Raw genomic sequence first — 72089 nt, 5'->3', positions numbered from 1 at the left:
TCCTGGAGAATGTTCCATGTGCACTTGAAAAGAATGTGTAATTTGCTGTTTTCAGATGGAATGTCCCATAAATATCAATTAAATCTATCTGGTCTATTGTGTCATTTAAAGCTTGTGTTTCCTTATTAATTTTCTCTTTGGATGATCCATCCATTGGTGTAATTGAGGTGTTAAAGTCCCCCACTATTATTGTGTTACTGTTGATTTCCTCTTTTATAGCTGTTAGCATTTGCCTTATGTATTGAGGTGCTCCTATGTTGGATGCATATATATTTATAATTGTTATATCTTCTTCTTGGATTGACCGCTTGATCATTATGTAGTGTTCTTCCTTGTCTCTTGCAAAATTCTTTATTTTAAAGTTATTTTATCTGGTATGAGTATTGCTATTCCAGCTTTCTTTTGATTTCCATTTCCATGGAGAATATTTTTCCATCCCCTCACTTTCAGTCTGTATGTGTTCCTAGTTCTGAAGTCTGCATCTTGTAGACAGCATATATATGGTTCTTGTTTTTTTATCCATTCAGTGAGCCTGTTTCTTTTGGTTGGAGCATTTAATCCATTCACATTTAAGGTAATTATCGATATGTATGTTCCTCATACCATTTTCTTAATTGTTTTGGGTTTGTATTTGTATGTCCTTTTCTTCTCTTGTGTTTCCCACTTAGAGAAGTTCCTTTAGCATTTGTTGTAGAGCTGGTTTGGTAGTGCTGAATTCTCTCAGCTTCTGGTTGTCTGTAAAGCTATTGATTTCTCTACCGAATCTGAATGAGATCGTTGCTGGGTAGAGTAATCTTGGTTGTAGGTTCTTCCCTTTCATCACTTTAAATATACTGTGCTACCTGCTTCTGGCTTGTAGAATTTCTGCTGAGAAATCAGCTGTTAATCTTATGGGAGTTCCCTTGTATGTTATTTGTCATTTTTCCCTTGTTGCTTTTAATAATTTTTCTTCGTATTTAATTTTTGATAGTTTGATTAATATGTGTTTTGGCATGTTTCTCCTTGGATTTATCCTGTATGAATTTCTCTGTGCTGCCTGGACTTTATTAACTATTTCCTTTCCCATATTAGGGAAGTTTTGAACTATAATCTCTTCACATATTTTCTTGGCTCCTTTCTCTCTCTCTTCTCCTTCTGGGACCCCTATAATGCAAATGTTGGTGTGTTTAACGTTGTCCCAGAGGTCTCTTATGCTATCTGCATTTCTTTTCATTCTTTTTTTCTTTTTTCTGTTCCGTGGCAGTGAATTCCACCATTCTGTCTTCCAGGTCACTTATCCGTTCTTCTGTCTCTGTTATTCTGCTATTGATTCCTTCTAGTATATTTTTCATTTCAGTTATTGCATTGCTCATCTCTGTTTGTTTGTTCTCTAATTCTTCTAGGTCTTTGGTAAACATTTCTTGTGTCTTCTTGGTCTTTGCCCCCATTTTTTTCTGAGTCCTTGATCATCTTCACTATCATTATTCTGAATTCTTTTTCTGGAAGGTTGCCTATCTCCCCTTCATTTAATTGTTTTTCTGTGGTTTTATCTTGTTCCTTCATCTGGTACATAGTCCTCTGCTCTTCATTTTGTCTATCTTCCTGTGAATGTGGTTTTCCTTCCAGAGGCTACAGGATCATAGTTCTTCTTGCTTGTGCTGTCTGTCCTCTGGTGGATGAGGCTATCTAAGAGGCTTGTGCAAGCTTCCTGATGGGAAGGACTGGTGGTGGGTAGAGCTGGATGTTGCTCTGGTGGGCAGAGCTCAGTAAAACTTTAATCTGCTTGTCTGCTGATGGGTGCGGTGCCCTGAGGTGAGCCAGCACTGGAGGCTGTAGCCTCTTTGGTGGGGCTAATGGTGGACTCTGGGAGGGCTCTGGGAGGAGTACTTCCCAGAACTTCTGCTGCCAGTGTCTTTGTCCCCGCAGTAAGCCACAGCCACTCCCCAGCTCTGCAGGATACCCTCCAACACTAGCAGGTAGGTCTGGTAGTCTCCTGTGGGGTCACTGCTCCTTCCCCCTGGGTCCTGATGCACACACTACTTTGTGTGTGCCCTCCAAGAGTGGAATCTCTGTTTCCCCCAGTCCTGTCAAAGTCCTGCAATCAAATATCGCTAGCCTTCAAAGTCTGATTCTCTGGAAATTCCTTCTCCCATTGCCAGACCCCCAGGTTTGGAAACCTGACATGAGGCCTAGAACCTTCACTCCAGTGGGTGGACTTTTGTGGTATAATTGTTCTCCAGTTTGTGAGTCACTCACCCAATGGTTATGGGATTTGATTTTATTGTGATTGCACTCCTACCATCTCATTGTGGCTTCTCCTTTGTCTTTGGATGTGGGGTATCTTCTTTGATGAGTTCCAGTGTCTTCCTGTCAATGATTGTTCAGCAGTTAGTTGTGATTCCAGGGCTCTCACAAGAGGGAGTAAGCACACGTCCTTCTACTCCACCATCTTGAACCAGGCCTCGAATATTAGTTTTTGATAAGAAGGTGTTCGTTGAAATTTTACTATGTAGAGCAGTATGTTAGGCAGAAGAATTCAGAGGCAAGTTTTTGCATCCAAGTAGCTTACAGTCAAGTTAAAAAGAGAAAACACTACAGCATGTGGTGAGTCAGATTATTTTTCTCCTCTCTCCCTTTCCTTCCTTCAGTCTGGCACATGCTCATCCCCTTTCTCTGAATCAAGGTTACACTTGGGAGCAAACATGAGATGATGATGATATTTAGGACAAAGGAAGGGAAAAATACTCTTTTAGAATAAGACCCAGGAGCCATATAAAGAGAAGTAGTATGAAGTTTCGTATTTCTTATACTCTCTACATACAAAATCCAGGTGCTTTCCTACCTCCAATCTCAGGTGCAGCAAGATGGAGGTAACTAATTCACAGCTGAAGGAGGTGAAGTGGCACCTTCTGGGTCAAACAGAGAGATCCTAGTTACTCAAAAACCATGGAGGGAAAAGAGAAAAGAGAGAAACTCTCAAAGGCAGACAGTTGTTAATGACCACAGAGTAATTGTCGTGAAGATGACACCAAATCCCAGTTTGAAACATTGACACCTGGAGCTATATTGACTAGAAGAGGCCTCCATTTCTCTCTATGGATTGGGACCTATGAGGGAGGCAAAGATCTTGAACATTTTTCTGAATTAGATATTACTATCTAACCATAAAGCTGTTTGAAAATGGGCTGTAGAAACCTTCCCTGTCACTATTAAGGGGCACACTACCAATAATAAAATAGCAGAAAGACAAAGAACTTAGAGGTATGCAGCCAATACACAGGCAATAAATGCTTAGAGAGTTACAAAACCTGTGTGTTAGAAACATCATCAAGGAAAAAAGGTATCTGAGCCTCGAAGAATGAGAAAGATTTAGATAAATTGAATGGGATGGGGGCAGAGGCATGGTTTATGGTAATAGTGCGAATAAAGACTCAGGTATGGAAATGAAAAATGGCATATTTAGGGGATAGTGAGGAAACCAGCACAACTGGGTGCAAGATTTGTGCCTGCATGAGCAATGTCAGAAATAAGACTGGCTGGGAAGAGCCATGTTCTAAAGACATGGAAATTTGGGTCGAGAACTTTACACTTGTTAAAATGATTGGTAGAAAGCCTTTGGAAATTCTTGAACACTGGAGAGCCATGATGGAAGTTACATTATAGAGAGACTGGTAATTATAGTTAGGATACATTTGAGGAGGAAGAAAAACAATGGAAAAGAAACCAGCAAGGAAGCTTTTGTTGCAATTCAGGTATGAACAGAGAGGAGAAGATCAACCTGATAGACATTTCAAAGAAATAAACAACCAGGGCTGGTGCTAGGCTATATATAAGAAATAGCATAAAAAGAAAGTTTAAAGATGACTTCCAAACTGGGAGACTAGAGCAGTAGTTGGTGTGAATGTTACCAGTGCCGAAATGTGAGATAAGTTTATCAAGTTGAAGTCTTGTCTTTTTGACTAACCAAGTGTATGACCTCCTCAAGTAACTTTATTTGGTTAACTGAACAATCAGTTTTCTTTTTTTTAATTGAGGTATAGTTGACTTACAGTATTAAATAAGTTTCAGTTGTATAACATAGTGATTCACAATTTTAAAAGGTTATACTCCATTTACAGTTATTATAAAATATTGGCTATACTCTCTGTGCTGTACAATATATCCTTGTAGTTTATGTATTTTATATATAGTTGTTTGTACCTCTTAACCCCCAGTTTTCTCATCTGTAAAATAAGACAAATGGCTTGGGTGATTTCTGAAACCTTGAAAACTCTGTTTTTATGAATTCAAATTAGTGCTGAACGTCATAATGCTGAACAAGACTCAGAAAACACAATATCTTTAGCCTATCAATACTTCTATTTTCTTTAATCTTGTGCTGTTCACCATAGACCAGCTTATGATGACATGACTAACTATATTATATGGCTGTTTAATATTCTGTCTAACCAAGGAGCAACATTAATTTGAATTTAAATATACAAACTACTCTTTTCTCTTTTTATTGTTTTCTTCTTTGATTCAGAGGAATTTTATAACTTTGGTATGATCCTAGGCAAGAATGTAAAGTTCATTCCTATAACTCATTGAGTCCAAAGCAATGGGAATAAAAATAATATCACCAAAAACAATAGTAATTAACATTTGGGTAAATTGGAAAGCAATGTACATACATCATATCTTTTAATATTCAAAACCCACTTCTGAGAGTTGAGTACTAATTTTACCCTGTTTTAAAGCTAATAAAGTTGAGATTTAGCAAAGTCATAATTTTCCTAGTCATAAAGTTCTTAGAAGTAGAGTTGGAAGAGTATTTTGAGTCTCTCTAGTCCCCAGATCTTCTTAATTATATCATCCTGTGAGGGCATTAAAGCAGATTTTTAGTTCCTTCAATGAATGAATGGGATTTCTTCACAAATTGAATGAAACTCAAGAAATGGAGACATGACAAAGCTGTTAGATGTCGGCTTTGCATCCATTTCCCTGCCACCATGCTGTGTTGCTAGAAAATAAGAATAGTTTGGAGCTCACATTAGAGACTAAAAAGTAAGGAAACGAATCAGAACTCAATTCTCTACTCCTTTCTTTGTAGCAGAATAGAGCAGGCAAATGGATATTTCTTTACTCACCTTTGCCACATTGCAGTTTAGCATTTCTTGCACCTTCTTTTCCAGTGGCCAGAATATTAGGCATGGGGAGGTAATTCACAATGACGTGCTTGAAATCTCAACACATTCACTTTGACAATTATATGGTCACAGTTTACAAGAAAATTTGTCAGAAAGAATTTCCCTACTTAAAAATGCTGTTGCTACTTCATACATAATTTTTGTCCACATGTCATATTTTTATCCACATGTCATAAAAAATTAACAAGTTGCTAAAGCCGTGGTATGATTTTTGAGCTACTGGTATGAAGCAGGAAGAAAAATTAACACCTTCCCCATCAACAGTTTCTGTTTCATGATAGATTCTTTATAATTGTGTATCCTGTTGCCTTTGTACACTTGCAAAGTGTTGATAAAGTAATATTGTGTGTTAATATTGGTGCTAGGGTATGTTAGAGCTATAGATTTCAGATGAAAGAAAAAGAAACAGGGGCTGATACAGAAAGATTCTTCACAGTGTAATGGGAAAAAATATGTTACTGAGTGTAGATCAGGACTAACCACTCCTTCCTTCTGTCTGTCAGCCCCAAATTAGATTATTATTTTTCTTCATCATATATCTTATGAAGCATTTGTATATTTTCAGTCATGTTTAGAATACATGGATTACATATATATATATAAAATAATATGTATATATACACACATATATATATAATAAACATGTGATAGAGATTTCCTTAGCAGCTTGTGGCTAAGAAGGCAAAACTTCAGGATTTTTCAGTTCATTCATTTGTTGCACAATTTGCTGATAATACGTTAAGCACCCACTGTGGTGTGAGGAGAAAAGCATGAGAAAGTGGTACACGAACCTGCATTACCTTTGTAGAGTGTACAGTCTAGTGGCTGAGAAACACGGGAAATAAGAAAGTTCATTTTCTAATTGTACACAACAATAAGTGCTTGAAGAACAGAACACAAGGGGTGATCTGAGAGATCAGCAATGGAGGGGAGGAGTTGGGAGGATAGAGTAAGTTGTCAGGGAGGACTCCATTGGAAAGAGATGGATAGAGACAACAGTTAGTTTAATGAGAGGGAGCTACAGTGTTCCAGGAGGGGGGTGACGGGGGAATAAACAGGTGTGAAAAGTCCTGAGAAAAGAACGTACTGGGAGCAGACCAGTAAGGCTAAAGTGTAAAGACCAAGTGGGAGCTAGACGAGGAACGCAGGTGGAAAGGAAGCTGTGAATAGGTCACGCAGGAGTTGGAAACCATAGTAAGAAGTCTGAACGAACTAAAATCAGGAGAGCGACAAAACTCAATTTATATTTGTGAAAGATCTTTCAATCTGCCATATGAAAAATGGACTGAAGTGGAACCTGTTCAGAAGTAAAGAAATTGTTTGGAGCGCTTTTGTAGAAGTCTGGCAAAGCAAAGGGGATAATGAGAGGAGCAGCAGAAGAAAATGAAAGCCAATTTGAGATAGTCTTGGTCAGACTTGTTAACATGTTATCAGTACATGTGAGAGGTGAGAAAAAGAGAAGTTTTAAAAAGGATCAGTCATGGGGACTTCCCTGGTGGTCCAGTGGTTAAGGCTTCACGCCCCCCACTGAAGGGGGCACGGGTTCGATCCCTGGTCGGGGAACTAAGATCCCACATACCAGGCAGCCAAAAAAAAAAAGGATCAGTCAAAGTATAGGAGGGCAGAACTTATACTGTAGTGTTGTACATCTTGATAGTAGTTTGGGCTACACAGGCATATGCATTAGGCAAAACTCACCGAAAATGGCCTATGATTTGAGCATTGTTATATTAAAAGAAAAACCTGTAAACAGACATTGAACACTAATTCTGTATGCTGAAGTATTTAGGGGAAAGTGTACTGATATCTTCAGTTTACTTTGAAATACTTCAAAAAATAAGATGGATTCATGAATGAATAGATACATGATAAAATAAGCCAAGTAAATATCAATAATATTGCTAAAAGCCATACAGTTTATGATAATGGTAACTTTGTAGAGGTGTTTGGAAATATGTATTAAAAGCATTAAAAAATGCAGATTTTTTGACCTAGGTACAGTGTTCTACTTCTAGAAATATGTCTTGTAAAATAATCAGAGATACATATAGCAATTTATTACATAATATTTAAAGATAGTGAAAAATAAACATAAAATCTATAAATAAGCACATGGATTAAATATATTATAGTGCATTCATGTGATTAAATTCTATTATCCTCCATATCATTCTGTAGGAAAAAATTTAAGCAACCCTGAAAATTCAAGATATATTTCTAAGTGAAAAAAAGTAAATTTGTAATATATGATCCATATTTTGTAAACATATTTAGTATTTTACCAGAATGTTAACAATTATTAACAATAAAAATGTTAACAATTACATTATTAAATAAAACAATTACATTATTTTCATCTTTATATTTTCTCTATTTTCACATTTTCTATAATAATATATTAATATTATATTAACATTAATATATAATGTTAATAAGAACGAACTTGTGATTTTTAAAGAATTTTACCATAGTTATTTAAAATTACACATCAAGATGAGCAATATTTCTCTATTATAGCAGAAATAAGACTAAAATGTAGAGGTAGATATGGCTTAGAACTTTACAGATGTAATCAGAATATTAAACGGAAACAATATTTTTAGCTATAAAACTCCTGATTATGTGTATATGGGGACGCAGTCTCCATGAGGTTTTAGAAATAGCTCGTACCAGAAAAAGAAGCCAAGAAGGTTGTTAGCTGACATTTAAAACCTCAAAGTGAAGACAGGAGGAAAATCACTGTTTGAGTAGGACAAGCCTTGCTATGCCTGGAGAAAATTGTTTATATTTTGTTTTGCTATGTTGATGGTTTCTGTGTTTTTGTTTCTTTTGCTTTAGTTTTGGTTTTGGTTTCTTTGGTTAAAGTAATGGAAGTTCTATGACCCACTGACCTTCTACCATTAAATTAACCTTTGACTAAAAAATGGTGGATTTTTCCCCTGTGGTTAACATATTTCCTCTAAGACTCAGATTTCTGGAATTTCTATCAGAAACTTTAAAAGTCTCTCATAATAGTCTTTAGTATAAGTGGTGAAAAATGCAATTTAGATGATTCTGTTGGACCACTTTCTGAATAATTAAACCAAAAGCCCTAAAGAATATTATCTACTGACATCAGGCTAAATAGTTCTCAAATTTATATTCAGTCTTGTGCTATTTGATGTCTTAATAGATCATTTTAATCGATATCAAGATAAGTTAAATTTTCTAAAGAAAGCAGTGCATTTAATAGAATGAAAAATTTAAAGGTTAACATAATTTGTAACAATGTTATGAACTGAAATGAAATGTATTAAAAAATAGTTGAGGGCTCCCCTGGTGGCGCAGTGGTTGAGAGTCCGCCTGCTGATGCAGGGGACACGGCTTCGTGCCCCGGTCCGGGAAGACCCCACATGCCGCGGAGCGGCTGGGCCCGTGAGCCATGGCCGCTGAGCCTGTGCATCCGGAGCCTGTGCTCCGCAACGGGAGAGGCCACAACAGTGAGGCGCCCGCATACCGCAAAACAAAAAAAAAAAGTTGAGAAGTCATATATTTTCACTGTCAATATCAACTGAATATGAGCAAGACAGGAGGGTATTGGCTTAAATGTTGTGCATAAAATTCAAGAACAGGTGACTAAAATCTCATTATTTTTCAAGATCAAGGTTCAGTTGCCAAAATAAACTAATGCCATTTTTTTAAAATAAATTTATTTATTTTATTTATTTTATTTTTGGCTTCTTTGGGTCTGCTTTGCTGCGCGCAGGCTTTCTCTAGTTGCAGTGAGAGGGGGCTCCTCTTCGTTGTGGTGCACAGGCTTCTCATTGCAGTGGCTTCCTTTGTTGTGGAGCACGGGCTCTAGGCACATGGGCTTCAGTAGTTGTGGCTCGTGGGCTGTACAGCGCGGGCTTAGTAGTTGTGGCTCACAGGCTTAGTTGCTCCGCGTCATGTGGGATCTTCGCAGACCAGGGCTTGAACATGTGTTCCCGGTTTTGGGAGGTGGATTCTTAACCACTGCGTCACCAGGGAAGTCCTAAGCTAATGCCATTTTAATATGATTCAGGATCAATTGTGTCTAGATTAACAATCTGTTCATATTTAATTATGATTAGTATTGTTTTCCATCCTTGTCACATTTTAACAGCTCATTCATTACACAAAAGACTATCTAAATAATGAAAGACTTGTTTTCCACATTGAATATCTTAGAATTTTGCATGGTTGCCAGAGTAATCAAGTGGAGGCGTAATATATGTCTTCAAATGTTGAAGAGCTGCTGTGAAGAGCTTTTTAAAGTGAATTAACTTCATTCAATGAGGCATCAGACGGCAACATGAGCACTAAAGAGAGTGATTATTAATGTCTCTTTTCTATATATGCTCTTGTCTCTTTGAAGGCTTGGAAATGCCTTATTCTTCAATTTCCTGCACTTGGCCCAGTGTCTGTAATATTTAGTTAGCCTTTGTGAATGTTGGTGTAATGAATAAATGAATAGAGAAACACAGAATTTCCTAAATATAAGGCATTATTTTTAACAAAACTGTTCACTAGGAATATTTTGATCCCATAAGGAGTATTTTGTCATTTTCATCTTTTATTTTTAAAAATTGTGTATATTTAAGGTGATGATTTGATGCACATATACTCAGTGAAATGATTACTACAGTCGAGCTGATTGACATATTCACCTTCTCACATGGTTACCTTTGGGTGTGTGTGGTGAGAGCACCTGACCTACCCTTTTGGCACATTTCCAGGTTCCAGTACAGTCTTGACTGTAGTCATCATGCTGTACATTAGATCATTAGACTTATTGGTCCTACCTATGTGCAACTTTATACCAGAATAAAATGATTTTAAGTTAAAAACAAACAAAAAACCCAAAAGAAACAAAACCTGTCTAAAAAAATGGAAATGATGACAATGTAGTCACTGGAGTGATTTAAGCAAAATCTACATTACTATTTTCAGAAGCATCAGAAAAGAACATCCTGGCTTTCACAGGCACCTTGTTTTATTTTGCATCCTCTCATTCTCCTTTCTCTACTAGAGGCTTTTCCCCATTATCATTTAAATTTGCTGTCATCTTTTCTGCCTTCAAAAAGTCCTATTTTTGCTACTATCCTATATCTCATCTTCCCTTTGTAGCCTGTTGTCTGTAATATCACTCTCATATTATTATATTATATTATTATTCTATTTCATCATCCCCTCTACTCTTTAACCCAATGCTTTTTTCCTCACCACTCCACTGAAGCTACTCTCATCATGGTCTCTAACAAATTCCTGTTTTTAAATCTAATGGTCGTGAGTCTCTGCACCATATGACACTCTTTACTGCTTCCATTGAAACACTCTCTTCCTTCGGCTTCCATAATAACACATTCTGCTGTTTGTTTGTTTTTTAACATTATCTCTGTGACCATACCTTTCATCCTCCTTTTGGATTTTCCATTCTTTCCCTCATCTTTTCACAGTGGTGAAATTTATCTGCATTCTGTCCAGAGCTTATTTTTTTCTCATTCTACAATTCTCCATCTTGACTCACTCAGTCTCTCATTCCAATCAGTGCATGTATACTGACTCACAGATTTATTATTATTTTTTATATCCCAGGTTAGGTAACTAAGCTCCAAACCCATATATATATATGTGCTTTTTGAACATCTACATTTGAATGACCCGTAGGAACCCAGATACAACATGTCCAAAACTAATCCCTTACTCTTATTTTTTTTTAATTTAACAATACATTTATTTTAACCCAGTATATCCAAATTTCTCTTATTCTTATTGATTTCCAAACCTGATTCTTTTTTCAATGGATAATGCAACCAATACACTTCTCCAAGCCAGAGAGCTAGCTATTAGTCCTTACTTGTCTCATCCTCAGCAGTCTACCAATACACAAACACCTAAACCTATTAATTCTATCAGCCAAATGTCATCTAATATAAGAAATACACCCTGATAGCCTATGTCCTTATATCTCTCATGTCCTTAAAGCCTACCCTCTACCAACTCCCTAGTTTAGGTCCCCATAATCTTTTGCCCATATAGCTGCCATAATTTCCTATCTTATTTCCCTAACATGAGTTTATTTTTAACACAACAGCCAAAGTAATTTTTCTAAAATATGAGAGTGATCCTATCACTTCCTTCTATCAAAGGCTTTAATGGCTACCAATTTCTTTCAGGTTATACTCCAAAGTTCTTCAGAATTTGGAAACTACTTCTATTCCTGGAGTCATCTCCCAGTAGTATCCTCCGCTTAGCCTATATATCAGTATCAGCTCTACCTACTGATCTATCAGTCTCAACAAACACCACCTTCAGTCTCATATCTGGACATTTGCTAAGAAGTTCCTTTGCTTGAACTGTTCCTCCTTTCCTGCTTCATATTGCTAACTTCTTAAGTCAGGTGCCACTTATTCCAGAAATACCTCCCTGACCTGCCTCCTATATACTCCAATAACACCCTTAGTTACTCCTTTAGTTCAAGCGCTCATTATAGTCATTTGTAATAAAATAGTTACTTCTTTTGTTTCCCTTAGATTATAAACTCTGAAAAGTAGGGACTATGATATCTAGTTCAAAGTTATCTTCCCATTGAGTAGCATAGTGAATATCATATAGCAGGTACTCCAAAAAATTTTTTTGTAAGAAACAAGTCAATATAAAAAAGGAATATTTATCAAACAAGGATAAATAAAATTAAGTTATACATTCATGAAACAAATAACAATAGTTTAAGAGCACGAGAAGAACATGACAGGAATACCTTGAAGACTGTTTAGGGTTTTTAGTTGGAGTTATGGCAAATAAATATCAACATCTGAGAAGTGATCCGGTGATAAGAAAGTGTCACCTTGATCTGAATAGGACCTAGTATGAAGGAGGAGGAAGTTTTGTCATTTCCCTGTTCCTTATTTGCGTTATGGTATTCTGTGCTATGCTTCAGTCAGTGAAAGAAATGTTTGAAAAGCTATAGTGATTGGGGAGCACACAGGACAGTAAAACATCTTAAAACCTTTCTTAACAGGAATGGTTGAAATCATTGGGGCCTATTAGTGTAAAGAAGACATATAGTTGAACACTGACTGACTCCAAAATATTTGGCTGAAATATGGCTGACTCAAAATATTTGAAAGACTCTCATAAAAGAAAGGGATATTTCCCTCATGTGGCTCAGAGGTTAAAACTAGTATGAATGGGTCTGCATGGAGATGGAACATTTCTCATCATAGAGAGAAATTTCATATGACCTAGAGCTTTGCAAAGAGCTTTTAGAGGTCATTACCATGTCATTAAAGTTAAACAAGCAAAGCAGAGAGGACTACTAATGGTTGAAACATTAGAGGGTGTAGGAAAGGCTCATGATAGGTGATCACTGTTCACATATGAAAGCCTGTCAGTGTGCAAGAGGTGACAAAAGGTGTGAAGCTACAGTCATGTACTGATGTTCCATAGAGGTGATGTCAAGAGCATAACATGAAAATTTCTAATTCAGAGTCAGTGTTAGAATCAGGGAACCACTGGACATAGTAGCAGCGTGCTAATCAGTAAGGAGAGAATCATGCAGGTCAACTTGGGTCCAGTAGACACTCTTACTCTTGTGGGACCATTAATAAACATGATGACTCTGATTCCCAAGCTGAGCTTTTAAGTCTGAGTATGTTGGCTGTTATCTGATACTTCCAAATATTTGACTAGTCTCTTCAAATGTTAGACAGCATAAATGATAAACCTTATCAACACAAGAGAGAAGAACCTCCCTCTGCATCTAGATCTTCCAGTTCTAAGCAGAAGAGGCTGAGAGCCTCTATGGTTGAAGGCAGTATAGTTTTTCTGGAATTCTTTAAAAGCTATAGATAGAGGGATGCTGTAGAGAAAACAGGGGGCCTCTGAATTTGAAGGAAAGTTCCTGGATATGTGGGCTGCCAAGATCCTCCCATCTTGTCCTCAGCCAGGTCTACTTAGGAGTTTTGGATTCAGACACTCCCAAACTTCATTTAAGTCAGAGCAGCAGACAGAGTCATCTTTGCCCTAGGATTTCCTTAGGAAGAGCACTATCCCTTTAGCTCTTCCACATCTGAAAATTAACCTGTGGAAGTACTTTTGGCACCAAATATTCCTGGGAAATATAACCCTTCAAGAATTGTGAGTAAATTTATTGGACTTTTACTTGCGAGTGAATGTTGGTACCTGGGAAGAAAACGGATGTCCCTAAGAGGGAAGGTCTATGACAGGGAAGTGTGTAGATGAGTTTTCCCTTTAGAATGTGCCTGGAGAAAGTGTTCCTACTCTAAGAAGGCTCAGCTTGCAACTATCTTGAGTAGATTTTGACTTTGTTTTATAAAAGTTATCCAGAGTCTACACGGATTAAGTATCCTTTGATCTTTTCCAACTTCAAGGACACACCATGCCCTATTTTAGGTGCCAAGTTTGTGTTCTTTTGGAAACCACGCTTAATAGTTTGATAGTATCAATGCTAAACCAACAGAGAGATTTCCCATTTTTATGAAACACCCACAAAAAAGTCAACCTTCTGGTTTTTAGCATCCATTCACCAAGTAACAGAGTAATAAAAACAACATTGGAAGGACTTGAAAGCACTCAAGATATTTTATTCTGGCATCTAATATAATTTCAACAAAGTATCTTGTAGCCTAGTTAATATAAGATGGACAAGGAAAAAAGTATTTATTGAACATCTGTCTTGTTCTCAGAAATTTAAGAAAAATATACAATACATATAAAAAATTGACCCTACTCTGAAGAGCCATTAATTTGGTGGATGAGAGAAGATAAGCATACCAAAAAATTTAATCACACCCAAGACAGTACACAATAAGGAAAGGATTTTTTCTTACTCTTCTTCAATACCTGACAATTTATTTTCAAAAATACATGTTGACTCTTTCATTTTCTTTCTTAGTGAAGGTCACCAGTCATCTTTTGCCTGAACCACCTTCTTCAACCGATTCCTGCATTTCTGTCTTTGCCCTCTGCAAACAAATTTCCACACCGTAAAGTAATCATTTTGAAGCAAATCCAATTATGCCATTCTTCTTCATAAAATCCTTCAAAGGATTGCCATTACACATATGAAAAAAGCCACAATCCTTACCATGCCACAAGGCCCAGCATGAGACAGCCCTGCCCATCCCTCTAGGCTTCTCTTGGGCACTGTCCTCCTTCATATGCCCACTCAACTCAGGGGATTTTCCTATGCTATACCCTCTCCTAATATACTCTCCTCTCAAGCCCTCCTTGGAGCTAGATCAGCTTAAGTGTCACCTTCCCAGAGAGCACTTCCTTGAACACTTGGTTTGAAGTCCACTCTGTCATTCTCCACCTCAGCCCTGTTTCATTCTTAGAACATTATTCAGCTTTCAAGTTTTGAATTTTTAAAACCAGGTTGCATGCTTTGTGTGTACCCCATTCCTTGCCCCACTTAAGTTCTTTGAAGCAGGAACACTGTTTGTCTTCTCCATATGTCTCACAGCCCAAGCACCTGCTTTGGAGTAAGTGCTTAATATATTTTTGTTGAATGAATACCTGAATAAATGCACAATTACTTTTTAAAAGGTAGCCTGATGTTTTCCAAACTATATAATGCTTCATATAAATATACATCAGGTAATGAAGTAGAGATGAGAAGAATTGGGCCATGAATTCTATCATCAGTGAAGGAGACATGAACCAAATGGAGGTATGTTGTTAAATATTCTATCTGCTCAGTGTGTGAAGCAGCAGTTTGGAAACACTGGCTATTAACAAAGTTGAAGAAAAGTAGAGGCTTGCACAGGCTGACAGATTCAGGGACAGGTTAATGTAGAAGAAAGGTCTTGAAGTAAGTTGAAAGAAATGTGGAACTGGGTTAGCATGGAAGGGTTAAGAAGAAATGATGAGTAACCATGCAAAGCTACAGAGGCAGGAAACCTGGAATTATATAGCTTCATGGGGGCACTAAGAAATCCTAACTTCCTGACTTTTAGACACAATCCTCCATGGAATTAGATTTCTGAATCCTCTGTTCACCCACTTAAATACCTTGGTTTATTTCAAAGCAGTTCTTTGCTTTTCTTAGTGTTTCTTAGAGCTTGCCTTCCTTTGGAAAAGAAAAAGAAAACATGAGAAATGAAGAAATCAGAATGTTTTACTCTGTAATCCCTCTCGAGATTTAGATTTTATTAGAGACCATGTAATGCTTTTACCCTTATTCATTTTACTGAACAGTTGGTGACATTTCAGAACCTGCCTACATCTGAGAGTAACTCATGGCCAGGGAGGCCCATTTGTCACCCAGGGCTCTCTTGTTAATGAAGCCAAATGGGAGCAAAAAGATGTGTGACTTGGTTATTTGGTTAACCGCCCTTAGGGAAAGTATTTTATCCAGCCCCACACTGTGCGTCTTGAGAAGAGACTACCCTGGAAGCTAGGGTTATCAGAACTGGCCTTCTCCAGTGGATCTGACACCTCTTATGTACTACTTTACATTCTGCTTGTCCCACCTCTTCTCCAGCCACTGCTACAAAAACCAGTTCAGTGAACCTTTGCTTAAGTTTCATTCAAGTGCATCCTGACAACTTGCTCAGACTCATCTCAGAGCTCTGCTTCTGCCGTGGGGCTTCTCTTGTGCTGCAAGGGTGTTCTGGGCGCTCATCCAGGCACACAGGGAGGTTGGGGAGTTAACACCCAGGAGCCCACTCCTAACCAATGGAACTGGAAGCTGATAGATGAATGTTTTCTCCTTTGTCCCATGGTGGACAGTTCTGAGGCATATTTCGTATGACTCTTCTTAAAGTCACTTTGGATCAAGCTCCAGCCACCTACCATGGGTAATTAGGTAACACATTCTTCTATTGGCTTTTTTCCTTCTTTCTTCTACTTTCTGTCTTACCTCTTTCCTTCCCTGATGAATTACCCACAAACAAGCCTTTGTCCCAGGCTCTTTCGGAGGGGGGGCACACCCCAAGCTAAAACATCCATTAAAACAAAGCAAGAATTACTCAAATGGCAAAATGTCAAGAGTTCTTAAAAAGGCCTGTAACCCAAAATAGCACTGATGCAAGAAATTCACAGTTCAACATATCACCGTTGTAAATACTAGTCTTTGTTGCAGAAATAAATACCTTTTGTGGTGGTTATTGGGATGAGAAACTGGGGCTAGGTTGGTCAGACAAGAGCTGAGTAACCCGAAGAAAGAACAGGCAAGATGGAGTTCTTTAACCAGGGGATATCCTGAGACCTACAGGGTGGAGTGCTAAGAGAAACACTGAGAAGAGAGATGATCTGATGCTGAACACAATCTTTTTTTTTTTTTTTTTTGGTACACGGGTCTCTCACTGTTATGGCCTCTCCCGTTGTGGAGCACAGGCTCCAGACGCACAGGCTCAGCGGCCATGGCTCACGGGCCCAGCCGCTCCGCGGCATGTGGGGTCTTCCCGGACCGGGGCACGAACCTGTGTCCCCTGCATCGGCAGGCGGACTCTCAACCACTGCGCCACCAGGGAAGCCCTGAACACAATCTTTATACGTGACTCAGTGTTGCCTGGGGGTTGCACAAGATGTGGAACTGTAAGGGCTGGCACTCTGCTGCCCCTTCTCTTCGTCCAGCTTGCTACTGGTCAAAGGCATGTGGCCTTTTTACAATTTAAACATACCTCAATAATTTCACAAGTGGTTAAAATCATTCTTTAAGGGCAACAGGACATGAATTATTGAGGTCATTTTAGTAAAACACTGCCCATTTTACTTATAGAAAAGGGTAAACCTAGGCTGATTGACCAGAGTACTTTAACTCTCTGCCACGCCCTGCTCAGCCTGCACAGACTCGTAGATCAAGATTGCACCGAGGAACTTCGTACATAAAGAAACGGGGCTCTGGTAGGATGGTGACCACATTTAGGGCAGGAAGCAAGGTCTTCTGACTTACAAATCAGACTGTACGTTTTCTCTGATTTGTGTACCTTCTCAAAGGGAAAAATGAGTAAGCTTGGGGTGGGTAGCAAGGGCAGATCTAGATCACAATAATATATCCTATCTGGGAGAATTTGTTGTTTTCCTTCTTTTATAAAAGGCTTTGCTTTTTGTTTCCTTCACACGTCTGTTGTTTCCTCTATTTCCTGCTCCTACTTACTGACAATGAAAGGTTTTTGTATTTTTACACGCATATGTACATAATCACCCAAAGTGTTTGTGTTCTGTTATCTTTAGCAAACGCTTTACTCCCAAGCTCTAAGGCTTCCAAAAACATCTTAAAAAGTCAGCACTTAGTTTATTTTCTTATCCCAACCACCCACAAGCCATAGATTCCATTATGATTTAATGTTAAGAGAACCCTCTACTGGACTCAGTAGGTCTTGAGATTTTCAGAGGCTCGTTCCTGCCACTCAAGGTAATTAATTGCTTTTTGGATATTGTTGAAACATTGTTTCTTTCTTTTTATTATTATTATTTTTGAAAACAGCTTGATGTTCTGAGCACCTTGAGTGCCTCCCACAATGCACATTTTCCTAGGTAAATCTGATATTTTAAAATATTTTTGTTAAATATTTATAAGCAAATTTAATATACTCCTATTCTATGGGAAACAGAGATAGAACCAAATTTTCCCATTAATATTACATAACTAGTTAACCTAAGGGGCCCCAACAGTTCAAAGCTCACATAAATATTAACTTTAATCCCTTACATCTAGGGCTTCCCATTGTTAGTTTAACCCACAGAGCCCAATAACTTGGCTCCCTGAGGCAAATCCTCAGGAGCACTGTGCAATTTTAAAATCAGTTCAGAGTTCTGGAATTATTTCTTAAACTCTCCATTTGTTTGGCTTACTGATCCTGGTTTTGCTGTTGTTGTTTTGTTTTGTTTTCATCTCACAAATATGTATGTGAAATGTATCAGTATAGAAATTTGAGTATTTATAACCATCATATTTTTCATTTGATTGCTAAATCTATTTTAACTAAAGCAAGTAAAACTCCAGCTTTCAGTCAGCAAATATTTCACAAAAGTCCTTTGCAAATGGAAATGTTAGAAGAATCTAAAATGAGTTGACCAGCGAGTCAGTTTTGATTTGAGTTTCTATTTTCTAAATAGAAAATTTCAGATCTTTGAATACCTTAAATCTGAAGAATTTAATCAAACAAATGAATATTTATTACTGAATTGAAGCTTGCTGACAAATGTGGGAAATATGCTAAAAGGAAAACAAAGAGCATGTAGAAATGTTATTTTCATCTTATTTCCTGATGATGGTTGATTCAATAAGCGTTCCCAAATCCTGTCTTCCTGCTTTTCTTTACAGAATTAGCCAAATACTTGTTTCTCCATCTCCTTTGCTTTCTTAATGAAGGGGACCATCCTGATTGGCACCACTGCTCTGTCCTTCAGCCTATCAACAATATAATGAAATCTTCCTTCATTAAAGATTCTGTAATTAAGGAAAAAATTAAGTTCTATTTGTCTAACCCATTATCAATTGGGTTTCATTTACTGTGTGCATATCCAAACTGCTACACCTTCATATTCAAAATACATACTTCCAGGACCAGTGTAAGCCACTGAGGATCACTGTTCTCCACAGAACAGCGTGCAAAAGGAAGCTATAGACAACTACAACTCTGCCTAACAGTGGAATAGACATACCCTTCTAACAAAGTGTTCTGTACTGAATGAATGTTACTTTATTCGAATGGCATTAATTAGTTGTGTATTAATTACAATGAAGCAGCACAGAGATTTTATTCATTAATGATTAAGCCTTCTGTTTGTTTGTTTTTGCTACAATGCAGTTCTCCTAAGCTTGAGTGTAGTCCTTCTTTGATTTTGGGGGAATGCTAAGAAAAATAATTATCCTTAATTTTACCGGCAGTTAGCATAAAAGATGTTAACATTATAAATTTAAATCAGGACACTAATTGAGAAGCTTGGGGACTCCAGTTCTTATTGTATTCCAGTGTCTTCCCAATTTCTCTCCTTTCCAATTTATTGGATGCTTTGTCTACTCACCCTTTAATTATACTAACCTAGAGACCAAAGAAATTAAGAAGGTACATCTGCATAGGGCCCATACTAGGGATCCACTTCAGGGCTCAGAGGATCCTTGGCATAAGACTTACTACAATACATTCAGCACCACATAGACAACTTTTCTTTCAAGAGCATTCTAAATCAAACCATGAATCCAGATAAAGGATTTAGGTAAAAATCTACATTTAGAAAAATTTCTAAGTCTAACGAGCTTTTGAGAATAAATTAAAAATAACTTTTTCCTAAACTTTCAGAACTCTAGGTTAAATTGGAAAACTGAGCCAAAGCTGAATTTTCTTTTTTCCCAGGAGAAAATGAAACACTCGTAAGTAGATATATTAGTTTCCTAGGGCTGCCATAACAAAGTACCACAAACTGGATGGCTTAAACAACAAAAAGGTATTATATTACAGTTCTGGAGAGTAGAAGTCTGAGATCAAAGTGTCGGCAGACTTGGTTCTTTCCGAGAGCTGTGAGGGAGAATCTGTTCGATGATTCTCCCATAGTTTCCTGTAGTTTTGTGGCAATCTTTGGTATTCCTTTACTTGTAGGTATATCACCCCACTCTCGGCTTTCATCATTCCATTGCATTCTCCCTTTATATGTGTCTGTCACTATGTCCAAATTTCCCTTTTTGTAAAGATACAATCACATTGGGTTAGGGTCCATCCTTATAACCTTATCTTAACTTGATCATGTGGAAATATTCTTTTTCTAAATAAGGTCACATTCACAGGTACTGGGGGTAAGGATTGCAACATCTTTTGGAAGACACAATTCAACTCATAACATTATATAGACTGAATGTAACTGAAAGATTTCAACAAAATCTGAAAAGAACCAGTAAAGCTCAATCCTCCAACTGCACAAAGTTCTAGATAATCTACTCCCAATCCTGTGCCTTCACACTTGAGTGGGGTGTGTTTAGAAGGCAACGATTTATTCCACAGATTCCATGTTCAAGAACTTAAAAGGGATTAAAAGAGTCAAGAAGGGATCATCAAAGTTAAATAAAAGTAAATAAAAAGTCTGGGTGAGTGAAAAATTGTCACTGAAAACATGAAAACGTTCTACAGCAAAAATAGGTAATATATTAAGCAAAAGATAGATGAACAAATTAAACATCAAAAGAAAACCTTCATGACTGCTCCATATTAAAGGAGAATTAAGTGAAGACATGATTTATTTATTTATTTATTTGACATCTTTATTGGAGTATAATTGCTTTACAATGGTGTGTTAGTTTCTGCTTTATAACAAAGTGAATCAGCTATACATATACATATATCCCCTTATCCACTCCCTCTTGCATCTCCCTCCCACCCTCCCTATCCCACCCCTCTAGGTGGTCGCAAAGCACCCAGCTGATCTCCCTGTGCTATGTGGCTGCTTCCCACTAGCTATCTATTTTACATTTGGTAGTGTATATATGTCCATGCCACTCTCTCACTTCGTCCCAGTTTACACTTCACACTCCCCTTTTCCTCAGATCCATTCTCTACGTCTGCATCTTTATTCCTGTCCTGCCCCTAGGTTCTTTAGAACCATTTTTGTTTGTTTGTTTTTTAGATTCCATATATATGTGTTAGCATACGGTATTTGCTTTTATCTTTCTGACTTACTTCACTCTATATGACAGACTCTACTAGGTCCATCCACCTTACTAAAATAACTCAATTTCCTTTCTTTTAATGACTGAGTAATATTCCATTGTATATATGTGCCATATCTTCTTTATCCATTCATCTGTCAATGGACACTTAGGTTGCTTCCATGTCCTGGCTATTGTAAATAGAGCTGCAATGAACATTGTGGTACATGACTCTTTTTGAATTATGGTTTTCTCAATGTATATGCCTAGTAGTGGGATTGCTGAGTAGTATGATAGTTCTATTTTTAGTTTTTTAAAGAACCTCCATACTGTTCTCCATAGTGGCAGTATCAATTTACATTCCCACCAACAGTGCAAGAGGGTTCCCTTTTCTCCACACCCTCTCCAGCATTTATTGTTTGTAGATTTTTTTGAAGATGCCCATTCTGACTGGTATGAGGTGATACCTCACTGTAGTTTTGATTTGCATTTCTCTAATGATTAATGATGTTGAGCATCGTTTCATGTGTTTGTTGGCAATCTGTGTATCTTCTTTGGAGAAATGTCTATTTAGGTCTTCTGCCCATTTTTGGATTGGATTGTTTTTTTTTTTTTTTGATAATCAGCTGCATGAGCTGCTTGTAAATTTTGGAGATTAATCCTTGGTCAGTTGCTTCATTTGCAAATATTTTCTCCCATTCTGAGGGTTGTCTTTTCATCTTGTTTAGGTTTTCCTTTGCTGTGCAAAAGCTTTTAAGTTTCCTTAGTTCCCATTTGTTTACTTTTGTTTTTATTTCCATTCCTCTAGGAGGTGGGTCAAAAAGGATCTTGCTGTGATTTATGAAACAGAGTGTTCTGCCTATGTTTTCCTCTAAGAGTTTTATAGGGTCTGGCTTTACATTTAGGTCTTTAATCCATTTTGAGTTTATTGTTGTGTATGGCATTAGGGAGTGTTCTAATGTCATTCTTTTACATGTAGCTGTCCAGTTTTCCTAGCACCACTTATTGAAGGGGCTGTCTTTTCTCCACTCTGTATTCTTGCCTCATTTATCAAAAATAAGGTGACCATAGGTGCATGGGTTTATCTCTGGGCTTTCTATCCTGTTACATTGATCTATATTTCTTTTTTTGTGCCAGTACCATACTGTGTTGACTACTGTAGATTTGTAATATAGTCTGAAATCCAGGAGACTGATTCCTCCAGCTCCGTGTTTCTTTCTCAAGATTGCTTTGGCTATTCGGGATCTTTTGTGTTTCCATATTAATTGTGAAATATTTGGTTCTAGTCCTGTGAAAAATGCCAGTGGTAGTTTGATAGGGATTGCATTGAATCTGTAGATTGCTTTGAGTAGTGTAGTTATTTTCACAATGTTGATTCTTCCAACCCAAGAACATGGCATATCTCTCCATCTGTTTGTATCATCTTTAATTTCTCTCATCAGTGTCTTATAGTTTTCTGCATTACAGGTCTTTTGTTTCCTTACGTAGCTTTATTCCTAGGTATTTTATTCTTTTTGTTGCAATGGTAAATGGGAGTGTTTCCTTAATTTCTCTTTCAGATTTTTCATCATTAGTGTACAGGAATGCCAGAGATTTCTGTGCATTAATTTTGTATCCTGCAACTTTACCAAATTCATTGATTAGCTCTGGTTTTTTTGGTAGCATCGTTAGGATTCTCTATGTACAGTATCATATCATCGGCAGTGACAGCTTTACTTCTTCTTTTCTGAATTGGATTCCTTTTATTTCTTTTTCTTCTCTGATTCCTGTGGCTAAAACTTCCAAAACTATGTTGAATAATAGTGGTGAGAATGGACAACCTTGTCTTGTTCCTGATCTTAATGGAAATGGTTTCACTTTTTCATCATTGAGAACAATGTTGCGTGTGGTTTTTTCATATATGACCTTTATTATGTTGAGCTAAGTTTCCTCTATGACTACTTTCTGGAGGGTTTTTATCATAAATGGGTGTAGAATTTTGTCAAAAGCTTTTTCTGCATCTATTGAGATGATCATATGGTTTTTCTCCTTCACTTTGTTAATATGGTGTATCCCATTGATTGGTTTGCATATATTGAAGAATCCTTGCATTCCTGAGATAAATCCCACTTGATCATGGTGTATGAGTGTTTTCATGTGCTTTTGGATTCTGTTTGCTAGTATTTTGTTGAGGATTTTTGTGTCTATGTTCATCAGTGATATTGGCCTGTGGTTTTCTATTTTTGTGACATCTTTGTCTGGTTTTGGTATCAGGGTGATGGTGGACTCATGGACTGAGTTTGGGAGTGTTCCTCCCTCTGCTGTATTTTGGAAGACTTTGAGAAGGATAGGTGCTAGCTCTTCTCTAAATGTTTGATAGAATTTGTCTTGAAGCCATTCGGTCCTGGGCTTTGGTTTGTTGGAACATTTTTAATCATTTCAATTTCAGTGCTTGTGATTGGTCTGTTTATATTTTCTGTTTCTTCCTGGTTCAGTCTCAGAAGGTTGTGCTTTCCTAAGAATTTGTCTATTTCTTCCAGGTCGTCCATTGTAGTTATCTCTCAGGATCCTTTGTATTTCTACAGTGTCTGTTGTTACTTCTCCTTATTCATTTCTAATTCTATTGATTTGAGTCTTCTTCCTTTTTTTCTTGATGTGTTTGGCTAATGGTTTATCAATTTTGTTTATCTTCTCAAATAACCAGCTTTTAGTTTTATTAATCTTTGCTATTGTTTCCTTCATTTCTTTTTAATTTGTTTCTGATCTGATCTTTATGATTTCTTTCCATATGCTAACTTTGGTGTTTTTTGGTTCTTCTTTCTCTAATTGCTTTAGGTGTAAGGTTAGGTTGTTTATTTGAGATGTTTCTTGTTTCTTGAGGTAGGATTTTATTGCTATAAACTTCCCTCTTAGAACTGTTTTTGCTGGTCCCATAGGTTTTGGGTCATTGTGTTTTCATTGTCATTTGTTTCTAGGTATTTTTGGGTTCTTCTTTGATTTCTTCAGTGATCTCTTGGTTATTTAGTAGCTGCTGTTTAGCCTCCATGTGTTTGTATTTTTTACAGATTTTTTTCCTGTAATTGATATCTAGTCTCATAGCATTGTGGTCAAAAAAATACTTGATACAACTTCAGTTTTCTTAAATTTACCAAGGCTTGATTTGTGAACCAAAATATGATCTATCCTTGAGAAAATTCCATGAGCACTTGAGAGGAAAGTGTATTGTTTTGTTTTTGGATGGAATGTCCTATAAATATCAATTAAGTCCATCTTTTTTAATGTATCATTTAAAGCTTGTGTTTCCTTGTTGATTTTCATTTTCGGATGATCTGTCTATTGGTGTAAGTGGCGTGTTAAAATCCTGAGTTTAACACAGTATAAATCCACAATACTCTTATTTTGTTACTGTCGATTTCCCTTTTTATGGCTGTTAGCCTTTACCTTATGTATTGAGGTACTCCTATGCTGGGTGAATAAATATTAACCATTGTTGTATCTTCTCCTTGGATTGATCCCTTGATCATTATGTAGTGTCCGTCTTTGTCTCTTGTAATAGTCTTTATTTTAAAGTCTATTTTGTCTGATATGAGAGTTGCTACTCCAGCTTTCTTTTGATTTCCCTATGCACAGAATATCTTTTTCCATCCCCTCACTTTCAGTCTGTATGTGTCCCTAGGTCTGAAGTGGGTCTCTTGTAGACAGCATATATGCAGTTCTTGTTTTTGTATCTATTCAGCCAGTCTATGTCTTTTGGTTGGAGCATTTAATCCCTTTATATTTAAGGTAATTATCAATATGTATGTTCCTATTACCATTTTCTTAATTATTTTTGTTTTGTTATTATAGGTCTTTTCCTTCTCTTGTGTTCCCTGCCTAGGGAAGTTACTTCAGCAATTTTGTAAAGCTAGTTTGGTGGTGCTGAATTCTCTTAACTTTTGTTTGTCTGTAAAGCTTTTAATTTCTCTGTTGAATCTGAATGAGATCCTTGTTGGGTAGAGTAATCTTGGTTTTAGATTTTTCCCTTTCATCACTTTAAATATGTCCTGCCACACCCTTCTGGCTTGCAAAGTTTCTGCTGAAATATCAGCTGTTAACCTTATGGGGATTCCTTTTTATGTTATTTGTTGTTTTTCCCTTGCTGCTTTTAATATTTTTTCTTTGTATTTAATTTTTGTTAGTTTGATTAATATGTGTCTTGGCGTGTTTCTCCTTGGATTTATCCTGTGTGGGACTCTCTGCGCTTCCTGGACTTGGTTGACTATTTCCTTGCAATATGAGGGATTTTTTCAACTATAATCTCGTCAAATATTTTCTCAGTCCCTTTCTTTTTCTCTTCTTCTTCTTGGATCTCTATAATTCGAATGTTGGTGTGTATAATGTTGTCCCAGAGGTCTCTGAGACAGTCCTCAATTATTTTCATTCTTTTTTCTTCATTCTGCTCTGTGGTAGTTATTTCCACTGATTTATCTTCCAGGTCACTTATCCGTTCTTCTGCCTCAGTTATTCTGCTATTGATTCCTTTTAGAGAATTTTTAGTTTCATTTATTGTGTTGTTCATCATTGTTTGTCTGGTCTTTAGTTCTTCTAGGTCCTTGTTAAACGTTTCTTGTATTTTCTCCATTCTATTTCCATGATTTTGGATCATCTTTACTATCATTACTCTGAAGTCTTTCTCAGGTAGTCTGCCTATTTCCTCTTCATTTGTTTGGTCTGATGGGTTTTTACCTTGCTCCTTCATCTGCTGTGTGTTTCTCTATCTTCTCATTTTGCTTAACTTACTGTGTTTGGGGTCTTCTTTTCACAGGCTGCAGATTCGAAGTTCCCATTGTTTTTTGGTGTCTGCCCCCAGTGGCTACGTTTGTTTCAGTGTGTTGTGTAGGCTTCCTGGTAGAGGGGACTAGTGCCTGTGTTCTGGTGGATGAGGCTGGATCTTGGCTTTCTGGTGGGCAGGACTGCATTCGGTGGTGTGTTTTGGGGTGCCTGTGATGTTACAATGATTTTAGGCAGCCTCTCTGCTAATGAGTGGGGTTGTGTTCCTGTCTTTCTGGTTGTTTGGTATAGGGTGTCCAGCTTGCTGGTTGTTGAGTGGAGCTGGGTCTTAGCATTGAGATGGAGATCTCTGGGAGGGTGTTCGCTATTTGATATTGCATGGGGCCGGGAGGTCTCTGTTGGACCAATGTCCTGAACTCGGCTCTTCCACCTTAGAGGCACAGGCCTGACACCTGGCTGGTGCACCAAGACCCTGTCAGTCACACAGCTCAGAAGAAAATGGGGAAAGAAAGAAAGGAAGGAAGGAAGGAAGGAAGGAAGGAAGGAAGGAAGGAAGGAAGGAAGGAAGGGAGGGAGGGAGGGAGGGAGAGAGGGAGGGAGGGAGGTGGGAGGGAGGGAGGGAGGGAAAGAGAGAGGGAGGAAGAAAGAAAGAAAGGAAGGGTTATTAAAATAAAAAATTAAAAAATTATAAAGTAATTTAAATAAAAGAAAAAAAAAGAATTAAAGAAGAGAGGAACGAAACTAAAGAACAAATCCACCAATGATAACAAGCGCTATAAACTATACTAAAAAACACACCAAAAAAAAACGGACAGACAGAACCCTAGGACAAATGGTAAAAGCAAAGCTATACAGACAAAATCACACAAAGAAGCATACACATACACATACACACTCACAAAGTGAGAAAAAGGAAATAAATAAATATATATATAGCTGAGCTGGGCTCAGCTCCCAGCCCTCACAGAAGCCTCTCAGGCTGGTGAGTGCTGGTTGGCACCAATTCTCTGTGCGGGAATCTTTCCACTTCGCCCTCTGCACCCCAATGCTGTGCTCCCATCTGTGTCTCTGATGCTTCCCTGGTGCCAAGCCCCTCCCGCCCTGTCTCCGCCAGTGAAGGTGCTTCCTAGTGTGTGGAAACTTTTCCTCCTTCACAGCTCCCTACCCAAGGTGCAGGTCCTGTCCCTATTCTTTTGTCTCTGTTTTTTCTTTTTTCTTTTGCCGTACCCAGGTACGTGGGGAGTTTCTTGCCTTTTGGGAAGTCTGAGGTCTTCTGCCAGCATTCAGTAGGTGTTCTGTAGGAGTTGTTCCACATATAGATGTATTTCTGATGTATTTGTGGGGAGGAAGGTGATCTCCATGTCTTACTCCTCTGCCATCTTGAAGGTCTCTGTGAAGACATGAATTTTGAGGAAAAAGTACTCATAGATAAGATTATTAAAAATAGCATAGTAGGAAGGCGGAAGATGGCGGAAGAGTAAGACGCGGAGATCACCTTCCTCCCGACAGATACACCAGAAATACATCTACACGTGGAACAACTCCTACAGAACACCTACTGAAGGCTGGCAGAAGACCTCAGACCTCCCAAAAGGCAAGAAACTCCCCACGTACCTGGGTAGGGCAAAAGAAAAAACAGAGACAAAAGAATAGGGACGGCACCTGCACCAGTGGGAGGGAGCTGTGAAGGAGGAAAAGTTTCCACACTCTAGGAAGCCCCTTCGCGGGCGGAGACTGCGGGAGGCGGAGGGGGGAGCTTCGAAGCTGCGGAGTGCACAGCAACGGGTGCGGAGGGCAAAGCGGGGAGATTCCCGCACAGAGGATCGGTGCCGACCGGCACTCACCAGCCCGAGAGGCTTGTCTGCTCACCCGCCGGGGCGGGCGGGGCTGAGAGCTGAGGCCGGAGCGCAGGGAGAGGACTGGGGTTGGCGGCTTGAACATAGCCTGAAGGGGTTAGTGCACCACAGCTAGCCGGGAGGGAGTCCGGGGAAAAGCCTGCACCAGCAGAAGAGGCAGGAGACTTTTCCTTCCCTCTTTGTTTCCTGGGGCGTGAGGAGAGGGGTTTAAGAACGCTGCTTAAAGGAACTCCAGAGACGGGCGCGAGCCGCGGCTAAAAGCGCGAACCCCAGAGACGGGCGCGAGCCGCGGCTGAAAGCGCGGAATCCAGAGACGGGCGCGAGCCGCGGCTGAAAGCGCGGAATCCAGAGACGGGCGCGAGCCGCGGCTGAAAGCGCGGAATCCAGAGACGGGCGCGAGCCGCGGCTGAGGGCGCGGACTCCAGAGACGGGCGCAAGCCGCGGCTAAAAGCGCGGACCCCAGAGGCGGGCGGGAGACATTAAGGCTGCTGCTGCCGCCACCAAGGGGCCTGTGAGCGAGCACAGGTCACTCTCCACACCCCTCTTCCGCGGAGCCTGTGCAGCCCGCCACTGCCGGGTTCCCGGGATCCAGGGACAACTTCCCCGGGAGAGCGCACAGCGCGCCTCAGGCTGGTGCAAAGTCACGCCGGCCTTTGCCACCGCAGGCCCGCCCCGCACTCTGTGCCCCTCCGTCCCCGCCGGCCTGAGTGCGCCAGAGCCCCCAATCAGCGGCTCTTTTAACCCCATCCTGTCTGAGCAAAAAACAGACGCCCTCCAGCGATCTACACGCAGTGGCAGGGCCAAATCCAAAGCTTAGCCCTGGGAGCTGTGAGAACAAAGAAGAGAAAGGGAAATCCCTCCCAGCAGCCTCAGAAACAGCGGATTAAAGCTCCACAATCAACTTGATGTACCCTGCATCTGTGGAATACCTGAATAGACAACCAATCGTCCCAAATTAAGGAAGTGGACTTTAGGAGCAAGATCTATGATTTTTTTCCCCTTTCCTCTTTTTGTGAATGTGTATGTGTATGCTTCTGTGTGAGATCTTGTCTGTATAGTCTTGCTTCCACCATTTGTCCTAGGGTTCTATCCGTCCATGTTTTTTTTCTAATTTTTTTCTTAATAATTAATTTTAATAACCTTATTATACTTTACCTTCGTTCTTTCTTTCTTTCTTTCCGTCCTTCCTTCCCTCCTTTAGACAACGAATCATCCCAAATTGAGGAGGTGGTATCTGACAGCAAGATTTAGGATTTTTCCCCATTTACCTCTTTTAGTGAGGGTGTATGTGTATGCTTCTGTGTAAGATTTTGTCTGTATAGCTTTGCTTCCAACATTTGTCCTAGGTTCTTTCCGTCCCTTTTTTTTTTTCTTCTAAATAAGAAGTTTGTAATTCAATAACTTTATTATACTGTATTTTATTTTTACTGTATCTTCTTTCTTTCTGTCTTTTTTCCTTCTTTCCCTCCTTCCTTCCTTCCTCCCTCCCTCCCTCCTTTCTTTCCTTCTTGCCTTCTTTCCTTCTTTGCTTCTTTCTTTCTTTCTTCCTTCCTTCCTACCCTCCTTTCCTTCTTTCTTTCCTCATACTTCTACTAATTCCCTCTACTTTTTCTCCCTTTTATCCTGAGCCTGTGGATGAAAAGCGTTTGGTGCTCCAGCCAGGAGGCAGGGCTCTGCCTCTGAGGTAGGACAGCCAACTGCAGGACACTGATCAACAAGAGACCTCCCAGCTCCACATAATATCAAACGGCGAAAATCTCCCAGAGACCTCCATCTTAACACCAGCACCCAGCTTCACTCAACGACCAGCAAGCCACAGTGCTGGAAAACCTATGCCAAACAACTAGCAAAACAGGAACACAACCCCACCCATTAGCAGAGAGGCTGCCTAAAATCATAATAAGGCCACAGACACCCCCAAACACACCACCAGACATGAACCTGCCCACTAGAGAGACAAGATCCAGCCTCATCCACCACAACACAGGCACTAGCCCCCTCCACCAGGAAGCCTACACAACCCACTGAACCAACCTTAGCCACTAGAGACAGACATCAAAAACAGGAGGAACCACAAACCTGCAGCCTGCAAAAAGGAGACCCCAAACACAGTAAGATAAGCAAAATGAGAAGACAGAAAAACACACAGCAGATAAAGGAGCAAGATAAAAATGCACCAGACCTAACAAATGAAGAGGAAATAGGCAGTCTACCTGAAAGAGAATTCAGAATAATGATAGTAAGGTTGATCCGAAATCTTGGAGATAGAATGGACAATAGATTGGACAAAATGCAAGAATCAGTTAACAAGGACCTAGAAGAACTAAAGATGAAACAAGCAACGATGAACAACACAATAAATGAAATTAAAAGTACTCTAGATGGGATCAATAGCAGAATAACTGAGGCAGAAGAACAGATAAGTGACCTGGAAGATAAAATAGTGGAAATAACTACTGCAGAGCAGAATAAAGAAAAAAGAATGAAAAGAACTGAGGACAGTCTCAGAGACCTCTGGGACAACATTAAACGCACCAACATTCGAATTATAGGGGTTCCAGAAGAAGAAGAGAAAAAGAAAGGGACTGAGAAAATATTTGAAGAGATTATAGTTGAAAACTTCCCTAATATGGGAAAGGAAATAGTTAATCAAGTCCAGGAAGCACAGAGAGTCCCATACAAGATAAATACAAGGAGAAATACGCCAAGACACATATTAATCAAACTGTCAAAAATTAAATACAAAGAAAGCATATTAAAAGCAGCAAGGGAAAAACAACAAATAACACATAAGGGAATCCCCATAAGGTTAACAGCTGATCTCTCAGCAGAAACCCTACAAGCCAGAAGGGAGTGGCAGGACATACTGAAAGTGATGAAGGAGAAAAACATGCAGCCAAGACTACTCTACCCAGCAAGGATCTCATTCAGATTTGATGGAGAAATTAAAACCTTTACAGACAAGCAAAAGCTGAGAGAGTTCAGCACCACCAAACCAGCTTTACAACAAATGCTAAAGGATCTTCTCTAGGCAAGAAACACAAGAGAAGGAAAAGACCTATAATAACGAACCCAAAACAATTTAGAAAATGGGAATAGGAACATACATATCGATAATTACCTTAAATGTAAATGGACTAAATGCTCCCACCAAAAGACACAGATTAGCTGAATGGATACAAAAACAAAACCCTTATATATGCTGTCTACAAGAGACCCACTTCAGACCTAGAGACACATACAGACTGAAAGTAAGGGGATGGAAAAAGATATTCCATGCAAATGGAAGCCAAAAGAAAGCTGGAGTAGCAATTCTCATATCAGACAAAATAGACTTTAAAATAAGGACTATTAAAAGAGACAAAGAAGGACACTACATAATGATCAAGGGATCGATCCAAGAAGAAGATATAACAATTGTAAATATTTATGCACCCAACATAGGAGCACCTCAATACATAAGGCAAATACTAACAGCCATAAAAGGGGAAATCGACAGTAACACATTCATAGTAGGGGACTTAAACACCCCACTTTCACCCATGGACAGATCATCCAAAATGAAAATAAATAAGGAAACACAAGCTTTAAATGATACATTAAATGAGATGGAGTTAATTGATATTTATAGGACATTCCATCCAAAAACAACAGAATACACATTTTTCTCAAGTGCTCATGGAACATTCTCCAGGATAGATCATATCTTAGGTCACAAATCAAGCCTTGGTAAATTTAAGAAAATTGAAATTGTATCAAGTATCTTTTCTGACCACAACGCCATGAGACTAGATATCAATTACAGGAAAAGATCTGTAAAAAATACAAACACATGGAGGCTAAACAATACACTACTTAATAATGAAGAGATCACTGAAGAAATCAAAGAGGAAATCAAAAAATACCTAGAAACAAATGACAATGGAGACACAACGACCCAAAACCTGTGGGATGCAGCAAAAGCAGTTCTAAGGGGGAAGTTTATAGCAATACAAGCCCACCTTAAGAAGCAGGAAACATCTCGAATATACAACCTAACCTTGCACCTCAAGCAATTAGAGAAAGAAGAACAAAAAAACCCCAAAGCTAGCAGAAGGAAAGAAATCATAAAAATCAGATCAGAAATAAATGAAAAAGAAATGAAGGAAACAATAGCAAAGATCAATAAAACTAAAAGCTGGTTCTTTGAGAAGATAAACAAAATAGATAAACCACTAGCCAGACTCATCAAGAAAAAAAGGGAGAAGACTCAAATCAATAGAATTAGAAATGAAAAAGGAGAGGTAACAACTGACACTGCAGAGATAAAAGAGATCATGAGAGATTACTACAAGCAACTCTATGCCAATAAAATGGACAATCTGGAAGAAATGGACAAATTCTTAGAAATGCACAACCTGCCAAGACTGAATCAGGAAGAAATAGAAAATATGAACAGACCAATCACAAGCACTGAAATTGAAACTGTGATTAAAAATCTTCCAACAAAGAAAAGCCCAGGACCAGATGGCTTCACAGGCGAATTCTATCAAACATTTAGAGAAGAGCTAACACCTATCCTTCTCAAACTCTTCCAAAATATAGCAGAGGGAGGACCACTCCCTAACTCCTTCTACGAGGCCACCATCACCTTGATACCAAAACCAGACAAGGATGTCACAAAGAAAGAAAACTACAGGCCAATATCACTGATGAACATAGATGCAAAAATCCTCAACAAAATACTAGCAAACAGAATCCAACAGCACATTAAAAGAATCATACACCATGATCAAGTGGGGTTTATTCCAGGAATGCAAGGATTCTTCAATATACGCAAATCTATCAATGTGATAAACCATATTAACAAATTGAAGGAGAAAAACCATATGATCATCTCAATAGATGCAGAGAAAGCTTTTGACAAAATTCAACACCCATTTATGATAAAAACCCTGCAGAAAGTAGGCATAGAGGGAACTTTCCTCAACATAATAAAGGCCATATATGACAAGCCCACAGCAAACATCATCCTCAATGGTGAAAAACTGAAAGCATTTCCACTAAGATCAGGAACAAGACAAGGTTGCCCACTCTCACCACTATTATTCAACATTGTTTTGGAAGTTTTAGCCACAGCAATCAGAGAAGAAAAGGAAATAAAAGGAATCCAAATTGGAAAAGAAGAAGTAAAGCTGTCACTGTTTGCAGATGACATGATCCTATACATAGAGAACCCTAAAGATGCTACCAGAAAACTACTAGAGCTAATCAATGAATTTGGTAAAGTGGCAGGATACAAAATTAATGCACAGAAATCTCTGGCATTCCTATATACTAATGATGAAAAATCTGAAAGTGAAATCAAGAAAACACTCCCATTTACCATTGCAACAAAAAGAATAAAATATCTAGGAATAAACCTACCTAAGGAGACAAAAGACCTGTATGCAGAAAATTATAAGACACTGATGAAAGAAATTAAAGATGATATAAATAGATGGAGAGATATACCATGTTCTTGGATTGGAAGAATCAACATTGTGAAAATGACTCTACTACCCAAAGCAATCTACAGATTCAATGCAATCCCTATCAAACTACCAATGGCGTTTTTCACAGAACTAGAACAAAAACTTTCACAATTTGTATGGAAACACAAAAGACCCCGAATAGCCAAAGCAATCTTGAGAACGAAAGAAGGAACTGGAGGAATCAGGCTCCCTGACTTCAGACTATACTACAAAGCTACAGTCATCAAGACGGTATGGTACTGGCACAAAAACAGAAATATAGATCAATGGAACAGGATAGAAAGCCCAGAGATAAACCCATGCACATATGGACACCTTATCTTTGATAAAGGTGGCAGTAATGTACAATGGAGAAAGGACACCCTCTTCAATAAGTGGTGCTGGGAAAACTGGACAGGTACATGTAAAAGTATGAGATTAGATCACTCCCTAACACCATACACAAAAATAAGCTCAAAATGGATTAAAGACCTAAATGTAAGGCCAGAAACTATCAAACTCTTAGAGGAAAACATAGGCAGAACACTCTATGACATAAATCAAAGCAAGATCCTTTCTGACCCACCTCCTAGAGTAATGGAAATAAAAACAAAAATAAACAAATGGGACCTAATGAAACTTCAAAGCTTTTGCACAGCAAAGGAAACCATAAACAAGACCAAAAGACAACCCTCAGAATGGGAGAAAATATTTGCAAATGAAGCAACCGACAAAGGATTAATCTCCAAAATTTACAAGCAGCTTATGCAGCTCAATAACAAGAAAACAAACAACCCAATCCAAAAATGGGCAGAAGACCTAAATAGACATTTCTCCAAAGAAGATATGCAGACTGCCAACAAACACATGAAAGAATGCTCAACATCATTAATCATTAGAGAAATGCAAATCAAAACTACAATGAGATATCATCTCACACCAGTCAGAATGGCCATCATCAAAAAATCTAGAAACAATAAATGCTGGAGAGGGTGTGGAGAAAAGGGAACACTCTTGCACTGCTGGTGGGAATGTGAATTGGTTCAGCCACTATGGAGAACAGTATGGAGGTTCCTTAAAAAACTACAAATAGAACTACCATATGACCCAGCAATCCCACTACTGGGCATATACCCTGAGAAAACCAAAATTCAAAAAGAGTCATGTACCAAAATGTTCATTGCAGCTCTATTTACAATAGCCCGGAGATGGAAACAACCTAAGTGCCCGTCATCGGATGAATGGATAAAGAAGATGTGGCACATATATACAATGGAATATTACTCAGCCATAAAAAGAAACGAAATTGAGCTATTTGTAATGAGGTGGATAGACCTAGAGTCTGTCATACAGAGTGAAGTAAGTCAGAAAGAAAAAGACAAATACCGTATGCTAACACATATATATGGAATTTAAGAAAAAAATGTCATGAAGAACCTAGGGGTAAAGCAGGAATAAAGACACAGACCTCTTAGAGAACGGACTTGAGGTTATGGGGAAGGGGAAGGGTGAGCTGTGACAGGGCGAGAGAGAGTCATGGGCATATACACACTAACAAACGCAGTAAGGTAGATAGCTAGTGGGAAGCAGCCGCATAGCACAGGGATATTGGCTCGGTGCTTTGTGACAGCCTGGAGGGGTGGGGTGGGGAGGGTGGGAGGGAGGGAGACGCAACAGGGAAGACATATGGGAACATATGTTTATGTATGACTGATTCACTTTGTTATAAAGCAGAAACTAACACACCATTGTAAAGCAATTATACCCCAATAAAGATGTTAAAAAAAAAAAAAAAATAGCATAGTAACATTAAAAGAAATAGAAGAAAAAATAAAGAGTTAAAATCTATTCAAACCAATAAATTGAATAGAAATAGCATCTAAAGGACTAGGAGAGCTTAATTTTTATTACTGATTTGGGGAAAAAGATCACTGCAATAAATGTAAAGAAGTAGGAAATAGATAGAAAGAGATGAAAGTAATTAACAGAAAAATACAAAAATAGAAGACAAAGACCATCCAACATAAGCATAATTGTTGTCTTTTAAAACCATTCAAAGATATAATAGCTGAAACTTTTACTGAAATGGATCTGTAGGTCATAGGGCATGCATAGTTATAGGAAAAGAGATAAATATATGTTGCTGCTAAGTCATAGCTGAGAAAATAATAGTTTACTTAGATGTATAGATGAAAAAATTGAGTTGCTTATAAGGAGGAATATCAGGGTGGCCTTAGATATCTTTTTACCATTGTACCATGCCAGAGAACAGTAGAGCAACATCTACATTTATAAAGCCCTGAGAAATAGAAAGTATAACAAGAAATTTATACCTAGCCACATTATTCTTTATTAATTCCCAGACTTATTCAAATCACAGATTTCCTCAAGCATGAAAGAATTGAGGAAATATAGCACCCAGGATCCTTTCTTTTAAAAATTGCTTGATGACCACATGTAGACAGAAAAGATAAATAAAAAATAAATTAACTAATAAGATATTCTTTGCTAAAATATCAGTGTTGAGCATTTGAATACAGAATTAAGAATAAATAACCATGGGTCCTATAGTCACATAATAATGTAAATGTTATAAACCTTAACATACAAATAGAAAGAAGAAATAAGAAAAAAATAGTGTTTCTAAAATTTCAATTTTTCCCCTTATTTTAGGGAAATTTGGATAAGTACTGTCTTCTCAGATTAAAAAAATGAATCTGAGCTTCACCATTCCTTCATTTTCAGTTCATTTCCCTTTTCTCTCTATTAAGTATAATACAAAAATAAAGTTTAATGATTTTATTAAAAACAGCATGTAAGATGTAATTTTATTTTTATAGAAGTGCTTTCTTCATATCTCTATCTCTCTCTCCATAAATATGTAGATGCATGGAATATTGTGCACCTAATATCTACCATGATTAGTTCTAGGTGGAAAAATGTGGAGAATTTTCTAATCTTTATTGTTCTGTATTGCTGCAGTTTCTTCTTTAAATATGTAACATTAAAGCAATAACAAGTCTGTTTTCCAAATAATAGAAATGGCCGTTTGCATAGGAAAGCAGACAGCTAAAAAGAGAACAGATGCCATCAACCATTTCTATGTCCTTATTCATTTCAACAATCAGATTAGATTCACATCCCCCTGTTTAGTTCCATAGCTTTATAAACTTTGAATTTTGAAGAATATTATCTGGCTGTTTATTAACTTAGGAACTCATGCATATAGACATGCTATCATAGCACAGTATTAAATATTTTTGGTTATTGATTCCACACAGGAAAAAGAATACTTATTCTCAGTTTCCCTAGGGGAAAAATTGCTTCCTGAACTTATTTCAACCTTATTTTTGTAAATGTTGCTATTATGTCATAATGAAATATTGTCAGCCTCCAGCTAACCAAGAGTGTAATCCCATCAACTAATAGCTGGCTTCTAGAGGGAGAGCAAGCACGTTGCTAAGGACCTGTGGTCTTACCAAGCTGTGACTGATAACCCCTAGCAGAATACACAAATGCAAAAGAACAGTTTTTTTGTTTGGTTTTTGGGTTTTTGTTTTTTTTTTTTTTGCGGTACGCGGGCCTCTCACTCTCGTGGCCTCTCCCGTTGCGGAGCACAGGCTCCAGACACGCAGGGTCAGCGGCCATGGCTCACGGGACCAGCCGCTCCGCGGCATGTGGGATCTTCCCGGACCGGGGCACGAACCCGTGTCTCCTGCATCGGCAGGCGGACTCTCAACCAGTGCGCCACCAGGGAAGCCCCAAAAGAACACCGTTTTAAAGAAGCAGTGTAGAGCAGATAATATCTCTGCCTCAACAGAAAGGGAATTCTTATGGGAACCTGTCTACTACTTTGCCAAAGCTGAAAAGGTGCTAGAACTCCTTATGGCATGTCTATATGTAGAGTTTTCTTTCAAACTTTCTTCTCCTTGAAGTCTTAGACAAATGTTCAGTTAGTTCTGGTTCAACTAGAATTGTTTACAAATATAAGCTTGACATTGCAAATGCTTCCCTTTCCTTCCATTGTTCTCATACTTTGAGCAGATTGTCCTGAGGGAACTATAGGTACATATGAGGTTAGTTTGTACTTCTCATTGCTAGGAAGCTCGTCACTTAGTGAGCTGAGTACTTAATCCATCAGTGTTGAATACAGTCTCCAAAGCATTGGGCATTCTGACATGTGGAGTCAATAGAGAGAAATTCTGAATATCCAATAGCAACAAGCTTTATGCTGAGAAGAAGTAATTAACGATAAATTCCCAATGATCTCATGTTCATTTGGATTTTATCTTTTCCATGATCGCAACACACACACACACACACACACACACACAATGTCATAATAAAATAAATTAACAGAAACTATAGACATCTATTAAAAGTCAAATATTTAAGAATTTATAAACTGCCTCTGATAGGATTCATTCAAATTCAACATAGATTTATTAACTATGTTCTATCTGGAAGACTCTATGCTATGTATAATATTTTGAGTAATGTGATGAACAGCAAGACTAGCTTCTTGCAAGATACTCGGTACGGAAAAATTGGAAGCAGAATAGAAGACAAGGGAGGGATTCTGGATAAAGCCAGAGCTAAGTAAAGATGGAAGAAGAAATATACAACATAATTGTATCTTTAAGACAGAGTAAAAGGTACCAGCAAAAGAAGAAGAAAGAAAGGGTCACATGGAGCAATTATTGGGCAGGTTTGACTTTAGCTAAGCAAAAATAATTTAGTATAGTGATTTTATGAAAGAAAAAAGGGCATGCATTCAGGAAGCGTAATAATGCAAATATAAGTTGAGTAGCTGACATTACCAGGCAGATCAAACTTGAAAAAGTCACCATCCTATCTTCAAGGTGTCTTCCATCTAGTAAGCAAGATGATATAAATAAATAGATTACCATGATATGAGAAGAAAAGCAAACAATAAATTGTGAATCGTCCAAGGAAGTATGGTGGACACTGTGATGTACCATGTGTATCCCCTTTAGGAATGAAAGATCTATTCCCCCACTGCTGAAAGAAAAACTTCGGGCGGCAGCCCCTACAGGAGAGACTCAGCTGAAGAGAGACACATCACTCAAGGACATGCTGCCGTGCCAGGGTCGCCACACCTACTGACTAATTGATGTCAGGGTATAAATGACAGTTCACTTATCCTGACTTCAGATTTCCCCATAAAGTTAGTCTGAGGCCCTCATTGAGACTACTGCAGGTCAATTTCTGCTGCTTCTCCCTCCCGCTTTTTTATTTTTCCTTCCACAGTTGTTAACCTCAAGAATACTCCCTTATATCTATATGTTAATTACTGTGTTAGTATCTGCTTCTGAGGAACCAACTCGGTAGAATTTCACACCACAAGTGGTCTGAGAAAGCAGACAGTGGGATGGAATTTGCTACTTGGCTGGCAGTGAGATCACAATCGCTGGTGGTATGTGAAACACAGATGGTCCCTGGGAGAAGGTGGTGGTGTAATAGTTAAAACTTCCACTGGTGAACTGGGATGAAATAGCGGTGGAAGAGAATTCGTTAGATGGTGTCATATATCAGGCTCTTGAGAAATATACAGGAAATAGTATCTTATGAGGACTGTGGAATTAGGCGACTCTTGCTAAATTTGATTGATGTGCTGGACCAGCAGGCAGAAGAAATTTACCATTTTGCCTTGGGTAATTGATACTGGTAAGGCTGTGGTCATACAGTGGGGCCAGGGAGGAATATGTCTGGGACCAGATGCTATGCTTGGGATCTTCTTGATTGTTGCTCACCCCATTTTGACAGTAAATGGACAAGTGCATTGTTGTTCCCTCTCTTATCATGGAAACAGCATTGCTTTAGAAGCCAGAAGACCCAGGTGAATTCTAATTTGAGCTCAGCATTTATTATCTATATGGATTACTACATATCTCTGGTTCTCAGTTTCCTACGTATGAAATGAGGAGGCCAAACAGTTGATATCTAAGTTCTTTTTCAGCATTACTATTATAAAAGGAAAAAAAAAGAACAGATATTATAAACATGACACTTAAAAGAAGCCACAGGTTTCACACTTATAAAAAATGTAGCATTTCATTCATACAGTTGTCCCTTGGTATCAGCGGGGAATTGGTGCCAGGATCCCCCCATACCAAAATCCGTGGAAGTTCAAGTCTCTGGGTTGGCCCTCCGTACTCCCTGGTTTTGCATCCACGGATTCAACCAACTATGGATCATGTACTACGTTTACCATCTGCTGTTGGTTGAATCCACAGATGAGAACCTGCAGATATGGAGCGCCAACTGTAGTCTAGAGAAGAAAACATAAAACCTTATGTTTTTCACTCTTGGAGTATGGTAAAGGGAACAACTCACTGCTCACCTATTATGGGATATGAGGAATGATCAATAAAAGACAAATTCACCAAATAGAAGCAAAAGAGCATACTAAGACCGATACCATTTGGGATACCTCTACAATTTAAAGTGTGTTGTGCTTCTATTATAGAGACGAAATGGATTAAAAAGGAACATTGATAGAAACAGAAAGAACTTATGCTTTAGAATTGAAATGAAGCATTCATGCGAAGGATGGAAGTTCCATTTGATTTATGGAGTCTGCTTCAAAGCAATTTACAAAAAGTTTTAATATTTTAGCATTCTACTGCTCAGCTATAATTTTAGAATGCTCAGTTAAAAAAATCTTAAGCCAATAAAATCTAATAGAGTTTTTCTGGGTCTGGCTGAGAGATGGTCTCTGTAGTAGTAAAATTTTGTAAATCCAGTTGATATACCAATACTGAAGAGGATGGTTGATACGTCATTCACACAGCTCCTTTCAGCCACCTTCTGAGGTTACTCAGGAAGCTGAGGGGCATATGGAAATATGCCTTATCAGAGCCAGAAAGTCCTCATACCAATTACATTTGCTTTGTAAGTCTGGAAAGCTACTTAACTTGCTGAACGAGTATTCTGTTAAATTCGTTTGTTAAAAAATAGAGATTTTGTGTGTGTGTATGTGTGTGTGTGTGTGTATTTGTGTGCGTGTGTGTATTTGTGTGCGTCATGGTGGAACTCAGAGAACAGTAGCCATTACTGATATGTCAGTTGTTACTTCTTTACCTCATTTTAGTTTATTAGTCATAGACTATCTTGTAGAAAATTTGAAACCACTATGAAGTCATTTTTCCACTTCAAAAATTTTAATTTTCTTTAAAGAGTTTCCTTAATAAACTATTATTATCAAGCTTATTGGAGCTGATAAAAATTTCATCTGATACATAACATTAATAACTCTATGTATCTTCATGACTTAGTATGTTTATGGAACGGAAACATCAGGAGGGGAATCCAGCTCAGAACCTTAACTGACTATCCATTGTTTCTCATTAGTCAAGCCAGCAATAGATCTGGTTTTGCCATAATCGCTGTGAGTATGAGATAATCATATTAACTTCAAAATGGAAACCTAATTATATGCATAATCTTATCATTTGGGTTTTTTTTAAATTTTTATTTATTTTGTTTATACAGCAGGTTCTTATTAGTTATCTATTTGATACATATTAGTGTATATATGCCAATCCCAATCTCCCAGTTCATCCCACCCCCACCCCCGTCACGCTTCCCCCGCTTGGTGTCCATACGTTTGTTCTCTACATCTGTGTCGCTATTTCTGCCTTGCAAACCGGTTCATCTATACCATTTTTCTAGATTCCACATATATGCTTTTTTCTTTTCTTTTCTTTCTTTTTTTTTTTTTTTTTTGGTACGCGGGCCTCTCACTGTTGTGGCCTCTCCCGTTGCGGAGGACAGGCTCCGGACGCACCGGCTCAGCAGCCATGGCTCACGGGCCCAGCTGCTCCGCGGCATGTGGGATCTTCCCGGACCGGGGCACGAACCCGAGTCCCCTGCATCAGCAGGCGGACTCTCAACCACTGCGCCACCAGGGAAGCCCCACATATATGCTTTAATATATGATATTTGTTTTTCTCCTTCTGACATACTTCACTCTGTATGACAGTCTCTATGTCCATCCACGTCTCTACAAATGACCCAATTTCGTTCCTTTTTATGGTTAATATTCCATTGTATATATGTACCACATCTTTATCCATTCGTCTGTCGATGGGCATTTAGGTTGCTTCCATGTCCTGACTATTGTAAATAGTGCAGCAATGAACATTGGGGTGCATATGTCTCTTAATTTTTTTAGGATAAGATTAAAATTAGTTTCCAGAAATTGTATTTTACTCCTCATTACTTTTTCTTACAAAATAACTGCATAAAGTTGCTATGCCATTTGCACAATGAGATGTTTACTGCTTTGCAGGTTTGGCTTTATAGTGTATCCAAAGTACTCATATTATAAGTATATGGTCTGAATATAAGCCACACCCACATTTTCCAACCTTCCCTCTTGCTTCCTCTTTTCCCAACTTTCTACTATGCTTTCATTTGCATTACTCATTAGTTTCTAAAAATAGATGTAGCTTCCAATCACTTTCCTCAAAAATCCTGAAATAAATATACTATGTCCATAGACCAGAAAACAATATTTTTAAGATATCAATTTTCCTCAAACTAATCTATAGATTTGATAAAATCCCAATCATAATCTCATTAGGATGTTTTGGTAGAAACTGATTATCTGATTCTAAAATTCTAAAATGTCTGTGAGTATATTAAGCAACTGGAATGTCAGGCCCTGTTGGTTGGAGTGTAAAATGTTACAAACATCTTAGAAAAAGTTCTGGTAGATTCTCATAAAACTAGACATATACCTTACCCTATAACCCTGCAATCCACCTCCTAGGTAGTCACCAAATAGAAGTTAAAATATATGTCCACATAAAGACCTAAAACAAATGTTCATTGCAGTTTATTTATATTAGATGAAAACTGGAAAACTGGAAGCAGCTCAGAGTCCATAAAAAAAAAAATATATATATATATATATATATGGTGTATTCAGACAGTGGAATACTATTCAACAACAAAAAAGGAATGAACCACTGATAAACACAACATAAATGAATCTGAAAATTTTTGTCCATAAGAAATGTTATCTAGAAATATACATACTGTATGATTCTATTTATATGAAATTCCATAATAGGTAAAATTAATCCCTGGTATGAAAAAAATCAAAACAGTAGTTGCCTCTGGGGGAAAATATAGCGATTGAATGGGAAGGAACACAAGAAAACTTTCTGGGGAGATGGCAATATCTTTATCTTGACAAAGCTTTGGGTTACATAGATATTTATATTTACCAAAGTTCATCACATTGTGTACTTAAGATTTGGGCAATTCACTGTATGTCAATTTAAACTTTAAAAACAAAAAAAGAGATCTACAAACTAATATTGATTCTAATTAAAAATATTCATCCTTAAGTGTTCACGGGTGAAGAGTACAGATATCTGTGACTTACTTTAAAATGTATCAAAAATGAGATAGATTGATGGATGGACAGAGAAAAGGATGGTTGGATAGATATGTGATAAAACAAATAGGGCAAAATGTTTACTTTAGAATCTAGGTTGTGTTTAAGTCAACTTTCTTATATCTTTGAAAATTTTCATAATAAAATGTAAAATAAAACCAACAAATAAATACGAAAGGTGACTTTAAAATTTAATGGTGGTTGGGCTTCCCTGGTGGCGCAGTGGTTGAGAGTCCACCTGCCGATGCAGGGGACACGGGTTCGTGCCTCGGTCCGGGAAGATCCCACATGCTGCTGAGCGGCTAGGCCCGTGAGCCATGGCCGCTGAGCCTGCGCGTCCGGAGGCTGTGCTCCGCAACGGGAGAGGCCACAGCAGTGAGAGGCCCGCGTACCGCAAAAAAAAAAATTAAAAAATTTAATGGTGGTTGTAGTAAATGACCGTCTAATTTGAAATTCTCTTCACTCAATATATTCTCTGTAGTATGAGAAGATAAATTTTCAAATGGCAAGCAGAAAAGAGAGCCATGAATGAAGAAAGCATTTTAAAGTGCTATAAAAATATTGACTGCCGTGAAATTGAGTTTCTTTACCCAAAATTTTCAGTTAAACACTTTTAACCATGCGAGCATATTCAATTCACTATATAAATTCGGATTTACACTTAAATTAAGTTGGTAAAATTTTAAAGTCGGATGAGACCTTAGCAATCATCTTCTAATCCTCTAGTTTCAAAGATGTGAATGCTAATGTCCACAGGGACTGGTGGGTAACTCAAGGTCACACAGCCGGTAAATACCAATGTTGTTTACCAAAAAGACTTTGGGAAATCTAATTCATTTCCTTTTGAAGGTTCCTTGAGCTGTTGTGAGAATCAGTCAGACAAGGGTATTAAACTCTCCAGGAACAGCCATCTGTGAAATGGGAATAATAACTCCTGTTCTGCTACTTAGGACCTTACAGGAAATACCAGCGCACTTTGGATTGTTCATAAAACTGAGAAACTGAAAAACCACTTGTTATTTTCAATTTGTGTGTAATAAATCAAGGAGATACACATCTCAGGTCTGTGGATTTCAAAAGGGGACTCGGTTAACAGCTGTGATTTAACCCATAAAATATACGTAGGTCAGAATGCAATAATCTAAGTGACTATGAGAGAGAAATACATATTAAAGTAGAGCAAGTAGGGGCTAGAACACATTTAGGAAGATATGTAGTTCACCACTCTTCACCATGTATTACATTCTCCAAGTGAAGGAGAATTTACAAGTTTTATTTTTATATACACTCTTCAAAGATATTCAGAATAAAACAAATGTAATCAAATGCATAAGTGTAATCTGTTCTCAAAGTAAAACATTAAATCTGAAGAGAGGTATTGTTTGATAGGAACCTAGCAATAAAACGTTTAACAAAAAAAAGTTTTTGAATGATTTTTACTTCATGTGGATTCAAAGTATTCCACTTTTTAAATGGTAAATTTCAATATACTTCAACATCGCCTTTATCACATCTCTCCCCTAGAGAGAAGGCTGAGAAGGAATAAATGTTTGACAATTAGTTTCCTTATAATAAAATTCCCAGAAAAGCATTATAAAAAGCAAATTTCTAGATTGCCATAGATATATCTGAAACTTCTAAGCTCTGTGGAATACTATTTGTTAATTTATTAAATAAGTACTTTTAAATTTATCTATTAAACAGCTAATGAGTGGAGAAAATAAGTTTCCATAGTATTTTACAGTTGTCGGGGTATTTTGTTTTCTTTATCTGATTTGATCTTCATGGTATCAAACTATGGAGTATCAAAAGATGGAACAGGTATTAATATCCTTATTTCATCTATTAAGCAACTGTGGCTCAAGTAATAGTCTCAGAAATACAGCTTATTATTAACAAAACTAAATAATAAAAAACATGTAATCTGCCAAGTTCTTAGAGTAAATAAGCATCAAAGACATGACTAAAACTTATGTTTTCTGGTTTTCAAGCTACTTCAGTGCTACTTCCACTGAACTTGCTATCTAAATTTATCCCTTACATCATATAATTTTTCTAATTTTTAAAAGACTGATTATTTCTAGCAAAGCATCACACATCTATTTCTACATTTTCCTAATATGTTGGACACAATGGCAGATAAACCTAGGATTCTAGCACAGGGCCCAACAATTCAATCCACTCAGCTTGGTGGTAGGAAGAATTAAATGGTAAACCCAACTTGTCTTTCTTGCTCTTTCTTTCTTTCTCCCTTCATTTCTTCTATCAATATTTATCTATCAGTCTATTTACCTACCTACCTACCTAACTATTGATACTTACGTATACAACAGAATATACAGTTGACTCGAACTACACAAGTTTGAACTGTGCGGGTCCACTTATAGGTGGATTGTTTTTCAATAAATGCAAACAACAGTACACAATCCATAGTTGGCTGAATCTGTGAATGTGGAACCACGGATATGGAGGGCCCAGCATGCGACTTCAGCATCTACAGATTTTAGTATCCATGGAGGGTCAAGGAACCAATCACCCCATGGATACCAAGGGACAACTGTACCATTAACGATCTAATAATCTCTCTTTAGTTCTTTCCATGTTGGGACATCATTATTTTATTTATTTATTTTTTTGTGAGTTAAGTTTCATTTGGGGCAAAATGAGGACAGCAGCCTGGAAGACAGCGTTTCAGATAACTCTGAGAAACTGCTCCGAGGAGGGGAGGGGAGGGGCCAGGATATATAGGAGTTTTGCAACAAAGAGCAGGTAATTGGGAACGTCAAAGATTATTGTTAAATAAAGAAAACCAGATATCTCAAGTTAAGGAATTTAGCACTTTTCTATATATGGGAAGATGCAAGGGTCTGGGCTCACTGAAATCATTCTTCTGATATGTACCTTAGCTATCTGGGCCCTGTATTTTCACATCCTGAGTTTCCTCAGGGCTCACCAGCTCATGCTGGAGGGCTGCAATCTGGTGACTGTGACATCCTTTGTTTATTGATATGGCAGGAAATACTCCATTTATAAATATTCCATTCCATTTCTAAATATTCCATTTATCAGTCCCTCCTCTTGGTCGGAAATTCGACCAATGTTAGGGAGACATTTCATGACCAAATTTTGTCCCACGGCACTGGGAGGCTCATCCCAGATCAGGCGGAATTTCTTGTTGATACGCCACTTCAGGTGTTAATTTTCAGATTAGGCCCTTGTTTAATAATCAGATTAAAAATTCTCTGGATCCTCTGTCTTACTAGTCTATTATGATACAGGAAATGTTTTCCCTGTTGCATCTTCCCATATTTAGAGTTGCACTATTACAATCAGTGATCACATACAGAAGTGTATATTTGATCAACTGCTGCAAGTCGCCAGGTCATCATTATTTTTGTTGGAGGCTCAGTCACACATTTAGTAATACAAAGAACAATAATCTGTAAGACAGGCAAAATACAAATAATATCGCTAATAACGTTAATAGAGTTATAAGTAAATATTTAAGCCAAGAGCTTCCCAGGCCAAACCAGTTTTCTAAGAGGTTGTCAGACTTGGGAGTGCATCACTTAAGGCAGAATTAGGATTTTTCATATGGTTAATTAAACGTGTTATATTAGAGGATTCATCAGGTGTGAAAACACAACATTCAGTTTGAATTGTGGCACAGGTACCCCCCTGAGATGCTGTAAGGATGTCAAGGGCCACGCAGTTTTGCAGCACTGCTTTTCTCATCATAGAGACCTAAGAATTCAGTAGGCTAAGCCTGGTTACTATCATTGAGTACTGTAAGAGACAATGATCTTATGAAATAGGGTAAGTAATGTAGCTAGTAATATTGACAAAGTCATAATGCAGCAGGGAGACACAATCTTAAACAATTTGGAAACAAAGAACAAATTAAAATAATTAGTATAACTAGTTGTAATCCAGTTGCAATAAACCATCAAGTCCATAGGAGAGCCAGCTGGAGAAGCCACATTCTGGCAGGATCAGGTAGAGCGAAAAAGATAAATGCTTTATCTTTGTTTACAAGTGCATACTTTATCAACTTGTAGGTCATAGCATAAGATAAACGGTTTTTCTGAAAAACAAAGATTAAAGCTAGTATATTTCCCAAAGTCATAGAGTTATAAATCTTATTCATCAGTTCATTCAGTCCCATGTAATTGATTCCTGTTGTTTTGGATGAAGTAATCAGGTTTTCTGTCATTTGTTACATAGTACAGTGGTATTATCTAAAGGCCATCAGAAACTTATGTTTGTTTTACAAGTTCTTTTTATGAGTCTTCTTGAAAATCTTCATTTTGTAAGTGTCATGACAAAACTGAAAATAGCATGGTTAAAGATCTGAGTATAATGCAATTAGTAGGAAACTTGGATATTTCTGTGACATATAACGTTTGAGAATAATAGAATTATGACATTGTATCAAGACATATGAGATGTCAGGGATTTCATATAAATTTTGGAATATCTATATTGATAATATGTATCCATACACTGTAACCTAAGGTTCCTCTCCAATCACTTGACAATGTTTCTGAAGTAATTAAACATACCAAATAAACTTAGTTTAAAATTCATCTCTGAGATGTCTTAGGATGTTCCTTCGAAGCATCCCAGAGTCAGCTGGAGGCTAAAAGAGCTTTAGTTAGATTTTGAGAAATTCGTTAAAAATATCAAAAAGGTTTAAAAACACAACAGGATCATAGGTCACTGTGAAACAATACTTATTCATTTAACCAAAGTTGCAAAACGATTAAAAGCAAACAACAAATATGGCTCACTTAAGGGCAGTCTATATTTTGGATCTTCCTGCAAGCTCCAACATGTCCACCCACACCATTGATTTTATACTTTCTTGGATTGATGACCTTCTGTGACATTCTCTCTTTTCTCCAGTTCTTACCGTATTTGTGTTGGGTCTGATTTGTGTAGTGAACATCTTCATATAATCTATCTAGTGACCTTGTGTTCCTGACTCTATCCTGAAAGTTATCATTGTGTTGCCAGAAAACATGTAGGACTTTATTTCCTGATGGCATGTTGAGTGGTTGCATTTACCCTGTACTTTTTGTTTCCAGACAATTCCACATGAGAAATAGGCACCAGGAAGATATATGAAGCAGATTGTGGAGGTTCTGTGACATCATTATTTTTTAGCTCTGTATTAGCTATTTTATAAGAAAAGATACCTAAATTACATGGCTTCATATGAGATGAAGACAGTTGCAGTGTGATAAAGAGAAATAGGTAGCAAAAATACGAAGTAGAAGCAGTAAGAAATATTATGGTAGACTTTGTAGGACACCAGATCTTTTGAGTTCATTTATAAATACTGTCAATAAATAATTACAAAATTTTATCATGTTTCAAACTCTACTCTAAACCTGGGAGCTTGAAGAACAAAATGCTGATTGTGAGATGGCTTTAGCTTAAATGACAGGTTTAGATTTTATTCTGCAGACATTATGAAGCTTTTGAAGGTTTGTATTTGTTTTAGTATGGTTTGGTTTGGGTTTAATCAGAGAAAAATCCATTTTGGATTTTTATAAGACGAAGTATATGATTCATAGGAAAGAAAAACTGAAAACATGGTGCCCAGTTGAAAGCCAATGGAGTAATCAAGAGAGGAAAATTTAAGGGCCTGAGTTGAGGCAGTTACAGTGGGTGTAGAGAAGGGGCAGAATCAAATAATACTTAGGAAGTAGAGTAAAGGATATGCTGAATGAATAGATGTTTACATCAAGGAAAGAGAGGGATACAATGCTCTGAATTTCCCGTTTGGAAAAGTAACAATTCCAATCAAACTGAACATTGGAAGAAATGTTTTCTTTTCGGTCCTTCTATTTTTATCAAGGCAGTATGTGTTGAAGAAAAACGATTTGAATTAAATTTGGAAAATGTCACTTACCTGCTCTCCTCAGATAAATTTGCAAGCACTTGGTCCGAATTCTACACAAGGCGTGGTAGATGGTGGCTATGGAAGGGAGCAGCAACTAATTTGCCTAGATACTTGCAGTACAGGAAGAAGGTGGGGATAGGGAACTGTTAACTCTAAAGAACATACAAATCTGAGTATTTTGGGTTTCATTGGGGAATAGAGAAACTTTTCTTTTTACTTTTACTCAAAACTCATGGGTGTAAGTATCTAGATACTTGAGCATGGGTTATCTTATCCACTAAGGAGCCCAGACCCCCAAATATTTCAGTGAATCTTCAGAGTAAGGCCACATATGTGTCCAGAACAGGTCTGCGGAATGCTCCTCTGTCTGGCCTCTTAGTACAACTCAACAGTGCTCTTAAACCACTTTCAGGTCACGGCTGCTCATACCAGCTGGGCAGTCACTGCCTCCTTGCCATTTTCTAGGCCAAATAAGTATTGCCATTGTTCTATTTGCTCCTCCACATTTCCAGGAGGAATTGATACCTTTTTCTACATCTGAGGTGTGATGAGTTCAGCTCTATCCTCCTCTGTGTGCTGGGTGGTCTCCCACCACAGGGGGCCAAAAGCAGCACAAAGAAGACAAGAAAACACTTCCTTCAGCTTCAGATCTTTAAAACTTCTGAACCTGTGGGGATAAACAGAATATGGATGTTGTCACCTTTCCTTCATTTTCTGGCTCTTACCTAGGGCCTTTGAACTCAATGAACCTTGCTCTGTAATAAGCAATCAACCACCAGTCATATCAATTTATATATTTGTTTGGGAAGGAAAACTTTATCCTATTGTCCAGAAGCATCTAAACCCAGGCTTCTCCTCTCCTAGAGCATCAGCATGGCAGGTTACAAATAAAACTCAGCAACCTAATAAGACAGAATATAACACTTTCTTCTTTGCTGTCAACATGGCATCCGGGACAGCCATCCCCCACTTCCATACCAATGGCTCCAGCCCTCCTCACCCTTTTACTTGAACTTCATATTCACCCAATGTGGTCTGTGCACAACAGTTAGAAAAATTAGAATTGTTTGGACCCCACCACTGTTCACCTGATCCCGCTAATTGGACATAAGCTTATTACTTTGCTCACTTCAAAAATTTGGCTCCGATTCCCATGGAATTGAGAAGAGACCGATTATTTGTTTTGGTGTCTATGAGATTCACATTTAAAATTTTTTTGCAGGGTTTGGGGCGAGGGAGATTCCAAAATGCTGTCTCAATTTCTGCCCAGAGGAGGATTCAACCTTTAAATTTTTGTTGGTTAGAATTTGTGCTTTTACCTTTTTTTTTAACATGTGCTGCCTACTGTGTCTGTAGCAATCAAAGGCTTATGATATTTTATTATTTGCTAGTCAGTTAAATCAGCAGGATCTGTCTATATTTAATAACCAGTGGTAGTGGAAATGAATTCATCCTATAATTTAAATAATGAGTAAAAATACATAACTAATGAACATTTTTTGGAGCCAGTTATTTTTTCCTAAGTTAAAAAAATGATGTAGAAAATGTTTATGCCTTGATTTTCATTGTTTTCCTTCCTAAGGCTATCTAATTGTATCTTCTCATAGTACTCCTGAGCATTCAGGAAGCATGCTTAACCATCAGGAAACAGAATTAAATGGATAATAAACTTTTTCAAGTTTCTTCATGGACTGAAAAGCAGTTCCTAGGACCCATGACGTTTATATTGCAATTCTCTGATTAATAAATTATATAGCTACTAAACATGCAAGAGCGCTGTGTAGATGAAAATCAATTTAAATGAAATATTTTAGTGTTAGCCAACCTCTATCTTTCCACATACCCTCCAAACAATCCCTCCTCTAGGTAAACACACCTACAAATTGAGTTTCTGGAATTCTACAAACACTGTCCTTTAAAAACTTTAAATATTTCCCATTTAAAAAATGTAAAGATCCTTTTTTTCTTAAGACTTCCTTCCTTCATTTTTTATTTTTAATTTTTTAAAATTTTTTTGCGGTACGCGGGCCTCTCACTGCCGTGGCCTCTCCCGTTGCGGAGTACAGGCTCCGGACGCGCAGGCTCAGCGGCCATGGCTCGCGGGCCCAGCCGCTCCGCGGCATGTGGGATCCTGCCGGACCGGGTCACGAACCCACGTCCCCTGCATCGGCAGGCGGACTCCCAACCACTGCGCCACCAGGGAAGCCCAAGCCTTTACTTTTTAAAAATAAAATAAAATAAACTCAACCTCAAAAAGATGATACTTTTACTTCTTTATAATGTTTAAGCTCAATTTAAAAAATGAAGCGGGCTTCCCTGGTGGCGCAGTGGTTGAGAGTCCGCCTGCCGATGCAGGGGACGTGGGTTCGTGCCCTGGTCCGGCAGGATCCCACATGCCGCGGAGCGGCTGGGCCCGCGAGCCATGGCCGCTGAGCCTGCGCGTCCGGAGCCTGTACTCCGCAACGGGAGAGGCCACGGCAGTGAGAGGCCCGCGTACCGCAAAAAAAAAAAAAAGTAAAGGCTAAGTAGAGAACTATATTAGCACTAGTATCTCAGTTCAGGTACAATTTAATTATGCTTGTATGGCATGGTTACTGGTTGAAGAAAAATTTCAAACTTATTAAAATGATATAACCTAAACAGCTAATTGTGTTACCTTATGTTGCTGAGGAAATACATGAAGTACTTTCAGCTGTAATTAGAAATGTTAATTTCTTTTTTATTTGAATTATAAATGATGGAAAGAACTAAATCAAATGGCAACCATACAGGGCTCTTTCTAAATTAAAAAGTGAAAATAATTTATTACTGTTATATTTGCTCTCAAAGGGCACTGTGGCTTTCTTGATTTGACTGTTTTAGATTTTGCCAATCTGTACCTCTCCATGTTTTATAATCACCAATTATCCATCTCCAAAGAAGTCAGAAAATGTGAAAATTGTTTTCATCTGGTCATTAAAATGGTACATTATATTTCTATTAGAGTGAAGTTTATGAGGGAGTTGTTCATGTAAAGTCTCTTCTAGAGATCATTAACGTTAGGCTAACCTCTGCTAGGTAATCCTGATGTGTGTTAGGAAAATTAATCCAATGTAACTGTGCACAGTACATTGAAATAAGGGATGTCTGAAGGCAGTAAGGTCAGTTATGAAACCATCTCAAAATTCAAGTGAGGTAATTATGTCTGAGTTACTCCTGCAAATGGAAAGGAATAAAGCTTGAGAGATAAGGGAGAGGATAATATAAAAGGATATTGAGACTGTGTGTGGACCAATTCTTTTTTAAAAACAAAATTTTATAAGGTATACAGTGAACAGAGATAGTGTTAGTGGAGAAAGACTCAAAGAAAAATGCTGATTCATGATTGAGAGAACGAAATATTAGTTCAACTGTAGGCTTAAATTGAGTTTGAAGTCCTTACTGGAATATATAGGTGAAGATATTCCACAAGCAAATGACATTGGAAACATATAAGGGCAGAGTGTAGGAGATAAATTAGGACAAGTGCTAAATTTAGTAATCTACATCAGTACTTTTCAATTTTAATGTGGATATGAATCATGTGGGATTTCAAAAATACATTTTTTGGCCTAAAGGTCTGAGCTGGGGCATGAGATTCTGTGTGTCTGATAAGCTTCTAGGTCATACTCAAGTTATTGGTCTAATGACCATGCTTTGGATAGTAAAGTACATCATTTGTTCTCAAATGTGATTACTCATTGGAATATCTTAGAAATTAAAAACAAACAAAAACAATGCCTTGTTCTCACCCCCAGAAAGTCTAATTACATTTTTGGTTTAAAGTGCAGCCTGGGAACAGTGATTTATCCCCCAAGACAATTCTAATGTGCCACAAGGTTTGAGAACTGATGTCAAAGTGGTAATTTGAAAGAGAAAAAACAGTCATTTAGATGGCTGTATAAAAGGGAAAAGTAAGACCATGAGGAAAAAGAGCCACTAGAAAGATGAGAGGACAACAGGATAGGTTTTTATAGTAAGTTAAATCGGAAAAGGGTACAAGTCAAAGCAGAAGAGCGAATAAAAGGTAACTACTATTATTAAACACTCTAGAGGTTTTAAAAAAACATGAAGCCAGAGTACATGACATTAGATTTAGTGACTGGGAGGCTGATAGTGATCTTAAGACGTTTTATTTGGGGTCCCAGGACAGTTATTATTTTTATTATTAAAAAAAATAATAGCTTCATTACTTATGAGAATGATTATGAATTAATCTTAATAATAAAGGGGAATGTGAAGTAGAAAAGTATATAAAAACTCAAATTTTGCTATAAAATAACTAGCATCAAGATTTTTTCCATTTCATTCAGAATGGTCATTTTTTATGTTTAGATAGGTGATAGAATCATAGCTAAGTATATGAACTAATTTTATCAGTATAAGATCATAACTTTAACACTATATTATAATTTAAATATTAACATTGAATTTATCAGTAAATTAAAAAATTAAGACCTCCAATATTTTCAGATAAACATTAAACCACAGAAAAATGGGTTATTTCCTTCAAATGTATCTACACAGTTAATAAGATCATAGGAAATTTTAAAGGAAAAGTCACTATTTCTTGTTAGATGCATATAGCAACATTAGGTCACATTTATTGAATCTTTAAGGAGAGAAATGTAAAAATTAGCATGCTCATTTCCTCCTACTTCACCTCCTTCCAATTTTTTAATGATATATATTTTTATGTTGTTGAGATTTATTACATTATATGCTGTTCTTTAACCATAATGAGCACAATTTTTAGCTAAAATTTGTATTTTAAACATTCAATACTCACCAGTGGTCTGTTACCATTATTACTTTTTTCTCTTCTTTAAAAGAAATGTATATCTTGATTACTTAAGTTTCACAGTAATTTCATTTATTTGCTTGTTTGTTTGATTAAAGGAGGTCTTCCTGGGTGCTATGCCCTGAATTCTTGTTTGCTTCCATGTTACCAGTTACCCTTAAACTTGAAGGGCAATTTGACTGGATATAAAATGTGGAGGTTATACTTTTGTTTTTCCACTTAGAACTCTGTAACAAAAATAATACTATTTAGTATTTGTTGAACAACAGTTTGTGGGTCAAGAAATTTACATTTATTATCTCCTTTAATTCCCATAGTAACACTATCGTGGTAGGCTCAATAATGGTCCACAAAGGTACCCAGTTCCTAATCTCTGGAACCTGTGAATGTTACCTTATATGGCAAAAGAGACTTTGCAGGTGTGATTAAATTAGGGATGTTGTGATGAGATTACCCTGGATTATCTGGGGGGAGGCCCTAAATGCACTATAAGTGTCTTTATGAGAGGGAGATAAAGGGAGATATGACTACACAGAAGAGAAGGCTGTGTGATGGAAACAGATGGAAGCAGAGTCAGAAAGAGAGATGCTACACTGCTAACTTTAAGATGGATAAAGGGGCCATGAGCCAAGGAATGTAACTGTAGAAGTGGGAAAAAGCAAGGAATCAGATTCTCCCGTAGAGCCTAAAGAGGAAACATAGCCCTGCTAATACCTTGATTTTGGTCTCAGTGAAACCCATTTCTGACTTCTGACCCCTAGACTAAAAGGGAATAGACTTGTGATGTTCTAAATCACTGAATTTGTGGTAATTTGTTAAAACAGTAGCCATAGGAAATGAATACATCTATGAATTAGATATAGTTACTGTCTTAGCATGTGCTGCTATACAGAAAACATAGACTGAATGGCTTAAACAACAAACACTTATTTCTTACAGTTCTAGAGCCTGAAATGTCCAAAATCAAGGTGCCAGACGATTAGGTTCGTGGCGAGAGCCCTCTTCCTGGTTTGCAGGTGGCTGAGGATGGAGAGAGAGCACAAGCTAGCCAGCTCTCTCCTGTATCTTCCTTTAAGGACATTAATTCTATCATGGGAGCCCCACCCTCACGACCTAATGACCTGCTAATGCCTCATCTCCAAACACCATCACACTGAGGATTAAGGTTTTAACGTATGAATTTTCAGGAAGGCACAAACATGAAGTCTATAACAGTTACTATTCTGATTTTATAGATAAAGAATCTCAGGTACAGAGAAGTTAACTATCTTGCCCAGAGTCACATAATTTCTAAGTGATAAGAGTCAGGATTTGAACCCTTGCAGCTTGACTCTGACACCTTCACTATTAACAATGAATATGGCTTGAGTGTTGTGAAGGAGCCTCTCGGCCATTTTATCCTTTCGATTCTAGTCTCTTTCAAGTCCATGTTAAGGGGTGGCTGAGCTTTTCCTTCTAACTACGTCTTCTGATTTTCAGCATAATGCTTAGCACCAAATGACCTAAGCTTAAATTGAGAACGTTATTTCAGGCATAAAACTTCTTCATTTAGATATCATTAACATCCTGCTCATGAAATTAGCAAGGATTACACCAATACCAAACTAAGAGATTTGATATTGCCTTATATAGAATGAATCACATGTCCTCAATAAAATAATTAAAAGCTAACTCACTAGAATTCTGTTGGCATCAAAATCAGAGGATTATAAACTTAGAGTTCAGTAGGAAGTATTACCTCCACTGAAAGTAACCATAAAAAAGTGACTTCCAATAGTTTGTGTAGGAATATATAAAAGATCATTCCCATTCATGGAATTTCAGATAATAAGTTTCATATATTTTACAAAAAAATATTTAGGAATAAAAGTAGTGCATACACATGGCAGAAATTCAAATAGTATAGAAAGGTATAAAATGTAAAATTAGACTCATGTGTGCCAATTGTCTTTCATAATTTATTTAACCATTTCCATATCAAAGGGGTGACCATATAATTTATCACCGAAAGCAAGATATTTTTAAGACTGACAAATGCTAAATTGACAGAAAACTAGGGAGGGGGCATTTGAAAATCAGGATCTAACTAGGTTAATTGGTGGAAAATATTTTCAGGTTTTTCCGATAACTAAAAATGCTGACATAGGTATATTCTATCTTGGTGTTATTTTGTAAGAATGACTGCAGAATGAATCACTAAAAATATGTCAAAATCTGTGTGGATTTTTGGTTTTGTTAAATGTCAACTTAGTCTCTAAATATAATACATGACACCAATTTACTCTCCTACCAAAGTATGAGAGCCCTATTATCCCTCGGTCTTTTCTATAAGAAATAATACCAAACATATTATTTTTGGCAATATATTTATAGATTTAAAACATCACTTTTGTGATTTGTTTTGTATTCCTTTAGTTTTAGGTAAAATTTACCACTTATTCATTTGCTTGTCCATTTGTATATTTTCTGAGATTCATTTATCCATATCTCTTGTCCGTAATTTTTTATTTTTTCTGTTGTATTTCTCTCTATATAATATTCATATTATATTTATACTAGGTTTGTTTTCTTATTGGTTTATATAAACTCTGTGAATTCATACAATTTACCCATTTCTCATATGTGTATTTCAAATATTTTCCTGATAGATCATGTCTTTGGTGTTTCTTGTGGCATTTTTAAGAACTGTACCACTCATATGTACTCAAATTTATCATTCATTTGCTTATTTTCTTCTAAACCATAATGTTTTGAGCATTATTTTTGAAGAGGATTGATACATTGTTAAAACCATTTTCTAGGTTTTAGAACAAGATAATAGTGAATTCCCTACTTAAATGCTCTTCTGCATTAGATTACACTTAGTTTTGCTCTATCTATGGGCAAAGTCTATATAGTTAATCTCAGACACCATCTCCATCTCTCCTGGTCACCAGCAGTACTGAGGGAGAGCATATAGTTGAATTGGTTTGAATCCATTGTTACTATTACTAAAAAATAACAATAACACCAACATGCAGCAACTGTGACATTGATAGTACACAGTGAGCAACATCTTGGTGCTGGACATAACTAAAAAGAAAGAAAATCAGCAAGTACCTGAGTCAGATTTCTATTTGTACTCCTGAAAATAGCCCTCTTCTTCATTAACTGCTTATCGCTATAGTACGCAAAAGATAATATTCTAATTTCCCACCAATTCAAACCTTTCCTGTCAACACCAAACACTTTCCTCTCAGTGAGCTGTCATTGATTAACAAGGTTCAGTGTCTCAACTTAATTAAGAAGTAATTGACCAAAATATAATTGGACATTACTTTGAATGAAACATTGAAAAGTTAATTATTATTACTTTGAAATCTGCATTTACTTTGAATATAATATCAACTTATTTTGTTAATTCATTTAATTACTAATCAAAAATCAGTTGAGTATCTTTTTTGGGCTAGGAGCTAAGTTCTTAGAATTCAAGATAAGTGAGATCTTGTGGCTACATGGAAGAAATTCAAAATCTAGTTGTGGAATAGAAAAAAAAGGTGTATTGTGAAATAGTCTGTAAAAATATGATACAATAAATGAAGAAGGGAAATTCAATTAGAACCAGTACAAAACTATCGACAAACAGAGAAAGACTATATGTACTCAAGTTAGGAAAAATTACCCAGAGATAATAGTTATTACTAATACAAATAGGAGTATAAAGGAATGAAATTAATTTTGAGTGTTCCTTTGGAGCTCATTATAGACATCTGACCATACTCCACCTGGGATCATTCATCATCATAACTAAGCTCAGAGATTTATGAAACAGTGAGGGAGAAAGTAAATATCTGCTCAGCTTGTTAAATAAACGCAAACAGCCTGGCAAACATAACAATGACAAATTTCAGAATCATATTTAGTTAATACTCAAATTCACTTCGAGGATTTCTTAAATCCTGCTTGGGAAAACTGGAGATATCAGGTAGTATCGTAAAGAATTTTTCATACCAGAAAGATGAGTGAGAGAAAAAGGGATGAAGAGGAAATGTCAAAACCTTTTACAATCTATTTATGCAGACATCAGAGTTGATCAATTTGCCCCCAGCCAGCAATAAAAGTAGAGCAAAATCCCTGAAACATTAAATGTTCTCTTTTACTTGCTATTGGCAACTAGATGTTAGGCATAAACCCTCTAGAGGTCCTTCTCAATTACACTGTGATGCCCTTATTATAAGGCCTTAAATTGCATAAATGTATGTGTATGTAAGTACTTCCTTTTCTTTAATACTGTGCAATCCTTACTTAAAAGCTAACCTTGTAGATAAGTGGTAAAATTCAGATTCTGTGTTATTACAATTGTTTTCTTCCTGGGAAGGATTGGTGGATTGTTCTCTGATACTCAGATTTTTCCAAATGTCTGCTTCACTCAAACTCTACGAATAGGTTTTAGGAGACAGTTTTTAATCTCATTTCAGAGTTAAACTTTGACCATATACTTTAGAGCCTTTGATTAGCTTTCAGAGAAGAATTTCTTACTTTATGAGTTTATTTACAGCAGCCCAAGGACTGCTCATAAAAATAGTCAGAATCCACAGTCAGAAGTTACTTAGTCACTCTCCCGAATGCCTCCTAGAAAGGTCTGTTGAGAAAATTCAGAACTTTCAGCTGTAGTCATTGAGGCTTATGACCACAAGTCACAGGAAGCCATGATTTCAGGAATTTAATAAGCAGCACTTCTAACCTTTCATTTCCCTCTTGGAATCTTTGTCTACAGGATGATTTAATAGTTGTCACCAGCTTGGGCTTTCAGCAAGCATGCAGTGTAACTATAGCCTTGACCTTTGACTGGTACATTCATTTACTACCAACTAGGGTCTATAAAAATGGTGAGATACAGTCCATTTCACAAAGCAACAAACTTTAGCACCAATAGCAGTGCCAAAGGGAGGCTTGCAAACTTAGGGATGCTTTAGCACTTCCTGTTATCTCTGGCCATTCAGCCATCCAAAGACGATGCAAATAAATAAAACATCTATGAAAAAACAGCATGCCTGCTACAAGTGACTTTCCAGGAGAAGTTTCTTAACCTCCAGCCTCCCATCCAGGTTAATGTCTACAGGCACTCAAAATGGAAATTCTGGAACCATTATTAGTTAGTACTTCAATCATTTTAATATTTTAAGGTTATTAAAGGAAGTGATATTTATTTTTAAAAATCTATTCTGTTTGTGTTGTTTCACCTATTACATCAACACTTTGAGGTAGATATTGGCATTTTAATTCTACAGATAAGGAAACATAGAATGAGATGATTTAAGTAACAGGATCTAAGGTATAGACCTAACAAGTGGCAGGACTAAGATTTGAAGCTTGCACATCTCTGTATGTAAAACAGCTCCTATTCTTTCATTGACACACATGAAAATGTCCATATTCACTGTCACTAGTTGCTGCATCTCTTTGGTGCCAATGTTTGAGTTAGGTTAAACCTTAACAGCAGTCAGAAAATATACTCTAGGTCTGAGAAAGGTGGCATGAATCCTAATTGATATCTAAATTAGTAGGCTCCCATGTGATGTGTCCATTCTCCTTTGTGTTTTGTGCAACCCTTCAACTCCTGAAGATCTCTTGACCACTGATTACTTACCTGGACTCTCGCTGTCCATTGTGCTCTGCTTTTCTCTAAACCTCTGCTGATTTTCACCATTAAAAATGTTTGATGTCTAAATATTTTAAGATCTTAGAACACATTTCTAGTCTTTGATTTATCTGTAAGCAATCCATGTCCTTATTCCCCACAGCAAGAAATATTCTACATCTCTAGTATTCTATGCAAAGTACTTTCTCAATCTCAGTTGCCTCATTCATCTCTAGTGGATGCAGAGAGAGTGAGAGGCAGTATCAAAAAGCCTCCTTCTTCCCTCTTCCACCTCCCAAAATAGCTATAGTTAGCCACCCTTACTTCCATAACCCAAGAGATAAGAAAAGTTAAACTTCTTTCCGTTTACATTGAACCCCATCCATTTCTGTTCTCAATCCCACCTGCAAAAGAATTATCCATTGTTCATCCATTATATATGTGCAACATTTTTTTTACTCCAGTGGCTTTATTATCATTCAGATATTCTAGATTAGAATTCCTTTATATATAAATGTTAGCCCAGAAAGGCCTGGAGTTCCACTATACTTTCTTGGATTGACACATCCTTAGGAAGGATGCTGAATATAAAGGGGCCATCTCTTCTTAACAAGTCAAACATATCAAAAAGAATAAAATACCTAGAAATAAACTTAACCAAGGAGGTGAAAGACCTGTATGTTAAAAGCTATAAGACATTAACAAAAGAAATTGAAGAAGACACAAATAAATGAAAAGATATCCTTTGCTCATGGATTGGAAGAATCAGTGTTGTTAAAAGGTCCATTCTACCCAAAGCAATCTACAGATTGATAGGGATTACCATCCCTATCAAAATTTCAATGGCAGTTTTTAAAGAAATAGAACAAATAATTCCAAAATTTGTATGGAATCACAAAAAAATTCGAATAGCCAAAGTTATCTTGAGAAAGAGGAACAAAGCTGGAAGCATCATTTCAAACTATACTTGACTCTTGAACAACATGGGTGTGAACTGTGCAGATCAACTTACACACAGATTCTTTTCAGTAAATAAGTATTATGGTACCACAGGACCTGCAGTTGGTTGAATCCACAGATATGGAACCTTGGATACAGAGAGCTGACTACAAAGTCATACTTGAATTTTCCGCTGTTGGGGATGGGGAGTTGGTGCCTCTAACCCCCACATTGTTCAAGGTTCAACTGCATATTACAAAGCTACAGTAATTGAAACAGTATGCTATTGGCATTAAGAACAGACACATAGATCAATGGAAGAGAATGGAAAGCCCATAAATAAACCCATGTATATATGGTCAGTTAATTTACATCAAGGGAGCCAAGAATATACAGTGGGAAAAGGACATTCTCTTCAATAAATGGTGTGGGAAAACTGGGCAGCCACAAGTAAAAGAATGAAACTCAACCACTATCTTACACAAAACACAAAATTTAACTCAAAATGAATTAAAGACTTGAACATAAGACCTGAAACCATAAAACTCCTAGAAGAAAAGGTAGGCAGTAAGCTCCTTGACATTGATCTTGGCAATAAATTTTTCAATTTGACACCAAAAGCAACAAAAGCAAAAATAAACAAGCGGGACGACATCAAACTAAAAAGCTCCTGCACAGCAAAGGAAATCATCAACAAAATGAAAAGGCATCCTACTGAGTGGGAGAAAATATTTGCAAATCATGTATCTGATAAGGCGCTAATATCGAAAATATATAATATAAAGAACACATACAACTCAATAGCACAAAACAAACAAAGAAACAAAGGAAATCATCAACAAAATGAAAAGGCATCCTACTGAGTGGGAGAAAATATTTGCAAATCATGTATCTGATAAGGCGCTAATATCGAAAATATATAATATAAAGAACACATACAACTCAATAGCACAAAAACAAACAAAGAAACAAACTATCTGATTAAAAAATGGGCAGAATATCTGAGTAGACATTTTTTGAAAGAAGACATACAGATGGCCATCAGGTACATGAAAAAATGCTCAGCATCATTAATCATTAGGGTAATGCAAATGAAAAACACAATGAGTTATCACCTCACACCTGTTAGTATGGCTGTTCCATTACATTACGACAAATTTTGGCGAGGATGTGGAGAAAAGGAAACCCCTGTGCTCTAATGGTGGGAATGTAAATTGGTGCAGCCAATATGGAAAACAGTATAGAGGGCCCTCAAAAAATTAAAAATAGAACTACCATATGATCCAGCAATTCCACTTCTGGGAATCTATCCAAAGAAAGCAAAAACACTAACTCGAAAAGATACATGCACTCCATGTTCATTGCCGCAGTATTTACAGTAGCCAAGATACAGAAACAACCTAAGTGTCTACTGGTACATATATACAGTGGAATATTATTAAGCTATAAAAAAGAATGAAAGTTTGTTATTTGCAACATAGAGGGACCTTGACGGCATTATGATAAGTGAAGTAAATCAGACAGAAAAAGACTACTACCATATGATTTCTCTTATATGAGGAAGCAAAAGCAAAAGAAACAAACCAAAAACCCACACAAACAAAAAAATACCAAGTTCATAGATACAGAAAACAGGTTGTTAGGTGGTGGGAGAAAGAAACGAGAGGTTTCAACAGGTAAAAGTGAAAAAAGGAAGTGCAAAAAAAAAATAAGAATTGAGGTTTCTTTGCATTTAAAATATTAAGGAGAATAATCTGCAATCTTTTAAGAAGCAAGAACTGAGACTATTTCAGGCAGTATTTGTAGCAGCTTCCAACCCACATGGTTTACTTGAAAACCCTTGTTAAAACAAAAAAAAAGTTAAACATACACTTACTCCATATGGTCCTTTAGTCCCACTCCTAGGTATTTGTCCAAAATAAACAAAAACATGTTCACACAAAAACCTGTTTGTGAATATTTATAGCACCTTTTTAGATAATTACCAAAAAGTGAAAAAATCCAAGTGCCTTCTACTAAGTGAAAGGAACTCCAGGCTATGTGGAAGCTCTGAAAGCCAGTGAAATGATAAACACACATTGGCACGCAACGGTTGTGAGCGGCCCTGCTTCTGAAATACACCTGGAAATGGCCCAGCTGAAGGAGCCCCCAGGACTGATGCTGGAGCTCCTGGCACAAAGCTGAGAAGGATTCTGTGTTGGGCACATAATTCATTCCCTAGGCCATTTCTGCCTCTTCCTCAATAATTTCTGGTAATTCTTACGTAACGGCAGTTTTGAGGTGACCCACGTTTGGGGAACTTGGTTGCCAGATCGTTCCAGCAATCACTGACCCCCACCTTATGCCAACCCCTGCACCATGTGCTAGGGCTGCAGGGCAGGATAAGAACACTGAGGAATTGCTCACAGTCGAGTGGGAATTCTGCTCCTCGGAGAGAATGTTTAAGGTCGAGTCTCCCACCCTTCCCACAATCCAGTTAATTTCAGGGTGGTAGGGAGACTGTACAGAGGAGATGTCAGCGCTTAAAGAATCGAAGGGTGGAGTAAAAGCACAGAAGACCAGCTCCGGGTGACCCTGGAGTGTATGTGCATCTGTGTGCAGCATGGGGTGGCTGGAGGAGGAGAGACCATGAGGGATCATCTTCTCTTACTCAGGCGTTTCCTGTGTAATACCATCTTTGCACATGTAATCCCATCTCAGTATCTGCTTCTTCGATGAACTAAAAAAACAAACAAGCACTTAGGATACTGATAGGACCATGAAATATTCCTTAACTGGAAGCCTAAGCTTGGCTAAAGCTTAGGCTTTACCTAAGCCTAAGGTCTGGAACAGGCTGGTCTGGTCCATGGGTACAACCCATAAATGGACATACAGAGACATACAAAGATAAGTTGCATTGTCCAAACTCCATTTCCAAGTTCAAGTTCACCAGTTTTGAATGGGTCCCAGAACAATTTAGTAATCTTGGCTGAAGCAGATTCATTGAAGTGGTTGGTGGATGGGGGTGGGTGCAACTCAGGTTGGAGTGATGTGAGGAGTGATGTGATGTCAGCAAGTGGAGGTGAGGCACGTAGGCAATTATCTGGAGAAGTTTATGGAGAACTTTGGCTGGTGAGGAATACGCAGGCAAAAAGTTGGAAATATTGAGAAAATTACCAGAATGTGACACAGAGACCCAAATGCTGTTGGAAAAACGGCACCGATAGACTTGCTTGTGACGCAGCGTCGCCACAAGTCTTCAATTTGTAAAAATTGCAGTATCTGTGAAGCACAATAAAGTGAAGTATGCCTGTAGACTTTTTACACCTGTAGAGATATAGGTAGGGTGTAGGCTAGAGGGGAATAACACTTTCTCAAAGGGAATTAATGCTTCTTTCCAGATCAGCGTACTAATGGGCAGTATTTTACAAAGTTCTGTGTCTATTCTAACATTTGAGCTTCCTCTTGTCACCCGTGCCTTCTACATCTCAAAGAGCTCCTGCTTTTTAGTGACTTTCAAAGAGTTTCTAAGTCATGCATCCTACAAAGATGGAATTTTATTGATGTCACTTTCTTCCCGGTGCAAGTAACCATGATGAGCATTTTCTATGTGCCAGCTACTTTGCTATGCACTTGACATGAATCAAATTATTTATTCTTCTCAATGTCTTCAAGAAATGTATGTTATTCTACATTACAGAAGAGAAAATTAAGATCAAGAGAGATTAAATAATATGTATAAAGTTAGGTGCGTGGCAGAACAAGATTTCCATCCCAAGTTCATGGTGTTCACTACTAAGCTCTGTTGTTTATGATTAGAATCATCCTGTGAAACACATTGTGGATACGTTTTGATGTGCTTTTTTTTTAATAGATCTTTACTGGAGTATAATTGCTTCACAATACTGTGTTAGTTTCTGTTGTACACCAAAGTGAATCAGCCATATGCATACATATGTCCCCATATCCCTTCCCTCTTGAGCCTCCCTCCCACCCCCCCATCCCACCCCTCTAGGTCTTCGCAAAGCACCGAGGTGATCTCCCTGTGCTCTGCTGCTGCTTCCCACTAGCTAACTATGTTACATTCGATAGTGTATATATGTCGATGTTACTCTCACTTTGCCCCAGCTTCCCCCTCCCACCCCGTGTCCTCAAGTCCATTCTCTATGTCTACATCTTTATTCCTGCCCTGCAACTAGGTTCATCAGTACCATTTTTTTTTTTTTTTTTAGATTCCATGTATATGCATTAGCATACAGTATTTGTTTTTTTCTTTCTGACTTATTTCACTCTGTATGACAGACTCTAGGTCCATCCACCTCACTATAAATAACTCAATTTCATTTCTTTTTATGGAAGAATAAAAATAAATAAATAAAAATACAATATTCCATTGTATGTATGTGCCACATCTTCTTTATCCATTCATCTGTCAGCGGATACTTAGGTTGCTTCCATGTCCTGACTATTGTAAATAGAGCTTCAATGAACATTGTGGTACATGACTCTTTTTGAATTACGGCTTTCTCAGTGTATATGCCCAGTAGTGGGATTGCTGGGTCATATGGTAGTTCTATTTTTAGTTTTTAAGGAACCTCCATACTGTTTTCCATAGTGGTTGTATCAGTTTACATTCCCACCGACAGTGCAAGAGGGTTCCTTTTTCACCACATCCTTTCCAGCATTTATTGTTTCTAGATTTTTTGATAATGGCCATTCTGGTCGGCGTGAGGTGATACCTCATTGTAGTTTTGATTTGCATTTCTCTAATGATTAGTGATGTTGAGCATCTTTTCATGTACCTCTTGGCCATCTGTATGTCTTCCTTGGTGAAATGTCTATTTAGGTCTTCCACCCATTTTTTAATTGGGTTTTTTGTTTTTTTGATATTGAGCTCTATGAGCGGTTTGTATATTTTGGAGATTAATCCTTTGTCTGTTGTTTTGAGCTGATTTAATATATTTATATCTTATACCAATTACTACCTAACAACTCTATCACATCATGTAATTATCATTTCTTTTTTTGTGGTGAGAACATTTAAGATCCAATCTCTTAGAAATTTTGAAGTATACAACACAATATTGTTGACCATAATTACCATCCTGTGCATTAGATGTCCAGACCTTATTCATCTTCTCGTTGCAGGTTTGTACCCTTTAACAACATCTCTTCAATTCCTCTCCCACCCCACCCAGCCTCTGTAAACCAGCATTCTACTCTCTGTTGCTTTGAGTTTCGGTTTTTTTATATTGCACGTAAATGATATCATACAGTATTTGTCTTTGCCTGGCTTATCTCACTAACTGTAATGCCCTTAGGGTCCATCCATGTTGTTGCAAATGGCAGGATTTCCTTCTTTCTCATTGCTGAACAACACTCCACTGTATACAATGTATGTACCACATCTTCTTTATCCATTCATCCCTCGGCGGACGGACGTTTAGGTTGTTTCCATGTCTTGTGTATTGTGAACAATACTTCAATAAACATTGACCATAAGATCTTATACTGGGTTTCCCCAGAAGCAGATTTCTGCTACAAGGATTCAAGTACAAGTACTTTACCTGTGGAATACAGGGGATGATGGCGAGAGATATAGGAAAGGGAAACTAGCCAATAAAGGGTACAGTATTAAGCCATCTACCACAGGGGACAACTGAGGCTTAATCCCATGTGGAACTCTGGAAGCTGCTAAGCACCTATCTAAGAATTGTTGCAGCTCCAGAGAGCCCATGTGAGAAATGCTGGGGACGTGGAATAAGGCAGCTAACTTCCCAGAATTGCTTATCTGCTTGGATAGTCACTTTCCTGTAAAAAGCGCCCAGGAATACTTATACAGACGCTGGAGCATGAGGGAAGATCCAGGGGTTACAGCCAGAGCTGGGACAGCATCTGCTGCACATGGTAGGGCCGCCTCTCTGCACTTACCCCCCACCCCACCCCACAGGAAAAATTTTTCTGGGAATCTGGAATTTCATCCTTCAAAACAGCTTTGCCCCCTTATCATTACAACTATAACCACTATTTTTTAAATACCCAATATTTTTATGCACCCTTCTTAGGATTGTATGTTTGCTTCTTCCTTTAATTGAAAGGAAACTGACGAATTTGTGAAGTATGTTAAAACGTGTGGAGAAGTGGAATTTATTTTTACATCTTTTCTGATTTGGAAGGTCAGAGCAGATTTCTTAATATTTTATTTGAAAAGTGTTATGGACTAAATTGTGTCCCCCACCAAATTTGTGTTGAAGCCACAAACCCCAATGTGACTGGATTTGGAGACAGGGCCTTTAAAGAACAATTAAAGTTAAATGAGGTCATATGGGTGGGTCCTAATCCAATACAGTGTGACTGATGTCCTTATCAAAAGAGGAAGAGACACCAGGGAGGCGAGTGCACAGAAAAAGCAAGGACACGTGAAGACACGTAAGAAGGTGGCCAACTGCAGACCAAGGAGAAGGGCCTCAGGAGAAACCAGAACCTTCCAATGCCTTCATCTTGGAATTCCAGCCTCCAGAACTGTGAGAAAATAAACTTCTGTCGTTTAAGCCGCCCGGTCTGTGATATTTTGTTATGGCAGCCCCGGCAGACTAATGCAAAAGGAGGTTATCTCATCATTTCATAACTATGTAATAACCTTGAGTTTGACAGTGACTTTCAGGGACTTTGAAACAAATTAGAACCTTTCAAGGATATGTTGACTTGATTACTCGTGAATGCTATATAACCTTCTCTTACATGGCACTACAAATTTCCAAAAGATGGTCTTGAAACAAAGACTAAAAATAAAAATACTGGAAATTGCTTTATTTTCTGTCTCTCTCTGTTTCTGGCACAGTTGACTTCGGAATGCTGTCCTCTCATTGTGTTCAGGCAGCCAAAGGTATTATAGGTCAGTCTGCATTTCTCAAAAATAGTACCCGTGCCTACAATATCTGGGAACTCACATTTATTTATTTGAACAAACCTATGTGTCATTAGGGATGTGACTTCTGCTGAAGTTTTTGGCTTCTTCTCACTGACTATGATCATGACTATTTAATTATTTTAATTTTGATGCTTTGGTATGTGCTTGAATTGCTCCATTTATATAGCCAACAGTTGTAGATGCATAAAGATCATTTCTGTTAAAATAAAAACAGAACCACTAAGACAATAACATTTTCACTTTAGCTCAAAGAGTGTCTTTCCAAAAATAGAAGCAATGCTTTTCTTGACTATCTTATGAATGTATTTTCTGATGCAATTTTAATATCTATAGCTTCTTTGGGTTAGGTCATTATATAGTGAATAATTGCAATTTGATTTTAAAAGCTCCTTAAATACATTAAAACAGTCTCATGAAATCTAATATCTCTCTCCAACTAGAGGGAGAGGGTTAGCATAACCACTGATGAAATAATGGAAAATATTCACAAATTTATTAGGGTCAAGGTGTTCCTGATCTGGCCATTTAAAAACTGTGGCTATCAAGAGGCAGTTTGAAGAGCAAAATCTACAAAAAGGGATTTGAAAGTGGGGCTATAATTACTAGTTTGTGTTGTTGAATCTTCATTAGCATCCTTATTGAAGTAAATTGGATTAAGTGTTTCTTAGGAATGCTTCATGGGGACCTAGAGGCTGGAGATAAAGAAAACCAGAATAATAGAGTCAAAGTCAGTATGGACAGTGAACTATATCTCAAAAATTATAAAATAGGCACATGTGGATGCCATCCCATTTTCTCTCTTGCTTCTTCAGTTCTTTTTGATGCCTTCCCTTCCGTCCTAATGACACATCTTGTTTGCAAAGTGTCAGTTTCCAGGACAGGAGTGTCCACCTGGAACAAGACGAATATATTCTGGACCTCGGGTATCCTAAACGATGCCCCCCATCACAGATTATCTCCATTTATTGCCAGCGCCCTTCTCTCAGTGTGGTGATGTTTGTTCATTTTTTAAAATACATTAGTGAAAATTGGCTTAAGTAAATTTGGCGTTATCTTCTACGGGATAGGACATTGCCTATGAATTCAATTTAAATTGAAATTTGGAAAACCAATTCCTAGACATAATTTTTAAAATTTTATTGAAGTATAGTTGATTTACAATGTTGTGTTAATTTCTGCTGTATAGCAAAGTGATTCAGTTATACATATATATGTTCTTTTTCATATTTTTCCATTATAGTTTATCACAGACTATTGAATAATAGTTCCCTGTGCTATACAATAGGACCTTGTTGTTTATCCATCTTATATATGAGTTTGCATCTGCTAATTCCAAACTTCCAGTCCTTCCCTCCTCTCCCTCCTCTCCCTTGGCAGCCAAAAGTCTGTTCTCTGTATCTATGAGTTTGTTGTTTCATAGATATGTTCATTTGTGTCCTATTTTAGATTCCACACATAAATGATATCATATGGTATTTGTCTTCTCTTTCTGACTTTCTTCACTTAGTATGATAACCTCTAGGTCCATCCATGTTGCTGCAAATGCCATTATTTCATTCTTTTTCATGGCTGAGTAATATTCCATTGTGTGTGTGTGTGTGTGTGTGTGTGTGTGTGTGTATATATATACATATATATACATACATATGTATACACACATATATATATATACATATATATACATATATATGTGTGTGTGTATGTGTATATATATATATATATATATATCACATCTTCTTTACCCGTTCATATGTCAATGGACATTGAGGTTGTTTCCACGTCTTGGCTATTGTGAATAGTGCTGCTATGAACATAGGGTGCATGTATCCTTTCAAATTATAGTTTTGCCAAGTATACACCCAGGAGTGGGATTGCTGGATCATATGGCAACTCTATTTTTAGTTTTTTGAGGAACCTCCATACTATTCTCCATAGTGGCTACACCAATTTACATTTCCACCGACTGTGTAAAAGGGTTCCCTTTTCTCCACACCCTCTCCAGCATTTATTATTTGTAGACTTTTTAATGGTGGCCATTCTGATTGGTGTGAGGTGGTACCTCATTGTAGTTTTGATTTGCCTTTCTCTAGTAATTAGTGATGATGAACATCTTGGAAAACGAGTTCCTAATCAGAAAGACTTTTAAAGCATAATCTAATTCTGCATCAACCTAGTAAACTAAAGAGTTTTATATTTTATGGGTCTTTGTGTTCTGTTATGGGTCTTTGAAGTCAGTCTTCTACCACCTAACCATAATAATAACTAGGTCCCTTTGAATACTCACCCCAACAATTCTATTACCTGTCAGTGATCACCTGATAATTGATGCCTGGTAGTAAAAGAGAGAATGGAACTGATACATTAATTAGATCTCACCACAGGATCAAATGATGCCCAACGTTCTTTAAATTATAAGGGAAGAAAATATATAAATACTTACAACATGAGTCTGGCTTGGTTTCATCCTTATATGTGCTAACAGGCAACTACAAAGACCACTCCATACTTGAACAAAACAAAAGTTATTTCTTGTTCACCCAACATGTCCAGAATGGGCTGGAGGGGGCTTGGCTGCACATAGTTGCACAGAGCTCAGGGTGCTGTATGTTGTACAACCTTTTACTGGCATCTTATGGAACACATGGTCTGCTTGGTCACAGCAGCAGAACAGGGACTGAAGTTGTACATGGACTTTGTACTATCACTGTCAGTAAGTTACATATATCACTTTCCCTCACAACCTATTGTCCAGAACTAGTCTCAGGACCCTGCCCAATTACAAGAAGATGGAAAAGTAAAATCCAGCCATGGGTCTAGAAGGACATGTGGGTGCATATGGGTGAACAACAAAACATTCTACCAATAATTCGCCCCATCACACTTCCTAGTATAGTGATAATGAATTGGTAATTTTAAATTAGATATAAACAATTTTACTGCACCTAAGAAAAGTGTTACCCATATGAAATCACTTTCTAAAATAACCATATCCAATAATATGTATCCAAATTGATGTTGTACTCCTGTAAGTGTATATATGTATATTACACCTGGAGAGACTTTTGGGGAAATCCTTCTTGAAAATTGTTTTCAAATTCAGTTAAGTGATACCTACCTGTATATAGCTTTAACTTCATAACTCATTGATCAAAGATAAAATTATTCACTTGATAATTTGCCTTGACTCCAAATTTTATTCATATGGGTGTATATTTTCTTTATCTATTCAAAAATATGTGTAAGTATTTGATGCAGTCTCTGAGGAAAGTTTAAAGAAGTAAATTTCCAGAAATGTGTTAACAACTTGATCATGGAATGTGTAGTTATTTGCCTCTAATGCCTACCTGAAGGGATAATACATTTGAAAGTACAATGTTAGTTCCAACTTTATATTTAGAATATTTGTTATTTCTCTAACTTTATAACCATACTTATTTAGAGTTAATGCAAGAGAATAGTTGAAAATTCAGTAAAATTTTAAATCCTACTCAGAACTCAGCTCTGAATGAGACTGATTGGCAGGACGTATTCTTTTATTCTGCATGATGGATCTATCATTGCTAAACCAGATAACATTTCCAAAAAAGTAAATTATACAAATTCAGGTTAGGCTTTGAAATTTACGTAAAGAATTTCAGGCATGAGGATTCAACAAGGTAAGGACGTTACTGCAGAAATCTATGCTAGTGACCTCCCTGGGTGTCAGACCGCCTTTACAAGGGCCAGTGTCACACCCTAAGCTACCAGTCTTTGTCATAGGTGTCCTGATGTTATTAGTGCAGGTGTCGTGTAGCATGGGAGGTGTCTCTAGTCCATGCTCTAGAAATCTGGTTAATGCAAACATCTTCTGGGACCATGGTAATATCCCTGGGATTATCCTGCTAGAGATTCTTTGGATGTTTCTGATGTTAACTACTCAAAGATCATTAGTCAATTTGCAAAAGATGTCCTGGAAAATCAGAACTTTGTGACTGGGATTCTCTGGGGAGCATGTCCAGTTCAGTCATGAATTCCCGGAGACCTTGAGACACTTCAGTTACAGGCGTTCTAATACTTAAGGTGGATCAGTGCTGTACTTGAAGAGCTGATCATATTAATTACAAAATACTCATTGGAAAGATACTGCCAAGAAGAGAGGTTTTCACGATTCCTTTTTTCTTGCTTACTTTTATTCAGACAAGCTTTGCAGACTGCTTCTGTGTTGCTAAAGCCTACAAAAGTTTATAATTCTTCTTTAGGGGTGTGATGGTCAGCGTGATGTATCAAGTGGGCTAAGCTACAATCCCCAGTGATTCAAACAAACACTAATATAGGTGTTGCTATGAAAGTATTTTGTACGTGACTTAACTGTGATCAGTTGACTTTAGTAAAAGAAGTTATCCTAGATAATCTTGGTGGACCTGATCTAATCCATTCAGAATCCTTAAGAGAGCAGCTTCCCTGAAGATGAAATTTCTACTTGTGGGAAACAGCTTTGCTTAATGCTCAAAGCCTGCCTTCCTTCAAACTTTGGACTTGTCTTGTCAGCCCCACAATAAATTTCTTAACATACATCTCCTACTGGTTCTGCTTCTCTGGTTGAACTCCAGCTGATGCAAGGGGTAACATACCCAGGAAGCCCTGAACCAATATTTGGAATAGATCTTAGACTTCTCAGAAAAAAACAAAACTCACTCTACCTTCTTGGAGTGCTGCATCATTAGAAGTTTCTCTAGTAATCGTTCACAAAACTTCTACTTATTGACTGAATAGCTCCACAGGAACAACACGCATTAGCTTGCTTGCTTCTGGTTGTGTAGGTTTGGCCCCAAGCAGTAGGATAGGACAGTCTTTTTGAATTAGTCTAGGCATTCTTATCTCAGCAAACATCTTCATTTAAACCGAAAGACAGTGTTGTTTCAGGTGTGACGTGCTTTGCCTTTTCATAGCTTTATAAATCTGAAGTATGTACCATTTCCCAAGGGGAGAGGATGTACCAGCTTAATTACAAAGTGAACGAAACATCATTAGCTTATTTTAGAGCAACGGCCCCCAACCTTTTTGGCACCAGGGACTGGTTTTATGGAAGACAATTTTTCCACAGACCAGTGGGGGAGGAGGAGATGGTTTCAGAATGATTCAAGCGCATCACGTTTATTGTGCACTTTACTTCTATTATTATTACATTGTGATATATAATAAAATAATTATACAACGCACCATAATGCTGACAGGAGGCTGAGCTCAGGCAGTAATGCGAGCGATGGGGAGTGGCTGAAATGCCACTGAAGGATGAGATTGCCTCCTTTATCCAGTGAAACAAATTGCATATAAAGAAGACTGATCACTTAGATTATCCCCCAGCTCCTGTCCCACATTGATGGAGACTCCTTGGTTATTCTTGCTCTGGATGAGGCTTCAGAGGAGGCCTTTGGGTGGAAAGCTTTGACATAGGATACTAAGAGTGCCAGGTTATTCTGAATCCCTACGACTTCTGTGGCTGAACTCAGAGGTGGGCCAGGAGGACAGATGCAGGGCCCCAGGGACATCTGCTCAGTCATATTATATGTGTGTCTTTTGGTACAACACTTCTCAGAGTCCTTTGGAAA

The sequence above is a fragment of the Globicephala melas genome, chromosome 3 (genome assembly GCF_963455315.2).
Source record: "Globicephala melas chromosome 3, mGloMel1.2, whole genome shotgun sequence".
Lineage (NCBI taxonomy): Eukaryota > Metazoa > Chordata > Mammalia > Artiodactyla > Delphinidae > Globicephala > Globicephala melas.
Note: the sequence above shows the minus strand (reverse complement) of the source record.